Consider the following 55,514-nt stretch of genomic DNA (forward strand, 5'->3'; position numbering starts at 1 on the left):
ATTTCATTACACAAAATAATGTTCTTTTTAGCAGCATCATATGACCCCTTTAACGTTATATGGATATGAGGTGTAATGGTGCCTGGAAGTGGGTATATGTGATGTTCTCTGTGAAATCCAGGCTAAAGTCTCAAAATCTAATTATGAGATAACAAGCATCAAAGTTTGATTTCAACCATTAATTTCACTATGACTTCAATATTTGACATGGCCTTACTCAATCAATATTAAAGATATCAAGGTTACATTTTCACAGAATGTTCTTTACATTATGAAGGATGATTTTATGTAAACCAGTAAATCACAAAAAAGACTTTAGCTGGCACACACACACACACACACACACACACATATATATATATATATATATATATATATATGGCATAAGAGGTATTTCCCAGAGACATTAGATGATATTATTAACAATTGTTTAAAATTATTTTATTTTATTTCATTTTAAGTACAAGGAAGCAAAATAAATAGTATAAATGCATTCATAACTAACTTTTGTCAGTACAACGGTACATTTTTCTTGGCTCCTCCTAATGTTTGCATTCACTTTTTTAAACCCAGCCCTCTACAATGGATCAGCAGACGAGAGAAAATGTGTGTACATATTCGTGAAATGAATCACTGAGTCTCCTCCTCCAGGGTATGAGGAGGACATCAGTGCCAGACAGCTTCTCAAGTCAGATAAACTAGCTTATGGGAAGGAATTCCTTTAGTCAGAGAATGAAGCATCTAGAAGGCAACGTTTATGCTATCCTTAAAGGGATGGTGACGGCCTGCCTCCTCATAATCCGCATTTACCCCATAACATTCAGCGCCGCATCGCCTCTCTCTTCTGGGACAGATTTGTAAAATCAGTTGCATATGGTTGTTTATCAGTAATATATAACGGAATGCACCTGGAAGTTGTGAAATTTTCTATTCATGGCCGTTAATCTCTCAACATAGTTTTTTCTTTTCTTTTTTGCGCATTTCAGAAGTCTAGAGCCTGAGAGAGAGAGAGAGAGAGAGAAAGAGAAAGAGAGAGAGAGAAAGGGGGAGGTAATGTACTCTGCAGACATAGAATTCAGCTCACTCCCTGACTAATTTTCCCATCTTGAACACTGCAGAAAGGGGGATGGGAGCGACTAATAGCTTTTCAGCGAGACATTTTTCCAGAAGCACGCAGGTCTGGGCAAAGTGCTCCCAGCAGAAAGAGTTCGAAAAATTGAGAGTGGTGATTCTCAAAATGACTGATCAATGGCATGTTGAAGAACAAGCCTCATTCCTTGGCCTTTTACATCTAAATTAGAGAGGCTGCTGAGGACATGAGATTGCCATGACACTTAAATGATGACTGTATCCATTGTGTAGAGATCAAATGCCATATTTTACTGACAGTTATGTCAATAAACATACGTTTGCAAGGACTTGCGATCAAATTAATAAATTTCCAGAAGCCAACTTATGAATGAATTTTTGCTTTACTGTATGATTTATTATTCTGAGACTTCTGTATACTTAAAAATTCTGCATTATCCAGTTTAAAACAGTTTGCTGGTCCTAGTTGGTTTAAAGGGGTCATATGATGTTGCTAAAAAGAACATTATTGGAGCCATTTTAGGTATGCGTGGCTGACTCTTAACTTTTATAAAGAATATCTCTTTGGATTTGAGACTTTAGTCTTTGCAACTTTACAGATCTTCTTTATGCACCAAGAGCTTGTAACACTCCAAAGAGAAAGGAAAAATTTAAATCGCATCATATGACCCCTTTAAGGTGGTCTTCACCTTGTCTCCCAGTCTGACCAGTTAAAAAGTGTCTAGAACCGCTCTAAAACCAGCCAACAAATCAGCTTGACCAGGCTGGGAGAGCAAAGAAGACCAGAAACGATCTTAGGCTGGTTTAAGAATATTTAGAATATATCGCACAAGACATTTTAATGACTTTTGTACTATTTTTAATGACTTTTGCCTCTGTCCTCATTGACTTTCATCACATGGAAGCATTTGCCCAGGATATTCCTTAAAACGGTAGAAAGAGAGTCAAACAGGTTTGGAACGACATGAGGGTGAGTAGATAAAGACAGATTTGTGTTGTTTGTTCACTATGGCTTTGCTCTGCACACTTTAAATGTGCTCTTGAAGCTGAAATCCAGGTGAATGCAATCTGTGAGCCAAAAACAGCAGCCGGTTTTTGTACTGTGCATCATTAATTAAAGGTTTTGTGTGTTTATAATGGATCATCAGGTTGTAGAATGAATAAAACAATTCCCAAGACCTGAGACTACAAAGTCATGAAAATTCACTAGATTCTCCCCAAATTGACCCACTTAAACACAACTGCTTATGCTTGATTGCCAAACTACTGAGAAACCGTTATAAATATTTGCTTCATCATTGCACAAATAATTGAATTCACATTATTTCAATATTCCAGACAAAGGTTTAGTATTTGAAGACCTTTCTGCTGCATGTGGGTTATGTTAGGTTTTTAAAAACACGTTTTATTAACATTTTGCACATTGCATTTTGCAATTGAGGTTAGTTAAGTTGGAAGCAGTATAAGACTAGATATCTACTTGACTTCCTGAGAATATGTGCAATCAATTAGAAGAAACAACACCTTCTTGTATTCTTCCCCTTCATCTGCTCTCCATTCACTTTGTTGGAATATTCCATGACCTTCTGGCTTTCTCTGTCCTCCCCTACAGCAGAGAGGAAATGGTTCTGTCCAGTGCCAGGGTGCTCAGGTTCTCTGTAGAAAAATACAGTGAATACTTAACATCTAATTGCTTTTGAGATGCTATAGTAATCGCATTGTCATAATTTCTAATAATGATACACGACCATAAAACATGAAAAGTTTGGGGTCATAAAGATTTTGAATACATTTACATGTAAAGACTTTTAAATTGTCACAAAAAAGGCTGTTCTATTGAACAAAACTGCTTCAAATCATCATATCAGAATGATTTCTGAAGGATCATGTGACACTGAAGACTGCAGTAACGATGCTGAAAATTCAGCTTTGTCATCACAGGAATAAAGTACATTTAAAAATATATTTAAATAGAAAACAGCTATTTTATATTATTATAATATTTTATTAATGTTTTTAAAAATCTTACCGACCCAAACTTTTGAATGGTAGTGTCGCCGCATTTAAATATTCAGTATGAGTGATAAATAGGCTCACCCAGGGAATCTGACGTTTTTCCATATTTACTGCACTCGTTGTAAGGAAACATGGATTTAAATATGTTAAAATGTGTAAAATGGAGAGAGTTGTACACTATTATTGGTAACTATAAGCACTTATTGCATTAATTAGGTCAACCGGAACCGGAAACACTTCCCATAACACCCGATGTACTTGCTACATCGTTAGAAGAATGGCATCTACAATTTTGCTGATAACTGACATTTAAGGATCATGGAAGTTTGTGAGTGATAGGCGTTTAAATTCTCCTGAAAATGTCACATTGTTACATGCAGGCCTAGTAACAAATAACCAAATGACATCATATAATACTGTGTAATAATCACAATGTCATATTAATCTTTGTGCACGTTTGTGGGAATGTAGTCATACTTTAATGTCTATGGTTACTAGTTTGACCTTTGCAAGCTCTAGTCAAAGGTAAGCTAATCTTAATGATTGATAAATACAGTAGCAGCATAGATGCATTAATGTGGTTTAAAGGGTGAAAAGTCTTTAATTTTTTCTGTTTCTCTCTCTCTCCAACGCTCTCTCTCCTACATTCCTGAAATCCTCGTCTCTTCTCCTCATCATGATTTGGGGTTCTACTGCCTCGTGTCCTCCTTCTGTGCTGTCATTTCTGGCAGTATAAACGCAGAGTGCTGCCATACTTTCCATAAACTCTAGCACTCTTTCTGTCTCTTTCCTTTTCTATCTATCTTTCTCACCCATTAGCCTTGTGGTCCTCAAATAAAATAGCAAAAAAGCCTACATGAAATTACTGCATTGTGTCTGCAAGACCACACTATTAAATTCACTCATACCTTCTTTTTAGCATTTTTCCCCATAATATTCTGTTAATAATCCAGCTCAATCCACTTTGTTGATTTGTTTATAATTTCACTTTATGTATTTTTTTTTTCTACTTTATACTTGGTAAGATAAGGATCTATAAGGACCTTTCATTTAAAACAAAGCTTTGTCATTTTATATGTTGCATTTTATTTATTTTTTTTTAAATTTATTTATTTATTTTTGGCATTTTGAGTCATATTAACTATTCTTGTGAGTCTCACATCCCAGTGAATGAATGGACTGCAACTGTGGAGATACCATAGTGCACTGCAAGGCACTTCCAGTGACAGTCTTTACTAAAATAGACCTTGTTGAAGCCATTGCGTTGAGCGTAAGTGAGATAATGCAGTGTGCAAGAGGGCACATGGTTTTTTATGCATTATAAGAGAATTTAAAGTTTAGAAAAATTCAAGCTTAGAAAAGTCAAAGGATGATCAAAACAAAATGTTAAAGGATAAGGAACATTTAAAGGAATACGTAGTTCCCTCAAAAATGAAAATTTGCTGAAAATGTATTCACCCTCAGACCATCCAAGATATAGATGACTTTGTTTCTTCATCAAAACAGATTTGGAGAAATTAGCATTACATCACTTGCTCACCAATGGATCCTCTGCAGTGAATGGGTGCCGTCAGAATGAGAGTCCAAACAGCAGATAAAAACACCACAATAATTCACAAGTAATCCATATGACTCCAGTCCATCAATTAACATCTTGTGAAGTGAAAAGTGGTGTGTTTGCAAAAACAAACCCATCATTAAGGCATTTTAACTTGAAAATGTTGCTTCTGGCTAAAATACTATTCCATAATCCATAATAACGCTTCCTCCAGTGAAAAGGTCCATCCCCTGTTGTCTTTTCACATAAAAAAAAATCAACCAATGTATTTTTTTAAAATGGTTTTGGACTGTTTTTGTTTAGAAACAGTGCTTGATCTGTACATATCTCTCTCCGGATTCAGACGAGATGACGTTTCAACAGGAGAAAGCAATATTATGGATAGAGGACTTGTATTTCTTTGAAGTTAAAATAGTTTTAAAGATGGATTTGTTTATATCAAACACGCAACTTTTCACTTCACAAGACATTAATTGATGGACAGGAGTCGTGTGGATTATTTGTGGAGTGTTGTGATGTTTTTATCAGCTGTTTGGACTCTCATTCTGACGGCACCCATTCACTGCAGAGGATCCATTGGTGAGCAAGTGATGTAATGATACATTTCTCCAAATCTGTTCTGATGAAGAAACAAACTCATTTACATTGGATGGCCTGAGGGTGAGTACACTGCAAGCAAATTTTAATTTTTGGGTGAACTATTCCTTTAAGCTAACAGCAAGACTCACTCTTAAAGGACTTTTTACTCCTTTCAGATGATAGCAAGAGCAGTTGTTGTGCACTGGTAATAGTTGAAGTTTGGCCACTGAACCTAAACTGGTGGAATTAATTTAGCAATCTTATAATATTTTATACCTTTCCTAACAGGACAGAGGGAGAAAATAAGAGAAGAGAGAAGAAAAAAATCAAGAGCCAAAGACAAGAAGCCTCGCCTAAACCTAAAACACATAATCAGTCCAAGGCAAAGGAGATTAAATTATACCAAAGTAAAACAGAATCCTGCTTCCACTCTTTCAAGCTGTTTTGGTAAATTACATGTCTCTTTCTCTCGTCTCTCTCTCTGTAGGTTGTCCTTTAACCCTCCTAACCTCGTTCTCATCTGGCGTGAGCTGTGAGCAGCTATGGTTGAGCAATAATGTACATTAATCAAAAGCTCATGCCACATTGATTTTGATTACATTGGTCCTTTTTTGTAAACACAAGGACCACACAAACTGTACTGACTGAAATCGTTTGAGCATCTCTGGTATTGTCTGAATTGTAGCTTCCCTTCCCAGTGAACGGTGAGCTGCACAGAAGTTTATTTTTGCTTGCCGGCTTGGGCAGCTCTTGCATGCACGCACACACACACGGCTCCATAATGCTTTGCAGCCTCCAGCATGTCCAATCATTAGAGCTGTCTGTGTTTGTGTTGAGAGCTGGCATAACAAGCATCCGCAGCATTTGTCAAGGAGGGCAGGTAGGACTAAACTAAGTGATATCAGTTGGACGGCATTGAGAATGTCTGGTCTTGGCTAAATGGAAACAGCGGGAATTGAACCTGGGGGCGAAGCTCACCTCAGCAGCTTCTTGAAATCCTCCTTTCATTCATTTCCAATCCATATAAGACCTCCATCAGCAGATGCCCATGGACACGTGGCCTTGTCTCCTCCTTGAACCACAGCGCTGTTCTTCTCGAACCAACACAAATAATCACGGAGGAGAAGTCAAATTTATATTTTTAAGTAATCAACTTTTTTCCTCTGTGTTTTCAGTTTCAATCACTTTCAATCAAGTCGATTGTAAGATCTTTTTAACAAGTCGAAGACAGATCCCTAATGACATCATCTACCAGGAAGTGACATCATTTCGGAGGGAAAACAGTAGTGCACACATGAGTGAGTACCAGCAGATTAATTGATCAATCTGATCATTTTGTTTCAGTTGTGCATGTATTGAATTCATAAAGTTTTAAGTGTCTGAGCTTGATTTCAAAAGTCCACATACCAAGAAATGACCCATTAGTATTGGTTGCCCCATCTTTTAGTAATAATTTACTAATTTATACTAAATATATGATTGTTATTCGATTAGATTCAAATTCTGTAACTATAAAACGTTAGATCCGCTGAAAGTCCAACCACCTGTTCCCCAGAGCCCTGCATTTCTCTCCAGTCTCTGTGTACAGTGGGCACCTGTAATTGTGTGGGATGATTTTTGCCTCTGCTCTAATGACAGACGTTTACAGTCGTCTCCAGACCTCACTCAGGAGCAAGATCCCCCTTTCACCACCACCCACCTCCACCCTGTCATTAGTCTGGAACGTGAAGAGATTATCAAAGCTGAAGTGATGCCATGGTAGAGCCTGGCGGCCAGACAGGGGGTGAAGTAAAACATGCCGTCTGTGTGGAGGAAGAGGGCACTGAATCCTCATCATTTCCTTTCTGCAGGTGTGTATCCACCTTACACCCCTTACAAAAAAATAAATAAAGTGCCAGTGCCATGGTACAGATGGTAATACTATGGTGCTTTGATATATGTTGTGGTACAGAATGATTACCATATGTACAGTACCATGGTATTTACATCACAGAACGTGCTCTGGGTGATACCCCTACCTCCCCCTCCAGAATGTTCAAATTAGTGGTTGTTCAATGTTTTTATTTTATTTATTTATTTATTTATTTATTTTTCCCAGTGACAAAAGTAAATGAATGTAAACTACCATTCAAAAGTTTGGGATTGGAAAGTTTTTTAGCTGTTTTTGAAAGAAGTAAAAATGTAATTTATTCCTCTGATGGCAAAGCTGAATTTGCAGCATCCTTACTCCAGTCTTCGGTGTCACAAGATCCTTCAGAAATCAATCTAATATGATGATTTGCTGTTCAAGAAACATTTCTTATTATTATCAATGTTGAAAACTGTTGCGCTGCTTAATATTTTTGTGGAAAATTTTGGAACATTGATAAACAGTAGTATAAGTGAATATAAAGCTTTCTTTAGAAACTTGGCATAGCAGTACAATGAATATTATGGATGGTTGGATGGATGGAACAAGTTCAGCACTTTTGGATTGAATAAATGCAAGCTGTTTTAGAGCTCAGGACGAGCTTTGTGGCCTCTTTGATCAAGCATTGTGAATTTGTGCATGCTTAGTTTTTGTTTAATAGAAGCTGTTAAATTGCATTGTGGTTCTGGAGTGAGAGCTGATGCTGTAAAAGCGTGTGTAAGTGTGTGACTGCTCACCTGCTGAGCTCCAGAAGTGTCTTAGTAAGCGCAGGCGCCAACTAACACATTCACGTTGCTCTTTAACTTCTAACAGGAGCTTGTGAAGTGTGCCTCACACCCAGAAACTACTGTTTGGCACACATATGCAAAGTGCACACGCAAACAAGCCAACACGCACTTCATAGGGCCAATAATCACACACCAACTGAAACACACAGTGTGAACATGGTGCATATGCAGACGTGTGTTGTGTGTTATCTGTCAAATGGCTTGTTTTAAAAAATTGTAAGGTTTGCTGTGATTTTTCTGTGCCATTCTGAATTGAGTTGAGATTGCCTTTTAAATTTCAGTTAATTCCAGGATTTTAATTGAATATGAAGTGAGGTCGCAAAAAAGAAATCAGTGTGCAGAATTACAAATCAAATTTGAATGTGAGGAAGTAAAATTGGATGGATGGATAGAGAAAGAAAGAATATCTCGACCAGAACACGTAGACTCAAGCAGTTTGCATTTTGTTACTCCCTTATTATAGAGCAGAGAAATTGCAGTGTCTTTGGTTTAATATGGGGGCGTTAATTTTAGGTCTCAAAGGCCTGGCTTCAGTTTATATTTAGAGGAAGGAAAGATACATTTTCACACACTGTTATAGGACATGTAATGTATGAACTTCTCCTGATGCTTAAATGGCCCCTCAGGCTGCAAGGCCCTGCGTAACAAGGCAGCTGTATGGTACCTGCTTTAAACTTTTTTATTTTCTCGTGCAGTGCCTTGGGCAAGCACAGCCAAATGAAACATCTGCCTACAAGCTGCTACAAGCAGAGAGAGGCATAGTAGTGCATCTAAAGTCTGAAATGTGTCCATCTTTCCAATGAAGAAATATGAAATGAACCCATCTGGCCATCTAATCATTCAGATGTATATGCAAGTCAGTGACGTCAGCTGTGTGACAGGTCTTATTGTCTTAGCTATTGTGTCTGCTGCTTCTTTCACCTCATTAACAGACCTTGGTGTGTTCTTTTTATTTTTTTTTATTTATATAATTTTTTTATCAATTCTGTGATTTTTTTTTTCTTTAGCACCAAATCAGCATATTAGACTGATTTCTGAAGGATCATGTGACACTGAAGACTGGAGTAATGATGCTGAAAATTCAGCTTTGCATCACAGGAAGAAATATTTTTTTTTACTATATTACAATAGAAAACAGTTATTTTAAAATTGCTAAAATATATTGCACAATATTACAGTTTTCACTGTACTTTTGATCAAATGAATGCAGCCTTAGTGAACATAAGAGACTTTCTAATGAAATCATAGTTAAATCATGGTTATCGTGAAAAATATGGTCAAAGTTGGTCAAAAAATCTATTATTTTGACCCATACAATATATTTTTGGCTACTGCTACAAATATACCCCAGCGACTTAAGACTGGTTTTGTGGTCCAGGGTCACATATGACCATATTTCTCACATGATAACCATGACTTAACCCTGATATTTGTAAAACGATGCTATTTATGAAAATATTATATTTGAGTATATTTAGTCACATGCTTCGAAGATTGTTTAGTATTGCTTCAAAAGCCACACCAATATAATATAATATAATATAATATAATATAATATACAACCCCAATTCCAAAACATTTTGTAAAATGCAGTGAAATCAAGCATCTGTGATTTGTTAATTCCCTTTAACTTTTATTTAATTGGCAAAATATATTTCCAATGTTTTCACTGACCAGCTTAAATGTATTTTGTAAATATAAACCAATTTTGATGCTGATGGCTGCAACACACTCCAAAAATGTTAGGACAGAGGTAAAATAAAATTGAAAATGTTATAGAATATCCAAATTAAACTGATTTGAAACAGTCCACAATATGCAGTTGAATTGGTAATAGGTGAGGGGATCCTGTTTGGGTATAAAAGGAGCAACTCAGTTATTGCCAGCAAAGCCACTTTGTGCCAAATTTCATGAGATAAGTGTCAAACAATTTTAAAAATCACATTTCTCAATGCAAAATTGCAAAGAATTTAGGTCTTTCACCAACTACCATACATAATATTGTGAAAAGATTCAGGGAATCCAGAGAAATCTCAGTACATGTAGGGCAAGGCAGGAAACCTCAGTTGAATGTGCATGACTTTTGAGCCATTGATGTCATTACATTAAAAACCATTATGCTGTGGTGTTAAATATAGCCACATGGGCTCAGGAGTACTTCGGATAACTGCTGTCACTTAACACAGTCTGCCGCTGCATCAATAAATGCAACTTGGATCTCTGTTACTCAAGGAGAAAGTGGACATAGAGTTCTCAGTACCAAAGACCAAAGGGACCATCCAGAATTTCACCATTGACAGATGCAAAAGCAAACGTCTGTCAGTGCAGCAGAGCAAACGCCATGGGTGACTGGCATTTAGCATATCTGTCTCCAATTGGAAATGTATTGCATTGTACAAAATGTATGAACAAATGTAATTTTCTTGTATGAATTGGCTGCCACAGAGGCCTGAGCTTAACCCTATTGAAAGTCTTTTGGATGTGATGGAGATGACTTTACAGAGTGGTTTGACTCTCCCATTGTCAGTCGTGGCCTAATGGTTAGAGAGTCGGACTTGTAAAGGTTGTGGGTTCGAGTCTAAGGTCTGGTAGGAATTGTCGTGGGGGGAGTGAATGACCAGCGCTCTCTTCCACCCTCAATACCATGACTGAGGTGAGACCCTTGAGCAAGGCATCGAACCCCCAACTGCTCCCCGGTCGCCGCAGCATTGGCTGCCCACTGCTCCGGGTGTGTGTGTGTTTATTACTGTGTGTGTGCACTTGGATGGGTTGAATGCAGAGCACAGTATGGGTCACCATACTGGCCACACGTCACTTCACTCACTTGTCAATACAAGGTCTTGGCCAAAAAATTATGCCACTCTTGATGGAAATAAATGTTGTGACATTGCATAACGAAAACACAATGTTATCAAAGCTAAACACAGTCCAATGAAATATTAGAGTGTGCAACCTTTTTTTGGACAGGCAGTGTAAAGTCGACTCCAGCACATCAAAAAGACTTTCAGTAGGTTTAAGGTCAGGACTCTGTAGTGGCCAGTCTTTCACAAATTGATGAATCTTGACATTGTCATCCTGGAAAATGGACATGGGTACTTCTCTTCAGACATGGTTGTTTGAAAGGTGAAAGGCTACACACTGCATCAATTAGGGTTAAAAGAATTGTTGTCAAACATACAAAAACCAGAAACATATTAATCACTGCAATAATGATGCAATTCAAATCTTAAGTATTTTCTTATTTAAATCCAGATGGCAACTTTATTTTTAATTTTTTAATTTTTTGGCCAGGCAGTGCATAATATAATAATGGTACTATAGTAGTAATAGTACATTGTAAAACTAGGTCAGTTTTTATAAAGGAGTATCATATTACAAGTAAACGTGTAGTATGTTTATATAACCACACAACTTCAAGCCACATGAACAGGAAAGCCCTGATATACTACAGTCCCGGTGATAAACGACTTCATCAGGAAACAAAGCCATTCAATTTCACTTTCTCCTGCTGTACTGTCACAAATCTTCTGGACGACAGAAACTCAGGCTTGTCTGTAGATAGAGAGAAGCAGAGAAATGTGAAAGAAGAGCAGCTTTGCCTCAGGTGTGGAGTGTTTCATTAAAGCTGTGCTCTGATGCTTCATTACATGGTGTGCTGGTTCCTGCCCTGCAGATGTGTGTAAACTATGTGTTGTGAATGTGTGTGTTTGCATCCAGCTCTTCAAACGGGTTGCTTCCGTTCATAAAAGTGAGGTCTTCAAAGAGAGGCACCTTTTGGTTCAGGCAGTCAGAGCGGACAGCTATACAGTGTACTCATTAGGACCCTGTTATGAATGGTGATGAAAAAGCAGCTGTTCACAGGGGATTCATAAGGCTTCCGCAACACTCCATAGGGCTAATAGTGTTTTTACACACTTTAATAGACCGTTTAGTTAAACAGTTCTGTAATTACTACAAACACATGTGATGTTTTACAAATGAATGGTGGGATTTTTTTTTTTATTGTAATTGTACCATACTTAGATATAAAATGACTAAGTAACATACCAATTAAAGAAATTAAATATATGCAGTTCTATTGATAAACCGTAGGGTGGAGTGGGAAAGATTCAAAGGTGATTTAATATGCTCTGTAATACACGCATTCATATGTCAGGAAGACAATTGACTTCATAAAACATATTTTTTTAAGACATATTTAAGACATTTTTTTGAATGCAAAACTGTTTTCAACATTGATAATAATAAGAACCATTATTAATAACTGAGCCGCAAAACAGTATATTAGAATGATTTTCGAAAGATCGTGTGACACTGAAGACTGGAGTAATGATGCTGAAAATTAGCTTTACCAGAAATAAAAAATACATTTTAAAATATATTAAAATAAAAAACACTTATTTTAAATTTTAATAATATATATATATTTTTTTTTTTACTGTATGTTTCAATAAATGCAGCCTTGGTAAGCATAAGAATCTTAATTATTCCAACTTTTACATTACTTTCGACCAGTAGTGTATACTATGAAAATATACATAAACTTCAGTAAAGAATATATTGTATAGTAGTTCACAAATTCTCTGAAATGCACACCTTTATATGCCAGGAAGCCATTGCCTTCATAAAGTATACTGCAATTTTTCTCCATATTGTTCAAAGCAACTTAAATCTGTTGATTTTATCTTATGTAAATAACATATTTACTTCCTAACCTAGATTTTGAGCAACCATTTGACCGCATTCGAGTTTTGTTGTGTCTGTTTTCAGAATGAGTACTTCTTCACAATCCTCCACTCCTCCGTTCATCAGGCAGCAGGCCGTCTGCAAACTCAATCAGCTATTATTGTATTGTGTCATTGTATAGTAAGAAAGAAAGAAAGAAAGCATGTCTCTACTCAGATCTAACCTCATTTCTCAATCCAGTGGGACTCCACCCTTAATCACTAGCTGACCTCTGCTGAGACTCTGACCAGAGAACTATAGATTACAAAGAGCAGGGTCAGACGTGGAGCTTCTGAAAATACCCGTTTCTATTTCAATGCTGTGCTGTTCTGCCACTGTAGCTCTGTAAACTCAGTGAATGCTGAAGACACCAAAGAAATCAACATGAGAAGGTGTGACATGGAAGTCATATGACTGCTGTCATGTTTCATTTGTTTGTCTAAATCAAATTTTTGAGTGTCATTTGTTAAGAATAGGTAACAGTAAAGCAAAGAGAGTTTTTTTTTTTGTATCCACACAATTATATTCAAGAAATTATTAACTTTTCGTTTTATTGGATTTAAATACTTTACCATTCAAAAGGCTTTTTAGGCTCAAAAAGATTTTTGTTGAATATAAATCTCTCATGCTAATCAAGGCTGCATTTATATGATCAAAAATACAAAAAACAGCTATATTAAATATTATTGCAGTTTAAAAATTTTTTTTTTCTATTTTAATATATTTTAAAATATAATTTATTGCTGTGATATTCAGTGGACCACTTCAGAAATCATTCTAATCTGCTGATTTGCTGCTCAGTAAACGTTTATTATTATTATCATCAATGTTGTAAACAGTTGCTTAATATTTTGGTGAAAACTGAAACATTTTTTCAGGATACTTTGATAAATAGAAACATTTACATAGCATTTATTTAAAAAATAAATCTTTTGTAAGATTATGAATGTCTTTATTGTAACCTTTGATCAACTGAATGCATCCTTGCTGAATAAAAGTATAAATTTCTTTAAAAAAAAAACATCTTAAATCCCAAACATATTTCAACTGTAGTGTACAATAAGGTTCAATTCATTGTTTCATGCATTAGGTATCATTTTTTAAATTTTTATTATTTATAGTTCAGTTATAAATCAGTTAATGCATTATAAACAATAGTATATTTATTAAAAATTGTTAAGTGTCACCAACTTCACGTAAGAATCAAATGAAAATATTTTTCCTCTTCCATTCCAAAGATTCTCATCTGTATTTCCATTTTAGTTCATTCTCTAGCCTCTAGTGGACCGACATTCCTGAGCCAGGAGATTTTTTTTTCATGGTGTCTGGATTGAACCTACATTTCAATCAATTCCTCTGCAAATCCAGTAGATACGGTTACCGTTTCTGCAAAGACACAGTTGTTAATGTGTACATTACATACAGTTTCACCAGAATATAGTAACAATTGCCTTCATGATTGCAGACTTCTATCTAATCTAAAGATACTGCATAAGGACCAGTTTTTTAACTGATTACATTAACATGGTCACATTAACATGCAGGTAAACAAATAAAATATTTATATTTTTAGTGTTTTTATTTTACATTTTTATGATTTCATTATTAGCTTTCTATCAACTCACAAACCCACTGCAGTTCTTACATTAATCCCAGTTTGGGAAACCCTGATGTAATGTAATGTTTCGTGCATTTTATGATGCTGATATAAAAAAAAATAGGATATTCTTTGCCTTTTTATATCAATATGGTACATTTAATGGTAAGTTCAAAACAAGTTAGACAAAAAAGGAATCTAAAAATAGTCAGATTACATTACTTAAAATGAGTAACCTAGATTATGTTACTAAATTTTCATCATGTAATCTGTAATCAGTAATATGACATATAAATCTCCATATGTATGATGCTATATTAGACACAATTACAGCTTTAAATACAGCTAAATACTTCTGCATCTGACAAATGTAGTTTGTTGGTTTATCACTAGCTTTATAGTGCAGTTTGTTTTGTGCAAGCCTTATTTGTTATTGTCAATAAGATGCAGAGATCCAAGTATGCCTACGTTTGACCCCACTGGTGTGTAACATAAAAGGGCACTATATTGAGAAGGGTATCATAATGTATAAATTGACTTGTTGGCAAAAGCATTGCGGTTAAATGTATTTTTGGCAAGACAATGCTCTTAAAAAATACTACATTGTTGTCCTTGTCGTGGCCAACACACATGTTGTTCGAGAAAGCAAGCATACATCCTTTAATTGGGCTTTCTGGAGCTACTTCCATAACATTCCGCAAAACGGATAGATTTAGACTCGAACTTGTAGTTATTTACTAGAAACAGTTTAAAGGGGTCATATGATGCTTTTTTAAAGATCATTATTTTGTGTATTTGGTGTAACAGAATATGTTGACATGCTTTAATGTTCAAAAAACACATTATTTTTCAAATACTGTACATTATTGTAGGTCCTCTATGCCCCGCCTCTCTCAAACGCTTCATTTTCTACAAAGTCCCTCCTTCCGACAAGCGCAGTCTGCTCTGAGCGCGTGCGCGCTCACACACACACACACACACACACACGATGCGCAAAACTCCGTCACTCTTCATAAATATACAGACTTCTTGACCTCTCACCTAAAGTGAAATTCACTCATTAATTATAGACCTTAAAGGGGTCATATGATGCTTTTTTAAAGATCATTATTTTTGTCGTAGTATGTGGTTTCCAGATGCCATTAAATCAAACCCTGTTCGAACTAGAGGAACTTCGGAAAAAAAAAGCTGAGCTTTGAAGAATCGGGCTGAGATGAAAAGTATCCAAACTACACAGAGTGACTTTGGAGAACCTTGACTATGTTTTAATGTAAAATAAAACAAACAGCCTCCTGATGAGCAGGCCTGTATCTAACATGATTTATCTGTGTAGCACATGCTTCCCGTATTTCCAGGTTCACAGATCCTTCATCATATTGAGCGTGTGTGCGTGTGTGCATAACTGCGAACCATAAAGAGGATAAGCACTTTCCTAAAGGGGAACAGCTGTGGAAGCAGGAGCAGAGTGAGGCTGGTATTTTTGGAGAGCAGGCCTTCTGTACCATGAAAGTGTGGGGTGGGTCACAACACCTGTTTGCTCAGGACAGACACCCACCTATCAAAGCACAGAGTCTCCGACCGTGCAAGACTGAGCCGGTTACCATAATGACAAGACGGTCAGAAAGCTCCTCAATGCTGCAGCGCCAGCATGTCCCTTTTCCTCAAGTATGAATGTAGCCTATGAAATGCTAGTGTTTAGCTTGATTCTGCTTGATAATGAAAGAGTAATATGTGTTTGTGGAAGTTCAAAAGCTTGAAAACAATGGCTAGATGTCATGCCGCAACAGATTCAGCCTTTGTTAAAGGGATAGTTCACCCAAAAATGAAAATTGTCATTAATGACTCACCATTATATTGTTTCCAAACCTATATGACCTTCTTTCTTCTGTGGAACACAAATGAAGATATTTTGAAGAAGTTTTTGTCCATATAGTAAATGTCAGTGTGGTCTAAAACACATTGAATTTAATTGTATGGAGAAAAAAAAACACTTGGAGTGAACTTTTAAATGTACAGACACAGATGCTTTCATCTTCCATTGAAGTCATTCTGATACAAAACCAACTAGATATCATTTGTGATCAATTTTTCAGTCCAATGAAAAGTTCTTCTTCCCTCCATCCTGCTGCCTTTTCCAGGTCACATCTTTAGAAGTTGTCTGTGCTCTGTTGTGCTTGGCTCTTTCTCTGCTTGCAGCTCATGCTGGTTTTGGACAATGTGAGAGCTCCCAGAAAGCTTTGCTCTCCCAGGTTAAACACTAATACTTGGCTTCTTGTGGTTGCATCCATTTTCATAAATTTTCAAGTCTACTTTGGCCACTGCTGGGTATTTCTTTATTTATATTACTGGTATGTAGTCAAATGATAGAGCCATGTGAAGACATTTTTCTGCACATTTCTTGACAACGAATGGCAAAATATGTTATATACAGTATTGAATTTGAGACATCTTTAGCAAAACACTGACACTGAATTATTTTATTGCACTTTTTGTCACAGTGTTGCTCATAAGCAACTGGCTGACACCATTACTACAGTGTACTTTATGATTGGCAATGAAAAGTTCATTTGCTTTATTTTGAGCATCAAATAATTTTTAAAATGTACACAATTTTCAATCTTCAGAAATCGTCTATAACTTAAGGACTGCAAATTATACAGCCGTTTATGCAACTTTGGATATTTATAAGTAGATTAATGTGTTTTTGCTGTTTTGTTTAGTAGAAATGTCTTGGCAAGCCTTTGGCAAACATTCTTGTTTCATTTCTATGCCTTTCATTTGAAATATGTTTAGTTACTATTTTTGTGAAAATTGTTGGATGGGGGAACAAATTAGAAGCAAAAAATGTCATTTTTGTGGATTTGTAGAGAGGTCACAGTGTGTGTTGCCAATACCAGTGCATTTCACCACAGAAAATAAAAAAAACATCAAATACAAATTTATTAAAAACCCTTTCTCTTTAATCTTTTCTCTGTTTGCCACTACTGATTTTGTACTTGGTAATGTGGCTTCTTGTTGGCTTTTAATTATTTGTAAATTGCTTTGAACAAAAGTAGCCTACTGGTTAAATGATTAATGTAAATAAAGTAACTAGCCTATTACAGTTTAGAATTTTTTTTTTTTAAGAATTGATAAGGAAAAATGCATTTTTGTATCTTAATGCCATAATTTATGAACATAAACTTTTAAAAAACGAATAAATGTAAGCAGATATATTAGCATACAGTATTAAGCACACAACAATTAACTGCAAAAAATAATAATGAAAAACGATCATATTGACATTGTTTGCACTTGTCATAATCAAAGTTTATCAGAAGGTTATTAGTTTAAATGTCAATTCCTTTCCAGTATGCCTCAAGTAATATTGCTTTGATCCGCCATATATAGTGTGTGAATGTAGCACAAGTGCTTTCATCGCGACTGACCCTAAGTGCACCTGAAAGCGATGAGGTGGCGTTTTCTCTCTCTCTCTCTCTCTCTCCCTTTCTCTCAAGGCTCGCGACTCCTTTCATCTGCATTAGCTTCTGAACGGAATAAGGAGGCAGACGCGGCTCTTGGATGAGACACTGCTATGAAGATGAAGAGAAAAGGGGAGAGCGCAAGCTCTGATTGGCCAGTTCCAGAGGTGCGACGTGTCTGCGGAAGAGAGATGCAGCCGCTCATAAACCAAATCACTTTTTATGGCTCGTACCTGCCGCGTATTAAGGATATGCACCTTTAAGAGCGTTTCCGTTATTGTAGTCTGAGGCCAAATTTGTGTTTTTTTTCTCTCTTTCTTTCCATTATTATTTAAATGTGGTTTCTTTCACTGTAACAAAAATAAGCCCACTAAAATAAAAAATTAAAAGTTTAAGTGCTGCCATAAAGTTTTAAATAAAATCAAAATGATGCCAAGGTGACAGCCTGCAGTTATAAGTGCATGGATTTTTTTCGACCACGTAGAATTTAATTATCGATAAGTTGAAACTCATGAAATGTAAAAAATTATACAATCCAGTAGGTCTATAAATTACAGAAATGATGGTGACAAGATAAACGATTGGGAAAAAAACAATCTTGTTATGCTTTTATTAACAAGAAAATGTGCCCATCCTGAATCAGCATCACAATATAAGGCCTATACGTTTCAAATATTCACCAAACACAACTACTTTTATAGAACAAATACAAAATATTTGGCTAATAACTTCAATAAGTGCGAATAATAATCATAAACCTAATTTGTCCAAACAATAGCCTACATATATAAATTTTAACGCTATTTAATAGCCTACAAGATAGATAGATAGATAGATAGATAGATAGATAGATAGATAGATAGATAGATAGGAAACAATCTTCTGCAAGTCAACATTCAGTTTTATCTTGGAATAAATGTTCAGTAGGCCTACTTGGCTGCAGAAATCCACTAATGAAAAATTACCTTCTACATTAAAATTTTTTAAATTAAATTAAAAAAAAGAAAGAAAGAAGCGATAACAAATATTGCGTCGTCCTCATCTCCCAGTCCTCATTTGAAGTAAGTCTTTGGGTCGAAAGGTCTTGCCAGAATTCATGATTGAAACAAAAGTCCGGAGATAGGCTATGCCCACAATACAGGTGGTCACCTTGGCACACAACCTAGCTTCACCAAAAATAAGTTTTGAGAGCAAACCCTCACCTTTTTATTAAGAGATCAGGTTTCTTTAGATGTTCGCTCTGAAAACGTTGTGAAGACAGCCCCCCTGTCCGGTGAAGGAGGGACGCTATTCTATTAAACGTGAACATGCTTGAGTTATCTGCTGCTCCCGGCGCCTCCCAGAAAGTTTGGGGTATAAAAGCCAGGACCTAGAGTTGGTTTAGGCAGTAGGGAGTTTCTGCTGGGGTCTGGATTGGAGTCACAGAAGACCGGACCCTACCGTGTATGATTGGAGTCTAAAGGAAAAAAAAAGAACTTCCCTCGCCTCAAAGAGTCTACATGTCTAATATTTAGACATGTTCAGCTTTGTGGATATTCGATTGGCGCTGTTGCTCAGCGCAACGGTGCTTTTGGCAAGAGGACAAGGCGAGGATGATCGTAAGTATAACTTTTCTACAATTTTTCAAGCTTTTGTTGAAGGTTAGTGGGTGCAAAAGTGAAGCAGTAGGCTATAGCCTATTCCGTGATGCTGAAAGAAATTATTCTTTCTGGACTGAACAAGTTATGCAGGCGTTTTCCTATAGCCTTAGGCATAGATTAGCTATGTTTTCCCCTGAAATGGGAGAAGAACTTTTGTTCAGTCTGGATGTGCATTAGACCCACTGGGCCTTTTCACGCTCTGCATGCGCGAGCCTTTGGAGACAAGTTGGCACAGGTTTGGAGACTCTCCATCACGAGCAATTTATTATCCTCAACAGCTGCTAAAAGAGAAAAGCAGACACAGAGAGATCAAATAGTCCATAATGTGCTCAGAACTGATAAAAAATGTCGAACTTAAAACTTTAAGGGGAAAAGTTCAGATTTAAGTCATTTCCTAGTGATAAGTTTGGATAGTTGGATGGGGAAAAAACAAACAACTTAGAATAAAAATGTGCAATTCCAGCAAAAGAAAAAAAAATGGATATGGGCGACATCCATTAAAAAAGTTTTCCCCCAAAAGAGAGAGAGAGAGAGAGAGAGAGAGAGAGAGAGAGAGAGAGAGAGAGAGAGAGAGGAAACGCGATGATCTCATTTTTGGATGGCCATGTTTTCCAAGTTAAGTCTGCTAACTAAATTAAAGCAAAACTACTTGATTTTCTGTACAGTTATAAAGAAATGCAAATAGTTTAAATGTAAGTTTTACCTTTAATTAATATTCCAGACCCATAATTTTACCTGTCGAAGTGCTCAAGTATTTCAAGCAGTCTCACAGCGCCACTTGGTGGTTAAATATGCAATGACATATTTTGACAAATCCCCCCACCCCACCCCATGCCGTTCACTTTTTTCCCCCTCTGTTATGATGATTGAAAACACATGCGGACCCTGCAGACTTTCCACTGAAGGAAAACGATAGTCGTTGCCAAGCCGACAGTTTTCAGTTACTTCATGATGGACGGTCAGCTTCAGCAGACGTGGAAACTTTCCCTCAAGCTTCTTCCTCTGGATAATGGCATCTGGGCATAACGGCACTACGCCACCTAGGGGTGAATCTCAAAGCAAACCTTTTCAAGCAAATGTAAAGGTGTGCGTTTACACGAGCTGCTCTGTTCCCACGTCTACGGGAAATGTTTACAAAACAAAATTCTCAAGAGATGGCCTCATTTCGATAGATAGAATACCAAACCAGTCGCATTGCCCTCGTGAGATTTAAGCGATTATTTAGAGACGACAAAAGTGCCTTCTAAGCATTTCCCACCTTCCGTCACCGATTTAACTTCATGCATAGGCCTATGACAATAAACAAGAAACAAACCGACCTATATTAGACATGAACATCTTATATTCTATGACATACTCAAATATCAAATGTTTATATTTCTACTGTCATACTCATGCAACTATTTTACTCGTTATTCCCGTAGGCACAGGTGGCAGCTGCACATTGGACGGCCAGGTCTACAATGACAGGGACGTCTGGAAACCAGAGCCATGCCAAATCTGCGTGTGCGACAGCGGCACCGTTATGTGCGACGAGGTGACCTGCGAGGACACGACCGACTGCCTCAACCCAGTGATTCCCCACGACGAGTGCTGCCCCGTCTGCCCAGACGACGGTACGACGACTTGATTCTCACGCACCGTTTTTTCTTACTTTGGGCAAACAGAACCACCCCACATCCCTTCATTTAAAATGTCAGGGAAAATTCAGATGGAGCCACAACATTCACTCCCCATTGGATTTTTCAATGAGATCTTCAAGCTTCCGGCCTTATGGTCACTCACTGGATTAATTTGTGGTTTCCTTCTGGGTTTAGTGGGCCTGAATCAGGCTCAAGGCATCAAGTCTAATTGGGGAAAACCACAGACTCACTGGTTAGGCTGATTGTTATCATTTTAGTGCTAAACATTTGCAAACCAAAAGAGGCATCTGACTAATTTCTATTTTTATATGGTTTTAATTTTTGTTTTTATTTTTCCTCAATTTTATAGAATTCCAGGAGCCCAGTGTTGAGGTAAATGTTGTTTTACTTTTATCAGCTTATATTTCCTCAAATAAGTTTTCAGTTCATTGCTTTATAAAATGATCTTTATAAATGGCCTACATTATTAAGAATACCATACTCAAGGCCTCATTTTGAACTCATTTAATGCAAGTTACAAGTTATTTTGCTACTTATTTGGGAAAATAAATCCTTATAAATGCCTTTGTGTTCATCACTCTCTCTTAGGGACCAAGAGGTCCTGCCGGTGAGAAGGGTGACAGGGTAGGTTTCTATTTCAATCTTTTTATCAGTTTATTGCTTCATCAAGGGTTTTGTTTACTTGCTGAACATCTTAAAGTTCTTGGAGACCAAAAAACATACATTTTAAACCAGCATTTATTACCACTGCACAAAACTTTAGATGTTATATTCCTTACAGGTTAGTTATAAATTATTTTTTATAGCTTACCTGATTTTCAGTTGGATTTGATCTAAAACAAGTCATGATTATAATATTCAAAGTAAGTATTTCACCCTAAAGAGGGAAAATACTAGTTTTTGCCAACAGATAGGTGAAAGGTGTGACTTATATGTGCCTTTAGGCCAGGTGCAAAAATTTCAGGAGTTGTTCTAGGCCATAATTTGAAATCAGATCACATTTAAAAGACCTTTAGGTCACAGGGCTGACACGTTTCAGCACCATTTAAGTGGACAGCACACTCAGGGCAGTAGCCACAGTTGCACTCAGGCATGCAAAGCTTAAGCCTAAGCATGAGCTAGATAAGTTCAGTTACGGTTCATCCTGTCCTATGCTAAAATGAGCACAGATTTTTTTTAAATCTCTGCTTTAAGATTTTATTTTTTAAGTTTTTTTTTTTCTCATCTCATCTTTTGACTGACAAGGTCTTTGCTTTTTCTCTTTGCCCCGCCACAGAACTTTTCTCCTCAGATGTCTGGTGGATTTGATGAGAAATCCGGAGGAGCAATGGCTGTCCCAGGCCCCATGGTAAAAACGCACATATGCTAACATACACATTCCTATTCATGCATGCACATACAGTACACATGCGTCCTACAAATCTCTGAGTGATGCAAATATCAGTTTCAATAAATGTACGGTATGCATATACACTTATTTGTCTCTCTATGTAATAACAATTCAGTTCTTTATTAACAGACAGCATCATATCAGCTGCTGCACTACAAACACATGCTTAATATATTTTTAATTTATGGCATACAGGCATATGAAGGCCTGTAGCATGCAGCTTCAAACAAAATGTCCCAAGAACTGTGTATTAATCAGTTATTACTTTGTCAGGTTTCCTTACAGTATCTCCTTTGTCTTTTTTTTACAGGGAGCTATGGGCCCCCGTGGACCCCCTGGACCGCCTGGAACTTCTGTGAGTACTCCCTAACAGTTCTCAGAAACCATATCATCTTAACATACATTTTAAACCAGTTCTATATTGGAAGTCATAATGAAATCAAGCTAAAAAAAAACAAGATATTATTTTAAGTTAAATATACACCATGCAATTGGAGATAAATATACGCCATACAGTTGTAGCGTTTTTCATTAACCAATTTTCAAAAATGTATTACTTTCAAATTTATCATTATGAAATTAGTTTTATTACTGCAATTTGGAACCCAGGAAAATCAGAATAAATTAATTTTAATTAGATCCACCCAGGAAGTAAAAATGAGCTACTACCTTTTCCCTCAAGGCTTATTGTAGAATTTAATAGCACTGTGTTCCTCAATTTTGTGTTTCTTGTAATTTGTGCTCTTTGTCCTCCTCTACAGGGACCCCAAGGATTTACTGGCCACCCTGGTGAGCCTGGTGAGGCTGGTGCTCCTGTGAGTATCTAAACAAATCATCCCTGCACTCATCAAATCAAACACAGATTTTTTTTTTGTAAATAACACAAATAACAAAAAGTCTGATTACATGTCCTCTACTGACTTTTTAAGAAGTGCTCGCAGTTAAACCCTAGAAATCTAAGATAATTTTACCCAAATTAAAATTACCCTCACCTACGCGTGTGACTCCAGTTTGACCCATTTGGGTCAAATAAGGTCAAAAGGGTACAGGGTTCATGAATCTTGACCTCAGCCACCTATATATTTTTTTTTCTTTCACTAAGTGGATGAATGACATCCAGCCTATGTATATGTATAACAGAGGTCTCTTACTGGCAAGCAAAAAGTCATTTTAGTCGATATTTCAAATGTTTTCATTTGATAATTCACACTGCCAAAGTGTGACTCACTCATGCGGCCACAATGTGAAATACATAAATACACTCACATGGACACAAATGTTTTTTTCCTAACCTAGATTTTTTTCTGATGCTTTCCTGGTTTAGGGTTCAATGGGTCCCCGTGGTTCAGCTGGTCCCCCTGGAAAGAACGGAGAAGATGTAAGTAATTTTACTCAACCACTACATTTTAGTTTAAGAAGATATAAGGAAAAAAAACGTCATTAGTTTATGCAGTTTACTTCTAGTATATTACTGTAAAATGTTTCCAGGAAAGATTTCAGGAAACCAAGTATTGTATTTATCAATGTCTACTATTCTTTTCATTTCTGCCTCATTTTTTTCATTCAGTTTGTTTCTCTTTTCTCATCTGTTTTTTCTCTGACTCTGTAAGGGTGAGTCTGGCAAACCCGGTCGCCCTGGTGAGCGCGGACCCTCTGGCGCACAGGTGAGTGTTGCCAAAAGGACTCTTCACAGGATTTCCGGTGAAAATAATTAAGTTCTACTGTTGTTATAATTGCATTGTATTAACATTATAGTGTGTGAGCCACAAAAGAAGAAATGGCTGTAAAAGTTTTCTCCCTTTCTCTATCTATCTAGGGTGCTCGTGGATTCCCCGGAACCCCAGGACTTCCAGGCATCAAGGGACACAGAGTAAGTTCTCTAGCTCTAGGAAGCAATTTCTCTTGTTTGATGAATATCAACTTATGTCCATATTACTTCTATGCACATCTTTATGTGCATCCTCTGCACCTCAGGGATTCAGCGGTCTAGATGGAGCTAAGGGAGACTCTGGCCCTGCTGGACCTAAGGTGAAATAATAATTAAAATCAATATCACACTTTAAACCAGAAGTTCAAAGTAAGCAGACCCCTTAACATGCTGCTTTGCCCATTAGGGTGAGCCTGGTGCCTCTGGTGAGAATGGAACTCCTGGAGCTATGGTAAGAAATAGCATTTACTCACACTGAATAAGCATGACTTTCATCCTATTTTCAACATCTACATTTGTAGTTCTTTTCTAATGTAACTCTGTTTCCCAGGGTCCTCGTGGTCTGCCTGGCGAGAGAGGCCGCTCTGGTCCTCCTGGTGCTGCTGTAAGTAACCTTATAAACATGAACTTAACCCTAATGTCCTACTGTACCACTTATGTTGCAGTATTATACTTTATTTGTAGATCTGACATTGTGTACTTTGCAAATAAAGGACAGACGTGTATATTGAGCATTTCACGGTAGCTTAACATCATTTTGAAAAGACATACTGCACTTTTTGGATCCTTTAAATGGGTTGAGATCATCCCTTAAACATAAAACACAGTATTTACCAAAATTCTGTCCTCTGCAGTGCACAGATTAAACCTTGTAATAATGAATAACTTCCAAATAATTATATTTTCTCAATTTTGCAGGGTGCTCGTGGTAACGATGGTGCCGCTGGAGCTGCTGGTCCTCCTGTAAGTCGCCTTTTTTTTTTTTTTTATAGATCCGATTTTTGTAAATCCACCAGTTCTAAATTAATCTGAAAAATGATAATGAGTAAAAAAGGACAACTTAAGCTAACAATAATTTATCTTCTCTCTCTATTTTTAGGGCCCAACTGGCCCTGCTGGTTCTCCAGGATTCCCTGGTGGCCCTGGAACTAAGGTAAAAAAAAAATTACTCTCATTTGTTCACATTATTACGCATATTCATATTACAAATCAAACCAAACAGGAGCTAGAGTACCACAAGGTGGCACTGTAATTGGGCTGATGGACCCAGATGTTCTTGGCAGCGCTGTCAATCATCTAAATTATGTAGGCCAACAATTAATGAAGAGTTGATTCCTGGTAAATATGTTAGTAGGTCAAAGCTGACAAACAAACGTATCCTCTAGCATCATAGAAATACTTGGGTTTTTTATGGACTCTATACACAATGCTTTTACATTGAGGGTTGAGATGCCCCTTGTGGCACTTCATAGGTGTTGTCCCATCGCACTCTTACACTTTGCTTTCCATAGGGAGAGGTTGGTGCTCAGGGATCTCGTGGTGCAGAGGGACCCCAGGGAACCCGTGGTGAGCCTGGTAACCCTGGACCTGCTGGTGCTGCTGGACCCGCTGTGAGTGAATCTTTTTACATATCAAATTATCCACATTTTTTCAATCCTAAATTTCAGCTATGTGTGCACTTCAGTTCTGATCGCCTTGTCCATTTTGCATTCCTTCTGCTGTAGGGTAACAATGGAGCTGATGGTGCCCCTGGTCTTAAGGGTGCTCCTGTAAGTATTGTCTTAATCTTTATCAACAAATGCTCTTCTTCTTGATAAAAGTTAATATTTAGGTCAATATATTTCCTCTTCCTGCATTAGAACATTGGTGTTAGTAAATTAACAGCCACATATTTGTTACTCTCTGCTGCCACTTGCAGGGTGCTTCTGGTATTGCTGGTGCTCCAGGTTTCCCTGGGCCTCGTGGTCCTCCTGGAGCTGCTGGAGCTGCTGGTGCCCCTGGCCCTAAGGGTAACACTGTAAGTGTCAATTTCTTCTCAGATCATGAGAATGACCTAAATGAGCTAAAAAAATTTTTTGACAAAATATAAATTATTTCATACATTTACTTTTTTTTTTTTTAAGAAAAGGCCATTCTGTCTACTTCTCTTGACCATTTTTGTTTGTTTTACAGGGTGAGGTTGGCACCCCTGGTTCCAAAGGAGAGGCTGGTGCTAAGGGAGAGGCTGTAAGTATAAACATCACTTATTTGATCTTTTCAAGATCAAATAAGACTTTGTCACTCACGTCATTGTTTTTAACACTCCATTTCATCTTCCATCTTATCATGCAAATTTTGGTAAAGCATTTTACAGCTTTATAAAAACATTGCCCTAGGACTGATTTTTCACAAAGCAACTCTGCTGTTGGCTTTTACAAAAATTTACAAAAAAAAATAAAAAATCTGGTTGATTTCAAACCATCTTCTTTTTCTTGTGTGCTTACCTAGGGTGCCCAAGGAGTTCAGGGTCCCCCTGGCCCCCCTGGTGAGGAAGGCAAGAGAGGAGCTCGTGGTGAACCCGGTTCTGCCGGTACCCGCGGACCCCCTGGTGAACGTGTATGTACCCACATCAAACTTCTCCATTAGTAAGAACCTTAAAATTGGGCCTGACCATAACAGTCACACACCTCTTTGTGCAGGGTGCTCCTGGTGGTCGTGGTTTCCCTGGTGCTGATGGATCTGCAGGTCCTAAGGTGAGTCTACAAAAGATACAAAACATCCTTTTCAAATTTATGCATTTAGCAGACGCTTTTATCCAAAGCGACTTACAGTGCATTCAGGCTAAACATTTTTTATCAGTATGTGTGTTCCATGGGAATTGAACCCACAACCTTTGCGCTGCTAACGCAATGCTCTACCACTGAACCACAGGAACATTATGAGCAATTAAGCAGAAAATTGGTAAATAGCGATCATGATAAATGCAACACTCTCTGATCTTTATAACAGGGTGCCACTGGTGAGCGTGGAGGCCCTGGAGCTGTTGGACCTAAGGGTGCCACTGGTGAGCCTGGCCGCAATGGTGAACCTGGTATGCCAGGATCCAAGGTGAGAATGTTGATATCAGCAGGAATGCTATACGTCATTTGGTTGTATTGGTTGTGTATTAATGTGCCAGTGAGTACTGTTTGACCCCCTCTATCTTCATGCTCATTACAGGGTATGACTGGTAGCCCTGGCAGCCCTGGACCTGATGGAAAGACCGGAACTCCTGTGAGTGCCCACGCAATTCTCCATAATGTCAGAACAAACCATCAGCTCCACATTCACTATAGTCCTATACTGTACATAATAATATCCATGAAAACTCCTGCTGAGATGTTTTATTTCAATAGTCATAAATGCACACACTGCATACCCAGAGATTCGTACACGGTGGGTAAGGATCAAGCTTTTGTTATTTTATTTTTGACAGGGTGCTTCTGGACAAGATGGCCGCCCTGGACCACCTGGCCCCCTTGGAGCCAGAGGACAGCCTGGTGTCATGGGATTCCCTGGACCTAAGGGTGCTGCTGTGAGTGATCCTTACTCTCTTTACTCTTTCAGTTTGAAACTACACCATAAAAAGTCAATATGCTAACTGTATAGCCAAATTACAGACAATCAGACTTTGATGTTTTAATTTCTATGTACAAGAAACTTCGGAGGTCAGATTCAATGTGTAATTGTTACTAAACACGTTCTAATTTTGATGTTTACTTCTGCCCCTGTACAGGGTGAGGCTGGCAAACCTGGTGAGAGAGGTGTGATGGGTGCTCTTGGTGCCACTGTAAGTAGCTATAGTTTTTTTGTTTTCCACACCACAGTCAACTTTTACCGTTTGGTTCGTAGTGTCGTAGTCTGTTGCTCATTCTATTGTGTTTTGTCTTAACTATAGGGCGCTCCCGGTAAAGATGGTGATGTTGGTGCCCCTGGTGCTCCTGGAACTGCTGTAAGTAGCACTTCAATATCCCATAAGGCATTTGCCATATGGTTTTTCGTCATGCAATGTTATTTCAGTCTCATTTAAAACAGCTGTCCTGCTAATCCATAACACAAACCGTTTCAAAATGTTCATATTATGGCCATAAATTGTACATTTATAATACATTTATAAACATAAATTCAACTTAAATTGTTCTTCAATCTACTACATTGTAATAAACTCTCTATAACATTCAAATATGGTTACTCTAATTAATCACTTTGGCTAATGTGTCTCATGATCATTTTTCATGAATAGGGGCCTGCTGGTGAGAGAGGTGAACAGGGACCTGCTGGTCCTCCTGGATTCCAGGTGAGTGAGTTTCTCATCTTACCCAACCCAAAACACAATATTTTTGCTATAGACATCGACATCGGTGTGCTCATCTCTCTGTTGTGCATCTGATTGACAGGGTCTGCCAGGACCTCAGGGTTCAACTGGTGAGCCTGGCAAGTCTGGTGAGCAGGTAAGTTGCTAGCCAGTGTGTTAATATGGAACTGCTTACATTTATTTTATAAACATAAGGCTGTAAACTTTATTTATAATATAAAACAATTAGAGGAGATTTATGGTCTAGCGTGCTTGCAAGGACACTCACGCTTAAAGGACACTTAAATATGCAGTTTAGCTATGGGCAACAGTAATTAAGTCTCTTAGAAACCCTCATTAGAAATGAAGGGACAGGTGATACAATACTAATTTGCCTTCTTTGGCCTATTACAGGGTCTTCCTGGAGAGGCTGGAGCTCTTGGACCTGTTGGATCCAGAGTGAGTATCTACAACATGATTGCCAAATGACACATAGTCCATAATGCTGACTGTAGTTCTAGATATGTGAGATGGACGAGAACTGATAGTATTTCTCTATACTTTTTTACCCAGGGTGACAGAGGATTCCCTGGTGAGCGTGGTGCCCCTGGCCCTGCTGGTCCTGCTGGTGCCCGTGGTTCTCCTGGTTCAGCTGGTAATGATGGTGCCAAGGTGAGTCTCACCTGTCCTGACACACTTTGTTGATGACCACACATTTACAGCAATCGGCTAAAATCTGAAGGATACCCCTAAATATGAATCAAACTCCTGAAGTGTATGATTGTACTGTGCCAGTGAATATGTATCATCATTAAGACTTTTTCTTGCTTCCTTAGGGTGATGCTGGTGCCCCAGGTGCCTCTGGTGCTCAGGGTCCTCCCGGACTTCAAGGAATGCCTGGCGACCGTGGTTCTGCTGGTCTGCCAGGTCTTAAGGGTGACAGAGTGAGTACTAATGATGCACTTTTCTGAACTTTGAGATCTGTTCCTGATGAAAAATCAGTACTAATACTCAGCAAACTGAATTCGGCAAACTCAGCAAATAAACTAAATGGCACAAATTCTCAAAACTGATAACAAATTCTTATCCCAGGGTGACCAAGGTGCCAAGGGTGCTGATGGTGCCCTTGGTAAAGATGGCATCCGTGGTATGACCGGACCAATTGGACCTCCTGGACCTGCTGGAGCTCCTGGTGACAAGGTGAGTGTCTTTTGAGCTAGATTCCATATATCCATAATGTATTCATCTCACAAAGTTGAAGAACATATTCAACCATTGTTTTATCATATCATGTATTTTAACATAGGGAGAGACTGGTGCTCCTGGACTTGTTGGACCTAATGGTGCCCGAGGACCACCTGTAAGAACAATCCTTGACTTTAAGATTCACACATATGCTACACAAAATTGGTCAATTGAAGAAAAGTTGAAGTTCTTTTACTAAAATGATCTAATGGCATCACCTTGTTCTACAATTACAAATAGGGTGAGCGTGGAGAGACTGGTTCTTCTGGACCCGCTGGATTTGCTGGACCTCCTGTGAGTAACAAACACTAGTATATATATCCTTATAAAATGTTTTAATTATTACAGGCCAGTTCTTATGTCGAACATCTAATTTCTGTCCAACAGGGTGCCGATGGTCTGCCTGGTGCTAAGGGAGAGCCTGGAGACAATGGTGCTAAGGGTGACGCTGGTCTTCCGGGACCTGCAGGAGCAACTGGTACCCCCGGACCTCAGGTGTGATCATCTTCTCAGATAATCTTCTCATCCAACAGACTTATGCTCTTTTGGGTTTATAACGTTTGACCCATGTAATAGCATAGTTTCTTTACTAATGTTGACATGCACATTTTTAATCAAAATGATTTGTGCTATACAGGGTCCTGTTGGTTCTACTGGACCCAAGGGTGCCCGTGGTGCTGCTGGTCCTCCTGTGAGTATGACTTACTTAATTTTATATTTTTTGGTTTTATGTTTATACTTACCACAATTAAAAAATACAGTATATTCAGCTTTTAAAGACACTTGTAAATGACATATTACAATTGGGCTAATCCATTATTACATTTTTTGTTAAGGGTGCTACTGGTTTCCCTGGTGCTGCTGGCAGAGTTGGTCCCCCTGGCCCTGCTGTAAGAATCTCTACAACACTGATATAGATAGTACTAATTAATACACCAAAGAAGTAACAGTGATCCTCTTCCATAATTAACAATGGTTCTCTACTTGCTTCTTGTCTTAGGGAAATGCTGGACCCCCAGGACCTTCTGGAGTCCCTGGTAAGGAGGGCCAGAAAGGTAACCGTGGTGAGACTGGACCTTCTGGGCGCACTGGTGAAGTTGGTGCTGCTGGACCACCTGGTGCCCCTGGTGAGAAAGGAGCTCCTGGAGCCGAGGGTCCTTCTGTAAGTCTTTCATGCTGATCAATAACATTATTGCCTTGCCTTCTGGCCTTTTCGAATACATGACCGTAACCAGAGTATTTGAGAGTCGATTGCAGTGTCTAGCAAAATTATTAGGATGTCTTAACCAGTTCTTTCAAATCCTCACACTTTTTGGCAGTGTTATGCACAACTTATTTCCTTTGGTCTCATCTGACCACAAAATCTTTTCCAGCATCGCAACTGGCCAAATGCGATGCTTGTTGGCAAACTGCAGACATGCTTTAATATAGTTATTTTTGCATAGTGATCAGTAAACTCTGTATCTCCTTATTACTGGTCTCAGTTACTTTTCTCACAAGTCATCCCTAGGCAAGATGGTTTGAAATGCTAGGATATTAATTTGTACTCTTTCTTAATTTATGGATTTGTTTTTTTTTTAATGCGTTTTAGTCTTAATTTTCACAGTTATGTTCCAAATTTACAACTTGAATAAGTTCATTCTCTGTCTTCCATCTTGATGTCCATGCTAGTATAGATTGGTAGATATTTAATTGTTCTAGATATTTAAAAAAGTTCTAGTTATAAACACACACACACACACACACACATTGTCTAATAAAGACATTGCCTGTGATGTACTAATACTTTTCTTACAGGGCTCTTCTGGTATCCCTGGACCTCAAGGTATTGCTGGTCAGCGTGGTATTGTTGGTCTCCCTGGACAAAGAGGCGAGCGTGGTTTCCCTGGTCTCTCCGGCCCATCTGTGAGTATTCTGGCTCCCTTGTTTTACTCTCTTTGATGTCTCAATTGAACCCAAGAACACCTACACAGCATGTAAATCTCTCATGTTCTTCCATACAGTCATGAGCTATGGTTGGTTTATTCAGCCAGTATCTACTTTCAAGTGTTTGTCTTGTTAGAAAGTTGGCATCTTATGCATCAATCATGGTAAAGCTTTCATTATTCTCTTCATCATGCCATTTAGGGAGAGCCTGGCAAACAAGGACCTTCTGGTCCCTCTGGTGAACGTGGACCTCCTGGACCCATGGGACCCCCTGGATTGGCTGGATCTCCTGGTGAGCCTGGTCGTGAGGTGAGGATATACACCTATATACCAATACCTATTGAATTTCATTGACGTAATTGAAACCATAAATACCATCCTGCCTTGTTGACATCTATGTAATTTCCTTTACATTAGGGAACTCCAGGTAATGAGGGTTCTGCTGGACGTGATGGTGCTGCTGGCCCCAAGGTGAGCTGCAGTCTTCATGGTTTCCCACCAAGCATTAGGCTGTGTGACACAGATTGTGTCCCTTACAAAATTATGTTCTTCTGCTCCGGATATAGGGTGACCGTGGTGAGACTGGCACTGCTGGCACTCCCGGTGCTCCTGGACCTCCTGGTTCTTCTGGACCCCTTGGCCCTGCTGGAAAGACTGGTGATCGTGGAGAGTCTGTAAGTGTCCCATCTCCAATAATGAAATGAACTGTTGATGGCTTAAAAAGCATGTGAGTATTATAACTCATCCGTTTTTTCCTTCTTAGGGCCCTGGTGGTCCTGCCGGTCCTGCTGGCCCTTCTGGTCCCCGTGGACCCGCAGTAAGTCCTGACTCAAACCTCAAAAGAATTGCCAAACCAGAGTCTATGTGTAGCTCCATCTGTGATACACACTATATTATCATCTGAGGTGTAATGTCTTTATCCAGGGACCCGCTGGAGCTCGTGGAGACAGGGGTGAGACTGGTGAGGCTGGCGAGAGAGGCATGAAGGGACACAGAGGATTTACCGGAATGCAGGGACCCCCAGGACCTCCTGTAAGTGACTTTATTTAGCTTATGGAACTTAGAGTGTAAATCTCGAATATAACATCCGTAGCTTGAAACATGTTTTTCATCTCTTTTATTCTTGTCCATAGGGACCCTCTGGAGAACCTGGACCTGCTGGAGCTTCTGGAACCGGTGGACCTAGAGTAAGTATTATTATAAATTATTTAAAATGATTATAAAATATATTTTGCTGCATATTTGTACTTCCGTTGTTTCTCTGCTTTGATCAAATATTTGAAACATATACACGGTGGCCTAAGTGTGTTTCAGAGTTCATTCTGATTGGATTTGGATGTTTCTGTTTTTGTATTAATAGGGCCCAGCTGGATCTTCTGGAGCCGCTGGTAAGGATGGTATGAGCGGACTTCCTGGACCCATTGGACCTCCTGGACCCCGTGGTCGCACTGGAGAAATTGGACCAGCTGTGGGTGATTCTTTCCTTTTCTACATGACTATGAACCCAGAAAACCAAATATACACATAACCCCAGCATATTTGGTTTACTCTCTGGTATAGGGACCTCCTGGACCTCCCGGACTCGCTGGACCTCCTGGACCCTCTGGGGGTGGATTTGATATCGGCTTCATTGCCCAGCCACAGGAGAAGGCCCCTGATCCCTTCCGTTCCTACCGTGCCGATGATGCCAATGTGATGCGCGACCGTGACCTCGAGGTTGACACCACCCTCAAGTCCCTGAGCCAACAGATTGAGAGCATCATCAGCCCAGATGGCACCAAGAAGAATCCTGCACGCACTTGCCGTGACCTGAAGATGTGCCACCCAGACTGGAAGAGCGGTACGTTCCCTTTCTCCATTGCACAACAATTCTAAATTCCTAAATTCTAAAGTCATTTTACATTTCTCACCCTGCATCATACTACATGCCTATATTAATCCCGTTCCTCTCAAAAATAAAACACAGGCGAGTACTGGATTGACCCTGACCAGGGCTGCAACCAGGATGCCATCAAGGTCTACTGCAACATGGAAACTGGCGAGACCTGCGTCTACCCAACTGAGTCCTCCATTCCCAAGAAGAACTGGTACACAAGCAAGAACATCAAGGAGAAGAAGCACGTATGGTTTGGAGAGGCCATGACCGATGGCTTCCAGGTGAGGATGTCAACTAGGCCAAAAGGTATAACAGGTTTTGTCTTCATGTCTGTTTATTATATTTGCTGATTTTCTCGTGCTTTCCTCTCAAAACCTACAGTTCGAGTATGGCAGCGGGGACTCTAAGCCTGAGGATGTTAACATTCAGCTCACCTTCCTGCGCCTCATGTCCACTGAGGCCACCCAGAATATCACATACCACTGCAAGAACAGCATTGCATACATGGACCAGGCTTCTGGCAACCTGAAGAAGGCTCTTCTGCTGCAGGGCTCCAACGAGATCGAGATCAGAGCAGAGGGCAACAGCCGCTTCACATACAGTGTCACTGAGGATGGTTGCACGGTGAGTTCTCCATTTTTATCTTTTCTTAATGTGACCATCACACAGTAATGTAGCATCTTAATACCACAACCTAACCCTAACCCTAACCCTAACAAGATAAACTGTTAAAATGACAGTTATTATCAAAGCATGACTTCAGTGTGATTACTTTTACAGTTATTCATTTAGCAGTAGCTTTTATCTGAATTAACTTCCATGTGAGAATAAAAGCTGAAGGGAATTAACTCAAGGGAAAAAGTGATTACTAATTTAGCAACATAAATGTTTATTATTATAGCAACATAAAGAATGGTTTTGTATAGGCTCTAATTCTATGCCTCTTTTCCTTCTTTCCATCTCTCCAGTCGCACACCGGTGCATGGGGCAAGACAGTCATTGACTACAAAACAACGAAAACATCCCGTCTGCCTATTATTGACATCGCCCCTATGGACGTTGGTGCACCTAATCAGGAATTTGGCATTGAAGTTGGCCCAGTCTGCTTCTTGTAAAAAAGAAATCTGGACTTGAGATTGTTTGTGTGTGCGTGTGTGTTTTTTTTCTAGCAATCATCTCTCTAAAATCTTTTCTATGCATTAAAATCAACCCTAGAATTCAATTTGGCTGTCCAAATGGTCCACTTGCTTAGACCTGCGCTTCAGAAGACAGTGGTTGTGTGTTATCAGGCTTTTTTGGACCACTATTTTGTCACCACCCACACTGAGGATACTTTAGAAGACTCATTTGTTTCACTGGCAACAAGAAAATATTATATACTTATAAAGTGTAAAATCCCCCTGGAGTTTTAAAGAAACATCACTGATGCAAGTGACTTTTTTCAACCACTGAGGAAGGACAATGAAAGAGCAAACCCAAATGCTTTGTACCATGTTCAGGTGTTAAATAAATCTGTAAAATGACATTTAAGTGTCTTTGTGTTATACCCATTAGCACCACCAGGTGCCGAATGCCAACGTTCCTCTCAAGAGTCACACAAAGTACATCTAGTAGAGACAGGGGTTCAACTTTGTTTTGATGTCTTATGGCTACCTCAAAAAAGAAACTTGCAATTCCCAGTGTTGACCAACACCAGGTCAGGATTTACGTGGCAGAAGTATGGTTAAAGGATCAAGTGACAGCTGTAAAGGTGCTTTTTCCTCATGAGGTCCTGTCAGCAAGAAATTATAGAGTTTTGCTTTTTCTAAAAGTAATGTATTGTTCATTGCTTTTGCTCGCAGGGCCTTTGGTGCTAAAGAAATCCTAATATCTTGCTGCCCAGTTGTAACAAATGCCTCTCTTTCTGAAGTGTAAGCTAAGAGCCAGACAGCAGAGCTTTTGTTAAGAAGCAGTACTGTAGCTGTGATACACGCAGTCTTTTCAAGTGTAGAATAAGCAGGTGGAGTCTGTTTTTATTTTCCAAACACCTTTTGACACTTTTTGGTTGTTGTCTTTTGGTTTCTTTACAAAATATCCCACCCAATGTTGTCCTATATCCGCACTTCCTTCCCATCCATCTGTAATCAGGATTTTTGTTTTCACCCAGGGTTTTTTTTTTTAAAGCGTAAAACAGGCAATCAAATAGAAAAGTCCTAAAATTATGAGAGAAGCACACCATAGGGGGGTTAAAACAAGAGGATCTGTACCTATTTTGTATATGTATAATAATTTGAGATGTTTTTAATTATTTTGAATGCTGAAATAAAGCATGTTAAGTGGTCGACCTTATGTTTGTCAGAAGTGATCTTGACTCATCCCTGACTGCCCAATGGACTTGAATGAAGCACAGCTTGCACCTGTTACAGTTGTTTTGACTAAAAGGAAAGATTAAAGAAAATCTCAGAAATGTCTGATACTTTTTTTGGTGTTTTTTTTTTCATGTTGTTGTTACAAAAGTAGTTTCTTATTCTACTAAGCAAACTCTACTGAACAAGACATCCTTTGAGCAAAGTAACTTAAAGTTAGCATAGGAAAAACGGCATGTTCTGATGCTTGCGTGTACTAACCTGGTGCAGCTTTGAGGTACTTGCAATAAAAAAAAGTAATTGCACTCCAAGTTGATGTGCATAATATTCCACTGATAATCCAAATGATCCATTGGTGAATATCCAGATCAAGACTCATTGTGTTGGTTGATGCTCCAAACTCCACATCATTGGTCATCCAAGCTGTTGAGGACAGTATAATCCGCAAGCAGAGAATTCCTTTGACTTGAAAGCTGAGAGATGTTGCTGTAAAAATAATTAATTAATTAATTATTAATAATTTAAAAGTATAACTTTTTGTGGAGCTTAAACTGAGGAGAACCACTCTTTTGCTGCAGCACTCAAATGCTAAAGGTGGTAGGTGGTGAAGGTGGTAGTCCTGTAGAACACAACAGGGCCATTGTATCGTAAGGAATGCGGAGGCTTCCGTAGTGGGAGGCTTGAATATCTAAACAGCTAACTGGATCCATGCACTCACTTTCACTTTAAAACACTGAAATTCTTTGGGGAAGGGGAAAACATTGCAAACCAAACTAAAGTGAAACAGTGGGCTTTATTTAAGGAGTAACTGAAGACTATGAAACAAATGTGTAGAAATCAGTAGCATAATAATTTGCACTATTGGCCGTAACTGTTGCATCTAACTGTAGGGTCAAAATCTCACCAGGGCTTCATTTACAGTATCACATGACACTATGCTCTTTGTTACAGAGCAAATGCTGTCCAACTTTTTTTTTAATTGCCTGCAAAATAGTAGTGTGATAACGGGGCTAAGATGATGTCATCATCGCAATAGAGGGAGTGTGTGACGTCTTTTTAAAAAAGCCATTTATGGTCCTGTGTTTCTGTTGATGTTTATAGTTTTGTTTACTTTGGTGCAGTTTATTAGGCTTACGTTTCAATTATGACTAATCCAGTACATTATACTCTAATATTCATTTAGAATGCAGGCAGTTTAAGATATTATATTTGTGTTGATTCCTGACAGGTGCAATTCCCCAAAGATGCATTGCCCCTCATTAACCACACAGAGACAGATTGTAGTTATGCTGTCTGTGACTCCTTCACGAAGGGGGCGGGACTACAGCTCCCCTTTTTCTGGTGTTGGGTAAAACCATAACAACTATTAGGGCGAGGGAACATAACTTTTGGTGATATGTAAATTAAATGTTTTACGGTGTTGGGTATATTGTGTTTTATTTGGAGAATTATATTGCTGTGTATATTTCATTTTTCTTTTAAATTAAGTGGTCATATGTTAAAGAATTTTAAGTTGTTTTGAGTAAATGTCCCTATAGTGACTATTGTTAATGTTAGGTTATATAAGCCAGTCTAGACTGAACCTTGGGGGAGGACGGATGGGGGCATACCACTGATTTTTTTTTTAAACACTGAGCCATGTGTTAAATTTGTTGTGTAAATATTTGTTTTGTGGGTTTTTTTAGTGGTGGCGAAATGAAGCCTCATGAAGCATTGAAGCTTTTCAGCCAAGTGGTTCACAAAAGGGTTCATTTCTATGGGATTACATCTCTGCCACAATTCTGCACGCGAAAGATCATATTTTGAGCGCGCAAAAGTGCGTTTTGCACGAGCGCGAACTGAGTTTTGTGGAGAAAATGTTTGTCTCACAAAGAAGAAAGTATTTTGAGTGCACGAAAATCAATTTTGCATTTAAAATAAGTTTTTGGATGTGTGCAGACCTTCTCTTTTGCGCGTGCACGGTTTCACTAGCTTGCTCACCTGATGCCAGCCCTCAGTGCTCTCTAAATGCCAACGGCTTGCTTGCTCAACACAACCCAGCGTTATAATATGCCATAATTCCAGCCAATCAGAGACGAGGCTGCTAAATTCTGATTGGCTGCCTTGACAACCAATCACAACATTCCTTGCATTACATTGACAGCAGAAGAGGAAAAATACAGTGCATGCATAACTATTATGCAAGTTGATATTCTGATCATATTTTTTCCAACCACATTTTACCAACTCCAAACGACATCAATCTTAATAACTACTATTAATCTTGTATTTAATCATTTATAATTGATATATAATTATTCATGAAGGCTGAAGGCTGAAGTGAAAAATGTCTTATATTCAGGTGTGCATAATTATTAAGCAGATTTTCTTTGTTAATAGATTAATAGTTAATAGATAGATTAATCAGAAAATCAACTTGCATAATAATTATGCATGCACTGTATTTTTCCTCTTCTGCTGTCGTGGTAATGCAAGAAATGTTGTGAGTGGTTGTCAAGGCAGCCAATCAGAGTTTAACAGCCTGGTCTGAAAAAAATAAATACTTTTTTCTTTGCAAAACGAACGTTTTCTCCACAAAACTCAGATCGCGTGCGTGCAAAATGCACTTTTGTGCGCTCAAAATATGATCTTTCGCGTGCAGAATTGTGGCAGAGATCTAAGCCTATACATTTCTCGAGTCTTCATTTGCACACAATACCACCTGGTGGTCAAAGAGTGTAAAACAAGCAGATAGCCTACGTTACAGATGACCCGATGTGATGTATTAGTCTATTTTGCGCCAGTTAAGGCTTAGAAATAACAGTGAAGAAAAAAGAAATTTGCACATAGACTAATCTATGGATATGAATATAATGTGTATTTTATGGTGATTTATAATGATTGTATAACATAACTGTGTATTAAACGTATTGGCTTGAAATGAATGGGGCTATCAAATGTGTGTAAATCAATTCTTTGGTCATAATAGGCAGGAGGGGCAATATTATTCTAAAACTGTAAAGTGGCGGGGTTTAACTGGGCAGAGGGCAGTGAATGTGCTTGTGTAACTTGAGGGGATCCCATGGGTTTATATCTGTCAAAATGTCCCGCCAAGATTCGAACCGCTTCCTGAATACCTGAACCAGGGATGCGTTCAGCCCCGACAAAAACGGTGCAAAACGTTTTTTAAACGGAAACGGTGGTGCGTTGAACACACTGTTCTGATGACGCAAGAGTTGCAACTATGGCAGCTGAGAAGACCATTCTTTGTGTTCTTTTTGAAGAATTTTCGGAGCCTGATGAAATCGGTATAAATACGTGTCGTTCAAAACGGAAACTGTAGCAAAACGGTGCACACTGGTTTGAGCTTGAACTTGCCCCAGGGTTGTGGTTAGAAGGGATACAGCAAAAACCGGAAGCTAACAATAAATTGACTTTTCTACCTATTAGATTGTGTTTTATTAACGTATACACCTACCCCAACCCTAAACCTACCCCTTACAATAATGCAAAAATAGTAATTAGTGTTGTACAGTGTGAGATATGTGCATGCCCAGTAGTTTTTGCTGTATACCTTCTAGCCTTAATCTCGAACCAGTCAGGCGGAAGCCAGGCTTCGGACGTCATAAATGACGTCATTGGTCTAAAACGATTCAAGCCTCGATTCGAGATTCACAAAAAAAAAGAAAAAAAAAAGATTTGAGATTCACCGAAAGCTTCCGGGACTTCCAGTAGCCCCTCACTGCAGAACACAAGATCCAGGGGGCGTGGTTGGATCCACATCTAGGGGGTGGAGATTGGTAGGTTCAGGGGTGGAGATGGGTGGGTTTAGGGATCTGGGGGTGGAGATATTTATATACCCTCATTGGGGGGCTGAGCCCCCCTAAAATGAAAATCCTAGAATCGCCCCTGATGTCATGTCAACAAATGGAAAGGTCAACCATCTATTAATTATCATGTTAATTACTGTGCGCCTTTAGCCCCAACAGCAGCGGTGCTTTTTACCCCAAATACCATACGTTTACATATTCTTTCGTTATTTAAAAACTGTTGCTTTAATTATCTTTATTGAAGGTCCTCTATGCATGCCTCCCTCTCTCAAACACGTCGTTTTCAACCAAGCGGCAACCTCCCGCTCTCTCTCGTGATGCCAACAAGGACGTGACTTAAACTGTAATTCATCGATTGGCCGCTAGAGGCTGGCTGCAAAAGGGAGTCAATCCCATAGACTCCCCATGTTAAAATTTGAGACTTTGCAACTTTACAGATCTTCTTTATGCACCAAGAGCTTGTAACACTCCAAAGAGAACGGAAAACTTGAAATCGCATCATATGACCCCTTTAAATCTATGACATTTTAAAAACCTTAAAATATTAGATCAAGTAAGCACAGAATCAACTTTGCACTGCTGCGCGCGATCGCGTCAAGCATCAGACAAAAATACACGATCATCTTGAAAAGCGGATGTTTTGGAAAGTGCTACGCCACGTTTTTGTGCCATCTAGTGGTTTAGATTAAAATAATATCAAAATAGAAGAAACAAGATTTGACCACGGAGTTGATCTGTTTATCAAATTTAAAAGAGCTATCAAATTGGACACCAAGGTTATTCACCACAGATTTACAGAAGGGAGCTAAATTGCCCAAGTCAAAAGAGTTTTGGGTGTCAGGAACCCCGAACAGAGTTTATTTCAGATTATTTCAGTTTTGCTTTCATTCAAATTCAGATAATTTTGTGACATCCAAGATTTGACTTCATGTAAACAACTCAATAGTGACTCAAAAGAGCTTTTATCCTGTTTCTGCAAAGGTAGATACACCTGAGTGTCATCTTACGAGTTATTTTAAAGCCCTTAATATAAAGCATGTCTCATGTTTAGGACAAATTGTATAATGCACTTTTCCCAAGCAGCAGCTCATTGTGTGTCCTCCGCTATTATTCAGATGCGCTCGTATCAAACTACTATAACCAGTATTGCATACCGTCGTTTATACAGAATACATCGATATATCAAACTCGATATACCGCCCAGCCCTAGGTCATCTTGCAAGTCTTTGGCTGTACAATGCAGGTTTTTCTCAGTTGCTCTGATCAAACATTTTATGATATTGTGCTTTTTTTTCAACACCCTTGAGGGTTTTCTGGTACAACACATTTTAAGCTAAGGAATATGTCTGCCAGCTGTCTCTAGGAACCTTTAATGTCTTGGAAATCTTCATGTAGCCTTAGACTTTCTAATGTAATAAAACAATTTCTTTTCTAGCTTTTGTGAGAGCTCTGTTGAATTTGCCATACTCAACTTCAGCACATTGGCTAAGTTAATGTATGTGTAACAGCTCAAGCTAATTCAGTTTTGTTATAGAGTTTCTAAAGGCTTAATTGTGTTTTAAGACAATTTTGTTCCTCACCGTACAAATAAGCGACTTAAAAACAGCAATGTTGAATAGGAATTGAATAATTATGACATAGCTAAAAATCCCACAACTCAAAAATATTATATTATGACACAATCATCAGTAAACTGTTATAGATGTAGTTTTTATAAAATCCTGGATCTTCAGAAAAGCTTGTATTTGTACAGATTTAGAACAAGGATTATGAAGAGAAGGCAATAAGTAAAACACACACACACACAAATATTAGTCCAGTTCAACAGCAACAAAGAATCCAAACACAAATCAAATCAAGTTAGCCCAGCCAATGGCCATTTAGAATTTTATTGAATAAGAATTTTTAAAGAGAGAATCCAACTCCCAGGCTATTTACCCACCTAGACAGGATCATAATGAACTGAGCAATGATGCATGTGGAGCAGTTCAGTATCTAGAGGGGGCTCGCTGTGATTCTGTTTGAGAGTGATCAGTGTCAAAGACACAAACAATAGCTAGTGTGATCCTATTTCACCGAACACACCCCTGCATAAAAGCCCAGCGCAGGGGAGTCTGTGTGTGCTATGTGAGTAGTGAGATTAATATCAGAGGAAATATGGGTCACCGTGGCAGGCAGGCAGTATGCAAGTGTTGCTGCGGCAACCACACAGATGTTAGCGAAGAGATTCGAAGTGCAGTGTTCAGCTGTTTTGAGTCCCAAGGGAAGTCTCAATCATCTGCTCCTACTGTTCTGCAATCACCAGGAACATAATGAGAGAGTGCCACTGTTTAAATGAACTTCTCTATGCGGTATAACATTAAATGAACCTTTTCTTGCTGTAACAACTGCTATCCTGTATAATATAACTAGCATTATTACACAAAAAGAATAACTTTTTTTGTACCATTTCAGTTAAAAATTAGGGTTTCTAAAGCGAGTTTATAATCTACAAACTTAAACTGGCAATGTGGGTCATTTTCAATATAAAATATTTAATGATAATAATAATAATAATAATAAATAAGTCAAATTAATGTCTGTTAGCCAACTCATAGCCCCTGAACCAGATTCCTAGTCTACAAACATGATTGTCACAGATTATCTATCTATCTTTTGTACCTGCAGTGTGCAACATCATAGGCTCAGGAAAAATCTCCTTTATCCCTTAATTCAAAATTCTTTGCTGCAGCATGTCAAATTGCAATGCAAATGGAGCTGAAAAGGTTGTCTCACTTCATCTTCAGTCCATATTCAGTGCCCACAGACACGGTTTCCACAATCACAGATTGGAAGTGCAACAAAGACTCCCCAGGGTGTGTGGGATTCCATACCGGTGCCCTGGCTACAAATTGTACAATGGTTAGGGACAGTCTGAACTTCTAACACTCACCACACGATGTCGCCCTCTACATACCAGTAATTGCCTACGATTGTGAAGAGGCTCAAATGTCGCTAAAATGGGTCTGTGTGCTGGTAAGGCCTTCGCGCATAGCAGTGGTTTGAATCAGAGATGGACACGTGTAGTAAAAACTGACTAGACAAGAGTTTTACTGACAACAGATTTTGCTGCCTCGAGTTTACCCCAGTAGATCACTGCCTGCTGTATAAACGTGTTTATTTACAGATTTGTGTTTATTGAACGCTCTGGCCATAATGTTTCAGTGATAGCATAGGTTGTGTTTTTGAATTACCTTTTGAGAAGAATAGATATTCTATCTATATTCTAGATATCTATCTATCTATCTATCTATCTATCTATCAGTGTCACCAAAGCTGTATTGGCAGGATTGTCAGTATTTACATTATTAAAGCTTTTATGGTAAGCTACCAAAATAAAAAATAAACAGGACGACTTAAGTAATTATATAAAATGGAAATGTAAACGTGTTTATTTACAGATTTGTGTTTATTGAACGCTCTGGCCATAATGTTTCAGTGATAGCATAGGTTGTGTTTTTGAATTACCTTTTGAGAAGAATATCTATCTATCTATCTATCTATCTATCTATCTATCAGTGTCACCAAAGCTGTATTGGCAGGATTGTCAGTATTTACATTATTAAAGCTTTTATGGTAAGCTACCAAAATAAAAAATAAACAGGACGACTTAAGTAATTATATAAAATGGAAATGACATTAAAAGGAGACAAAGTACAGTTAAAATAAAATAAAATGAGGTGAATTCACATATATACCAAATTTAAGAAGTATACTACATCGATAGATTGTTAGCTACAAATGATTATTATTAATAATTACAATATTGCCATACTGAAATTCAGAACAGAGACAATAAATGTGAAGTAAATAAAGAAATGAAGAGGAAAATGAAACAAAGGGGGACAAAAAATCTCTATATTCACATTATCTCACTAGTTTATAAAAACGGGAATAAATGTATATAATATGGTATGCTTTATAAAATATCTCAAACTTGCTGTACTACAGCTAAAAATGATTTCTTCATAGCAGTAGTACAGTAAACTATATTATATAACTACTTAAATTATTAATTATTATTACGGGAATTAATGTACATATGATATTTATTTATTTATTTCTACCAGCTTACGCCACTACTACTTTTTATGCTACTACTGTGCAAATCTATTGTTCAGTTTTTGCCACTTTACCAGTGTATATGTAGCTTTTTGTTGTGCTTGAAGGGTTAAAATAACCTGCGATGCTGCTGTGTACTAGAGAGAGAGAGAGAGAGAGAGAGAGAGAGAGAGAGAGAGCGAGGGCGCGAGAAAGAAAGAAATTAAATATCTAAATAAAATAAAAACTTAATTAGGTATTCGGAATGCATTACAAATTAATTAAAATAAAAAATTATGCCAAAATAGATAAGTTGCAAGTTCATCTTGGATTTGTGAACGAAAGGAACGTAATTTTCGTTAATTAAAGGACGGAGTCTTCGATGAGCACGAGAAACAAGGTATGTCCAGTTTCTGAGGAGAGCGGAGGAAATCAAAAATGTCCTTTTATTCTAACAGTAGAACCGTTATTTGGACGGTGGAGGATGCAGGAAGCGACGTCGCCGAGTCGAGGCATCATTGCAGAGAGCGGGGCCGCTCGCTCCGCAGGGTCCTAGTGTGATGTTTTGACAGGCTGCAGCTTCAATCTGTTGACACTCCTTCAACACAACTGGCGGCGCAGAAAAGATATATCTTACAGTTTCCGATTTTAATTAGCGATATGGTCTGTCTTGCATATCTCGATGTAAAGCGGAATTAAAACGACAGCTGATGTTTCGCTGGTTGACTCATGCTGCCGAGATAAGTAAATCTACTGGCAGCAGCAGCATGGGATCACAACAAAGCCTGCCTGTCCATGCCAGTATGCGTGGTATTTCCCAAGAATTCATGCACCGTTTTATATATCAAATGACTTGAAATTGTCTCAAGTTCCTGTGACTCTGTTTACGGTTTCGTTCATGATCGGACTTCCTTTATCTGACAGAAAGATCAATTTGTTGTCTACAGAGATCCAACCCTGTTGGAAAATCCAGCTTAAGCTGGGAGCTGTGTTTGTAACATGGTGGCTGGGCTCTAGTTCATTTTCTTGCTGAATTTTGACCAGCTACTATGTTTTAAAAACCAGCTTGGTCATCTTAAGAGGCTTTGTTGCCGGTCTAAGATGGTCTGCCAGCTAATGACCATCTTAGACCATCTAGAAACGAGCTACCATGTTCCAAAGCACAGCTATCAGCCTCATTTAAATAGCTTTGTCTGCCAAAATGAATGATTTGTGTTTAAAAAATATTTGAAAACCGTGTTATGTAAGATGTAGTCTACACCTCAAAGTACATCTCAAGGAAATTTGAGTCATTACGGAAATGTTTTGCATCACTGCGTAAACCCTTTCCTTTGTAGTCTTTAATATTGTTGTGATTTTTATGTAGGCCTACTTTTTTCTTTTTAAAGGTTATAGATTAAAAATTGGTCTTTTTAATAGTCAATTAGTCATTTACTCTTGTTTTAGTGCAATTTTAAGTGAACTGTAAAAGTAAGAGGCGTCTGAGAATGCAGCTTTTCTGGCTTTATGACCCTGGGGCATGTGTGTGGCCATGGCAGAGCTGTCAATGGATGCTCAAAAACCATATTAGGGTACTAAACATGTAGGCATTTGCCCTGTACAGTTGCTGTTTTTTATATATATACTTTATGTAGTGGCCCCACTTGATTTGTCAAATGAGCTGTCAAAAGTATTTAGACAGTACATAGGCTACACTTAAAAATGAATGCATTCCATTGCATTAGATGCAAAATATCAAATCAAGTTTCATTTAATGTCTTTCTTAGTGAACTGGCTTTATGTATGAACTCTATTAATTTGTCTGCAAATGCCACTTGGTTAAATGTTTTCCATTTAAATGCACAGATTCAGGTCATTTACACGTGCTTCACACAGCTACAATTAATCTCGCTCTCTCTAATTACTGCATTAGACTGCATTTATAACTGCACTATGGCTCGGGCCTTCACAACTAGGTCTAAAATGATGTTGTGGAACTAGCAACTGAGGCTTGAGACTTGATGCTTGTGAAATTAGTCCTACATGCAAGAGTGTTTTAAGGACAAAAACCTGACAAATGTCTTGAAATACATAATCTGAACAATGTCTTGTGGTAACTGTAGTATAAGCGGAATAACTGACTTCGGGCCATTGAATTATTAGAAAAATAATGCCCCGCTTGGTGTAATGGCTGTATCACCACCTCGTGTGTGCATTATTTTTCTGATCAATTATTCTTTGCATATTTCTTATAAAATATGTCAATTATTTCTGTCTTATTCATACTTTCTCCTTTTCTCTGTTTTGCGGCTGATAATATGGACTGATCCTGAAGGCTGCCACTTCTTATTCATGCAGTAAGGAGGAGAAGCAGAGGGCTATGCTGTTTCTGCTCGTCTTTACTGCTGTTTGATTAACCATGATGAAGACTGAACCCCCATCTGCAGCCAGCGGCAGCGCCAGCACCACCCTCGTAGCAAGAAGCGCATCACCGCACAGAAACGCCTATGAAGCTGGAATTCAATCTCTCAAGCCAGTAAAAGATTCCAGTGCTGCTAACGGGGAGGATGGGAAACCTCGACTACAGGGCCGGGGCCGCAGGTACGGCTCCAATGTGCACCGCATCAAGAATATGTTCATGCAGATGGGTTCTCCTGGGGAAGAAGAGGATCCGTCGAAGGCCAAAGACCAGGCAATCCGACTCTCCCTCCCCAGAGCAAGCAGTCTGAATGAGAATGTGGATCACAGTGCGCTGCTCAAACTCGGCGGGACTGTGTCAGAGCGAGTTAGCCGCTTCGATGGAAAGACCGACGGTAGCAGCTCCCATGGACCAAGCACAGGCTTCTCCAAGCTACAGGAGACACGGAAGATATTTGAGCAGCGTCACCTGCAGGAGAAGCAGGCTGCGACTAATCGAATCCTGTTAAAGAAAGAGTGGGCGTCGGGGTTCCAAGACAGCCGTTTGGATGTGGTGGTTCGCTTCAATGGCAGCACAGAGTCATTGGACAGACTGGACGCGGGGGACTGTCGAGCAGATGCAGTGTCCCCTACAGTCAGCCAGTTGAGCGCAGTGTTTGAACGAACAGACCAACGCAACAACCTTCACCGACCATCTTCAACCTCCCCACTGCCTTCTCACGGGGTAGGCTCTACCCCGGGCAAGGTGGGAGGAATCAGCTCCAAAATTGTCACTAGAAAGGGACGAGTCTCCCCTCCGACAGAGAATCAAGAGGAGGGAGCTCAGCGCAAAGACCAAGAGGCTGCACCTGGGAGTCCGAAGAGTAGAACAAGCTTCCAAGCTGATGGACCCAAAAGCAAATTATCCGAGGATGTGGCTTCTGGCAATGCTGGTACGGATTTCAATACGTCCACGTCAGAAGAGATCCATAATGCATCGGGCAAGGATTCCAAACCAGAGGGGCATGCAGCACCAGAAGCACCGGATGCTGGGAGCAGACTGGTACAGGCGGATGTCCACGCCTCTTTGGAAAATGGGGAGGCCACCAGCAGCCATGAGCCCTCAGAACAAAAGGAGGAAATTGGACAGGCCTGCGCTGAGGAGGAATCCCACAGAGAGGATATCTCAGAAGCAGACCTGGTGGACATCAGCGCATACAGCGGGATTGGAGAGGACTCTGGTGGTAGTCAGCTGGATGAAGATGAGGAGGCTGAGGATGATGGTGCTTACGAACCAGAATCCAGCTGTTCAGAAATCCCTGGGCTGCCTGTAGAAGATGAACCACCCCCCAGCAGGAAGATTTGTTTCAGTACAAACCCCATCAAGGTAAGTGCCTAAAACACGTGAAAGCAAGAACAGAAAGAAACGCCTTGTGTAATAAATTAAATGCATTAGCGTGACGGCAGGGGCGTAAATTTCGTCTAACAGTTGGGGGGGACAATAAACATAAAATTTCTCAAGAGCAATTTTTGAAGGGGATGCTAAAATTGTACTTATAAGGAAAAGTTTACACAGAAGAAAGCCTTACTACTATTAGTGTAACGGAGACCGTGCCAAATTAGACAACTTCAAGCTGCTGTGGTCACGCAGCGACAGCGGTCGTGTCTGTTGTAGACATTACTATCCGTCAAGCAGGTAATGTTATTATTGCTAACATAGTGGACTCATCGAAAAATACATTGGCATCATCTGAATTAAAGAGAAAATAATCACTTCATCCGATGTTTAAGTGAATAAAATAGCCTTGACAGCCTTGGAGTTCCACAACTATTGACTTTGTTCTCGCTCACCGGACTTGTGTGTGTGTCTTTGTGTAGGTGATGCAGGGTTGTCAGGTTTTCAACCTACGGACATGAAAAACCCGCGTCAACAGTGTTAAAGTAGCCCAATTCCGTGGGAAAACCGCGGACTTGGCAACACTGAGGTGATGTAAAAGAGGAAAGCAGGCATTTGGACCAAAGCACTGTGAGGCAAGGGAGGGGGAGACTCAAAATGTTTCTAAACTTAAAACCCATTTTTGCCCCGTTTGGGTTGTTTTACTAGTTACAAAGATATTTAAAGTATAAAAGGTTATTTACATTACAATACACAGCGTGGTTTTTAATCATAATTTTAGGGGGGACAACCCTCAGGGGTCCTGTCCCCCCCCCGACCCCCCGGGATAATTCCAGTCCTGGCGACCCTCTCTGCACATTTTGCATGTCCCTCTTATTTAACACACCTGATTCAGATAACCAGCTCGTAAGAAGAGAGCTCCATGCATGAACTGTGTTCCGACTGACAGGGTCCCTACACAGTTTTCATTGCTCCCTACTCCCTGAGTACAGGAAATCCGTTGAAGTTTACTTCACTTTGGAACATTCATTCACAGATTTGCGCTACGCCATGGCCTGCAGCGTCTTCACACACAGACGAAACTTACTAGAGATGTGTGAAGTGTGACATAATATACCTCTGTAAATAAAGACAATTTAAATTCACGTCTCGCTCACTTTAATGCCCTTTGAATGGAACATATACGCTGCCTTTGTTTGTTATTGGCATGATGCTGAAGTAGTAGATACCTTTGTCTCATCCAATGTTCAGATACAGATTCTCTAATGAAGGGAGGACTGCTTCACGCTTGCAGAGTCACCTCTGGGCACTGTCAGCACTTTGATACAGCACACACATGTCATTGGCCCTCTCCAGCTGCTGACGGCCCACTTCTGCTGGTTTAAGAGCTGCTGTCTCGACTGCATGGTTAGTCAGGTGGTGCACAGTGTCCTTTGTATGAGAGTCACATGGTCGTGTTCCTCTGTGTTTTGGTGACTTTCACAACTGAATTTCTATTCTTCAGACAATGGCACATTCACATAATGACCAACACTATCAGAGCGCCATCGTTTCAAACTGTTCATGTGGTCAACAAAGAGCAAAGTTGTGTTTTGTGCTTTCAAACATGCATTCGCATCCAAAACAGCAAGACACTTTGCTCTGGATTCACGGCATGAGAGTTGGACAGTGATAGTGGCCCTCCAGGACCAAGTTTGCCCATCCCTGGTATTAAGTATTAAAGTGTGCAAATTTGGGTTGATTTGTGGGGGAAAGGAAGGAAAAAAGACTCTTTCTGAAACCATGTCTGCTGTCGTTACATGCTAATGTTGTTGCATGTTTGCTTTCATGAATATTCATTGTTCATTCATCTGTATTCTCGTTGATGATTTAGCATTCACATCTAGTTTATAGAGCGGACATATTACTAAGTGCTTTGTGAATCCAGACAGGCGTGGACAAACTCTCTTATCCTCTCAAACACAGGAAGAGCTACAGCAATTTCAGCGGAGGCAGGTGGTTAATGCAGGATTGTTGGTGGAAGTTGACTTTCAGAGTTGATCTCAGACCTGGTTTGCAATTCATTTCAGAAGTGAGAAGCTCTGGGTTTAGATGTGATGATCAGATCCTAAAACAGCATGGAAAATGAAAGTTTTACTTAACTTGAGGTAGACTGGAGGAAAAGCAGTACAGAGGAAGTGATATTCAAGTTTTCTAGACTCTAGACGCTTTAGGAGATATTCTAGATTGCAGCTACCTACATTAATGCATATAGGTCATTTTTCCATGAAGAAAATATGCCAGAACAGGATCCACCATATAACATAACATTACCTTGCTGTTTAACAGCCTCAATAAACTGTTGTATTTGGACTCTGTCTGATTGTCTCAGCTGGCATATGTGTGCTCTAGCAGCTCACAACCTCAACAGACTGCGTCCATTCCTGCTGCTAAAAATAGTTCTCTTCACTTTCACATAATCCAGAAAGTCTTACTCTCTGCACTACAGGTGGTGATGGAGCTTTCTCTGGATTTAGGTAGCACTGATTCCAGGCAATAACACAGGGAATAATAGTGCTGTGTGGTGTCATTGCGTTGCCGAATGAGGCCCGTTATCAGGCTGCAACAGGAAACTGACAAAAAAAAGGAAATTCTGCCTTAAAGGGGCAGTGCAGTTTTTTTTAATGAGAAGCTGAAACCAGTGAATGCATCTGCTTGGTTGCCTTCTACACGGAAGGATATTGAGTGGCTTTTGTTAAAGCCAAGCTATGCCTCAAATGAAAACTAATCTAGCATATACCATCATAACTTAACAGCCCACTTTTGTTCTCCAGTGACATGAATGATGCATCATTCATTCAGATTCCACAGTATCTGAAGAATATCGTCAAGGACTGCTGGGTAGTCAGTAGGGCTGGTCGATATGGCAAATATTTACGATATATTCGTTAGTTGTTGTATAATTTGAGCATCAGTAAATAACGATTTAGTAATTCTTTTTAGGGTGCATATTATTTTGTGCATATTAATACAATTATTAAATATGATTTTTTTTCTTGCGTTATTTAGTGAAATACAGTACAGAAAACAACTTTTAAATTGTTGCTTATAACCAGATTTATGCTATATTTCTTTCATTAAACATTTTTAATCTAATTAGCAACCATTGCTGTTTAGCTAAAAATATTGAACAAAATTTACCTTTTAAGCCATTTCAGTCAGTGTTATTCTAGTTTTATTTATGTACTATTATAGTTTTAATTCAAATCTATAGAATTAGCTTTTATTTTTGTATTTTCAGTTTTATTTTAAATTTTTGTTTATTTCCTAGGTATGTGAGTTTGTCGTTTTTATAATCAAATGTCATATACTTGAGTTGTTTATGTCATTTGTCTGTTTAATCTTTTATCAATAACCCTGCTTCTAGCCATGAGGTTGCCAAACATGCCTGTTAGTTTGCCAGAACTATAACCTCCAACCTTCCAATTAGAACGCTGATATATTGTGATCCAGTGGTGTACATTGATTGAAAAAGACAGAGACATTATTAGGCTAGTTGTTTAATATACTGAAAAGCAGGGCTGTTTCAGTCCTGTAGAGGGCCTTTGGCTGGCTTTTGGTGAGGTTATTGATTGATGTATGGCCTCATTTTGTTAAACAGTTCTCCCTGCCCGTCCCCTCAGTCAATGGCTTGCTAGAGTACTGCACACGGTCAGACCCCAGGCATACTCACTAGGGATGCAACAATACAGTTAGCCCACGGTTCAATACATACCTCAGTTTTTTAACCACGTTTTTCGGGTTCAATTCGGTTCTGATGGCTTGGCACATCAGAGTGTTTTAAAATTTGATTTTTAAAACAATGTAACAACAGAAAAATCCTGTACACTTGTGTACACTGGAAAAAGAAATGTATTATCATGTCTACTTAAAATTTATTTTGAGAGAAGTACCATTTTTCCTAATGTTTACCCAAAATAGGCTATTATTGAGTGCTGTAATGTCTGTTTCATTCATACTGGTAGCCGGAGGGCACTCTCGCGCAGAGATTCCACATATATGTCACAGAAGTAATATAACTTATGACTCTCCAGGAAATCAAGTAGGGGGAGGCTGCAGACCTGGAGCAGGCAGATCTACGGCCCAGGCAGTTTTACGCCCCTGTTGTTCCTGATGCGTCCAGTAGGGGGAGGAGGATATACGTCAAAATCATTAAATCGATGCTCGAAACTTACACATTAATAACCGTCCCGTCCATAGACATTGACTAATTGAGTGTTTTGTTGTTGTTTTTTGTGTGCATTTAAAGGCACAATATGTAATTTTTCGCCGCTAGAGGCATGTATTCAAAACAAACAAAGAATCAAATGTAGTTTGATGACGGCGTGACTGAGTGTGGAATCATGGGATTTGTCGTCTTCATCCCCACAGCCGATGCAATCCGACGGGACTCGGGCAGAAATCATGTTCATGGATGAGCTAATGATTTATTAAAGTAGTAGAATGAAGCACGGTGAGGCTGAAAGCCGTCAAAGCGAAACGAGGCCGCTGAACGAGCGTGACACACGGCTCGCGGAGCTTTTATTATGCCACAGTCGACCGCTTCCGCTCCTTCCGGTCATGCGTATGTGGGGAAAAAAAACAGCACTGTTTTATCATACTATATAAGTTTGAAAGTTCTGTTATAATGCTACTCTGTGTGGTCGTCACCGGTCTATTAAAACGCACAACATATTAAAGCGTCTTTGGTGTTTCCATGTTTTCTACAAAACAAAACCGGAAATCGAGGGGTTATGGCGTCATTGGCAGGCGACACAATGACACTATGGACACGGTCCATGTCACTAGTTAAAATTGCTTATTTCTCTGGATTTAAACATTCTTCGAAACATTTGGGATAATGTAAGTACACAAGTCAGCAAAATATATAACACTGTTCTAGTGGTTTTTGGATATTTTAATAAAAAAATCTTATATATTGTGCCTTTAAAAATAAACATTACATTAGGATATCAGATGATCTGCACTACAGATAAAAATATCTGGATATGTCGACGCCGATGGCCTCGTGGGCAGCGCGCCGACATACAGCGCCATTGCGCTTCGGGTGTCACGAGTTCGAGTCCCGGCTCGCGGACCTTTCCCGATCCCATCCCCCTCTCTCTCACCCACTTCACTTCCTGTCGACCTATACTGTCCTATCTAAATAAAACGCCATAAATAAACCTTTAAAAAAAAATAAAAAATATCTGGATATTCACTGCTGGTCTGAATATCATAGTCTACCTAATTCATAGCCTACAGGAGACAACTGAATTAGTGTTTTTGAAAAATGTATAATACACATTTATTAATATTACTCATTAAATTAATATTACTCATTAATTTTAAATAAAAAGTTACCACATTCAGATATTAACCATATTTAGTCCATCAGACATACAGTGTAATCGTATGGACCATCAATGAAATATTTATTTAAAATGTATTTATGCTTTAGTATTCACTATTGTGAATACAGCTACAAAACAGTGTCTTACATGGCATTTTATGAAGACAAACACAATTCACCCCTTTCTAAAATTCCAAGGGCCATTTAGCCATCTGAGAAGAAAAAATACAACTTTTTTTGTTTACAACAATATTATTTATTAACACAACTTATTCAAAATATGAACTAGGATGACTCTCCTGCTGCTCTTCTTTAATTGTTGCTCATTCCTCTTGTCAAAATGCCCCCGCAAACTGATAAAAAAGCAAAAGTTGGATAGTTATCGAGTTATAGTTATTCGATAGTTATGTGACTAATCGCAGGATCTCATGTTTGACCATGTTTCCCTTTATAGGATCCTTACAGTACCTTATGTAAATGACAGGTCCTCACAGAAATTTCTCCTCAGCCTCCAGATTTTCCGCAAAAGCAAGGGTGCAGATAATGGACTACCAGAGAAACAATTGAGATTGATCACACCCCAAATAGCCAAATATCATTTTTTACAACAAAATGAAAAGTGTCTCTTCTATAATAACCACAAAAACAATTATTTTTAGAGCAATGGTCTCACATTATGGATAAACCATTTGACATTAAAAACAATGTGAATCTGATATCATGCAGAGCACAGCTAACACATGAGACCTACCTCTGGAAAAAGGATATCCATAATGAATTTGATCTCGTCACTCTTGGGTGTGCTGTCCAGAATTGAAGTCAGGTGAGAGTGGATTGCATCAATCTGCTCCTGATCTTCAATGTATACAGGCACAGGGGCTGTCTTGGCAGAATGCTTGGAAAAAGTGTAAAGCCACTTTGAATTCTTTTGGCCTTGCCTTTCAAAATTAAGAAAAGTAATAATAATTTGCTGACCCCCCAAATAGGACAACTCTAGTTACTGACAATAAACAGGCAGATTCATAATTATAATGTTTTAATTTCATTTAAATTGTTTGAATGTAGGTTATCAAGAATAGAAATGTATTGCCATGTGGGAATTTTACTGAGGTGATTATGAAAACAATGACATGGCATGATTTATTGATGCCTTATGACTATGATGATGATTTATTGCATTGTTCGTCTGTGCTGTGTTGCCTTAGTCTGGTCCGTTATTTCCATTGGCAAGGAAGGGACTTCAAGAATGATACAACAAACTGAGATGTCTCAAACTGCTCAATTAGACGTAGACACTACCACTCCCTGATTGCAGGAATGTCAAGCTAACAGAAATTGAAATGTTACAGGATTAGTATTCAGTTCTTATTCTTAGAACTCAATGACCAGCAATAAAGTACAACAACTTTATAGCAACCCTTTAAGGAAGACAACAGAAAAGCCCACCTAAGGGACATTGAATGGAGTGTTCAGCACGGTGTAGAGGGCATACTGTCGACGTTATATGCCATAAGAACGTGGCAGTCGTCTCTTAGCTGTGGACCTAAAGATGTCTCTGTGCTGGTCATCTCCAAAACCAAGCTTTGATTACTATACAAGGAGTCAAGAAGGAGGATCTCTATTAATAGTGGCTTCAGCACCTATAGGGATGCATAAGCAATGGTTGTGGCCAGGGAGTACAGATAGTGTTATGACAATACATTTCACATTTGCATTATCTTTGCCTTATGATATTGTGGTAAAATCACCCTCCATAAAACCAGCATAAAGGAACAATCCCTCCAACCCACAAAGTTTAATAACTACTATATTCTTATGAGCTACACCATGTAAAATCTTACACATAACAGATAATGGTCTGGGCTAGTCCAGTATGAATGAATGAAATCTGATAAGGATCACTATTTCAAAGCAGCTCCTTTATATCACTGTTGTTGTTTTAAAGACTGGATCATAATATTCCAAAAATAATTGCTTTTGAATTTCAGATTTGGATGGTGGATTATGATATTGATGTGTTTAAACGCCTCTAGGCCAAACCCAGATTTATATTTACAAATTTTCACAGTTTAAAAAAGACTAACAAGGTTAAACTGCTGTGTCAAATCTATGTTTGTTTAACAGCAGTCTGGCAAATATGACTTGATGGCCAATATTAAAGTCTGACTTTAATTAAAGAACTAAAGTTTAGCCAATATCCAGATGTGCACTTCATTGGAAGTGACAAAAAACGTCTCGGTTACATATGGTAACCCTCGTTCCCTAAAGGAGGGAACGGAGACGTCACGTCGGATGACCGACGAATTGGGATCTCGCTTAGAGAGACCAATCTACTTCGAGTGTAAACTAAACGAGCCAATGCCCATGGGCATGCGATTATTGCATCCAGCTGCCGCTGATCACAGCGTGAGTATAAGTAGGCAGCAGATGCAGCGCATATTCAGCTTTTCGCTTCGGAGCCGAGCGATCACATCGTTCTGCTCCTGACTACTCTACTGAGACAAGAAGACTGAACGAGTTCAGCACGCTCTTGGAGAGCTCTTCGTGTTGGCGGTACGGCGCTTCAGCGGTGGTGGTTTCCCGTGTCGAGTGGGTTGCACACAACAGGCTGCACTACCCCTGTGTGTGTTGCAGACGGCCATCTCCCCTGTGCGCTTCAGCACGCTAAAAGAGCT

At 38.9% G+C, this 55,514-nt stretch overlaps 2 protein-coding genes across 2 annotated transcripts in view; both read left to right on the forward strand.

Moving 5' to 3' along the window:
• The first annotated feature begins 19,089 nt into the window (after positions 1–19,089).
• On the forward strand, positions 19,090–35,908 carry LOC107717204 (collagen alpha-1(I) chain-like). Its single transcript, XM_016523884.1, has 42 exons — positions 19,090–19,320; positions 20,787–20,978; positions 21,355–21,377; positions 21,594–21,629; positions 24,654–24,707; positions 25,022–25,066; positions 25,203–25,256; positions 25,615–25,713; positions 25,828–25,872; positions 26,022–26,120; positions 26,276–26,329; positions 26,591–26,698; positions 26,782–26,835; positions 27,092–27,190; positions 27,302–27,355; positions 27,558–27,656; positions 27,858–27,911; positions 28,020–28,073; positions 28,365–28,418; positions 28,519–28,572; positions 28,830–28,874; positions 28,989–29,087; positions 29,252–29,359; positions 29,508–29,615; positions 29,722–29,775; positions 29,901–29,954; positions 30,048–30,155; positions 30,298–30,351; positions 30,497–30,550; positions 30,661–30,822; positions 31,458–31,565; positions 31,788–31,895; positions 32,004–32,057; positions 32,153–32,260; positions 32,350–32,403; positions 32,511–32,618; positions 32,720–32,773; positions 32,947–33,054; positions 33,147–33,426; positions 33,553–33,743; positions 33,844–34,086; positions 34,431–35,908. The coding sequence occupies exons 1-42, from the start codon at positions 19,239–19,241 to the stop codon at positions 34,575–34,577; spliced, it is 3,822 nt and encodes a 1,273-aa protein (XP_016379370.1). The 5' UTR covers positions 19,090–19,238; the 3' UTR covers positions 34,578–35,908.
• An 8,115-nt stretch (positions 35,909–44,023) lies between these two features.
• LOC107717206 (neurabin-2-like) overlaps positions 44,024–55,514 on the forward strand; it is a 46,990-nt gene continuing 35,499 nt past the window's right edge. Inside the window, exons 1-2 of the mRNA XM_016523885.1 lie at positions 44,024–44,096; positions 46,011–47,459. Coding sequence (XP_016379371.1) covers positions 46,095–47,459 — 1,365 coding nt within the window. The 5' untranslated portion in view covers positions 44,024–44,096; positions 46,011–46,094. The remainder of the gene's footprint in view (positions 44,097–46,010; positions 47,460–55,514) is intronic.

Source organism: Sinocyclocheilus rhinocerous, unplaced genomic scaffold (genome assembly GCF_001515625.1).
Source record: "Sinocyclocheilus rhinocerous isolate Xijiao unplaced genomic scaffold, SAMN03320098_v1.1 scaffold3377, whole genome shotgun sequence".
NCBI lineage: Eukaryota > Metazoa > Chordata > Actinopteri > Cypriniformes > Cyprinidae > Sinocyclocheilus > Sinocyclocheilus rhinocerous.

Excerpts from the sequence above, each read along its gene's own strand:
- LOC107717204 (XM_016523884.1), top strand. The coding sequence starts at position 19,239 with ATGTTCAGCTTTGTGGATATTCGATTGGCGCTGTTGCTCAGCGCAACG. Across the intron at positions 31,896-32,003 it reads CTGGTGAGCCTGGTCGTGAG|GGAACTCCAGGTAATGAGGG; the intron begins GTGAGGATATAC and ends CCTTTACATTAG. Across the intron at positions 32,261-32,349 it reads CTGGTGATCGTGGAGAGTCT|GGCCCTGGTGGTCCTGCCGG; the intron begins GTAAGTGTCCCA and ends TTTCCTTCTTAG.